Genomic DNA, 69835 nt, shown 5'->3' on the forward strand with positions numbered 1-69835 from the left:
TGACTTGGCACAGAAGAGGGTCATGCATCCCCCTCTCCCCATTGATAACTGTGGTACGTGAGTGAACCTGGCTAATCCACAAATGATGGTTGTGCACAACAAGACAGCCTAGAACTTAAGGCAGTACTGCCCATCCATTGTGATCTGCATGTCTCTGGTTTCCTGTAGTGTGTAAAAAAAGTTGCATAGCACTGCTGTAATCACAGCCATGCACAACTTCCAGAGGCGGACAGTTCCCCAGGCTATAGATTACAGTGGTACCTCGGGTTAAGTACTTAATTCGTTCCGGAGGTCCGTTCTTAACCTGAAACTGTTCTTAACCTGAAGCACCACTTTAGCTAATGGAGCTTTCCACTGCCGCCGCACAATTTCTGGTCTTATCCTGAAGCAAAGTTCTTAACCTGAAGCACTGTTTCTGGGTTAGTGGAGTCTGTAACCTGAAGCATATGTAACCTGAAGCATATGTAACCCGAGGTACCACTGTAATCAACTTCAGGACTCCATGATACCTTCTTTCCTCAGCAACTGTAAACTGTTGTTCCTGACTAGAATCTAAAGAGGCAGAAAGAAAACCACTTCTCTCCCAGACTGGGAGCAGCTTGTTCCTTAGCCTTGGATTTGGAAAACATGACTAAAGGGAGTTTCTTGAACCCTGAACACCAGTGGGGTGTCTCTTCATTTCAAGCCTCTCTCCATTGGGAGCTCAGTCCAACAACCTCCCAGTGCATTGCTTCCTCCTGCAGGAGCAAGAGACAGGCAAGGAACAATGGGTGGAGAGCAGGAAATGGTGCATGGGAAACAGGATTTCATGTCATTGCTGTGCTGTCTGTGAGGGCCTCTAAGCATCCCTCCCCCAACAGACTCCATTCCTGCTCTGGCTGAATCCCAGCCAAGAAAGCTCTTCCCACTGACTCGCAGCTCTTGTGCCCAATCTATTCTCACTCTTAATCAGTTCCTGAACTGCCCAGAGGTTGCTTGTGCGTGTGTGTTTATGCACCCCAGGCTGAAGCACCCCAGGAAGGCTCTACAAGCAAGCATGGAAGAAACAGGCAGGTCATAATCTCTTCTGCAGCAACACGTGGCAGGGAACAAAGCACTGGAATGGGTGGAAGGGCCTTGGAGGGGACAATCTGAACTCCCAAGCAGGTGGACCGAAACTCAGCCAGAGTTTCTTTTCCTGAGGCTCGTAACACACACTTCAGAAAGCAGGAGCGGGATTTTCTAAACCAGAGAACCAGAATCTGTCTTCCTCATGGGGTGTGTGTGAACTTCCTTCGAGCTACTCTGATCCATTCAAAGCAATGGAAGACACAGGAGCATCAGGCATAGAGGACGCACTCTGCAAATGAAAAACAACGCAAATGCCCCCATCATCTTTTCCTTTTCTGGATCCGTGATGTCTGAGCTCTCCTGACACTGTGTATACTCAGGAAAATGAGACTGGGCAGGCTTTGTGTTTTAACTCTCTTCTTGCATCTGGCAGGTAAAGTCCTTTTTCCCCCTTAACAGGTTGGTGGGAGGTGGGTTGCTATTGGTTTTGGTGGCAGAAAGAATGGAACTTGGAGAAGGTTGCAGAGCTAGTGGTTACAGCTCTGTGCCAAGGTAGAACTTACTACTATTGGAGTCCAACAGACCGGGACATAGTGTCTGTAGAATGGTGCCACATAATACTTGTTCTGCATTTGTAAGAAATCAGTCTTTTAGTGTGGCAGCACCCAATCTTTGGAACTCCCCACCTAGTGATATCAGGCATGCACCTTCACTGTACTCTTTTTTTGGTTAAATACGTTGTTTAGACAAGTCTTTCCAGACAGGTAGAAGGTTGATGTATTTTAATCTGCTTTTAGGGCATCATTGGTTTTAATTACTTTTTAAATGTTTTATTATCTTTAAAAAAAATTTTTTACTGATAGTTTTCTTGTTTTATTCTTTTTGTAAACCACTTCAAGGTTTTTTTGTTTTCGTTTTCATAAATATTATGAAATTAAATAAATAAATAAAAAGGGGTGGCCATCCCCTTTTCTGGACAGGAAGCCACAAGCTACTCCTATCTAGAATTATACTGGTATTCATTACCGTATATCCAATTAAGGGTAGGTAGTCTGATGCGTCAGCCTGTTGTCTATTCAGCAAATTGGGGAACCACTATGAAAATACCCAACAATTACAGGCGGTGCTGGGAGAATCCTTGAATGGCATACGAAGGGGGAAATCTTGTTCTGAGCTCTCTGAACACCCACCTTTGTTGTGCTGCATTCCTTCATGTGTAGATGCTGCATTAGCTACCAACAGGTCCAGTATTTTAATCAGGTTGACCACCCTCAGCAGTAGTCAGCCCCGTTTAATTGGGCTCTGGGTGAGGAACCCCTGGTGCCACCAGAATGGTGGGTCTGGGATTTAAACGTTTTCAGAGATGCTGTTATGTGCAGCCCCATGTGCTGTTTCTGCAACATCCTCTTTCTCTCTCCCAGCTAAGAGTGGAAAATCTTAGCCATATGGTGAGTGATGGACAAATCATTCAATTTCTGATCTGTGTCATTTTTTTGCATGAGTTCACTCGTGTCCTTTCTATCCCATTTTCACATTAATCTCTCGTATATGTATGTGGTGTTGTTGTTTTAGTTTTAAAAAACTACATGGAGTTCCACATCTAGATACATATTTGAGGGCTCCTCCTATGCTAGTGTTCCATCGTGAGTGTATTCTGCAACATGTTCTGGACACAAAAATAGTGTGTCGGTAGTGGATTTATTTTTTTTTCTATTTCCTATTTTGTTCTTTGTGATGCTTCCCCAGTGCTACCACATTATTGTTGTTCGGGAAAGTTATAGTAGGCAGTGGCAGTGGCAGGATATGCACTGATTGGAAATTAAGCTGGGTGACCACCCCAAAACTTCTGCAGGCCAAAACAGTATTGAAAGCAGGATTATGTGTGACAGCCCCAACGGCATCATGATCACCAATAATCATGAATATGAAATAAAAAGGACATCTGCAGGCATCCTTAGACATATTTTCTTTTAAAATTCGCACCTTTAAACATACTTTAATGCTGTTGCTGAGCTGTGATGGAGCATTTGGGGAACGTGAAGAGCTGATGGGTAACTAAGTTCTGATCTGCAGATTGGTCTGGAAGGTGTAGATCAGGTTAGTCTGTATTCTCAAAGACTGAATTCCATGGCCATCTCCAACCTTTTCCATCCAGGCATGGAACACAGTGAATAGAGAATGGAAGAAAAGCAGTTTTGGTAATGCCCGTCAGTGGTATTCCATGGGCGATGGGTGTTTTGAGATCATTCTGACCGCCATTTGTGCTACAAACACATGCTTGGGTGATAGAAAGAACCACCATATGGCTGAACACAGTTGTTACGGGAAAATTGGGTGATACAGACACTGTTGGCTTGGGTTTACATGTACATTTCTTTTGTCTCTGTTCAGATAAATCTTGCAGAGTTTTGAACCACTGCAATGCCCCATGAATCCCTTTTCCTCATAAGAGAGATTGCAGTGAGTGGACACATCATGTCTGTCTCATACTATCATAGCCTGGAAAAAGCTATTGTGTGTATCCCAAATAGTCCCAAATGGATTATTTAAAGCCCTGCTCTCTAGCTAAGTTTGTGCATTGAAGCTATACTCAAGCCTGTGTGCTCACATGTTTCTTACTAACACAGGAAATAGCTTCTGAGGTGGGTAGGGTGGATTTTTCATTGGGAAAATAGCACAGGTAAAAGGGTTAACCCATACTGTGAAATGAAACGAAATGAAACAGCAGAAGGGCAACGTCTTCTGTGTTTCATCAGAATATAATTAGCTGTTTTCTGAAAAATGACATCAGAACATCATATCTAAAAAAGGTTAATAAGAGTTGCAAGCCTTCAGGGTCACACAAGCATAATGAGAGAGACAATCTGATCAATTCAAATGTAAGGGTGGCATTCCAGAATATATAATGTGTAATAGAAGTATTCTGGTAATAGCATCATTGTTATTCCTGAAAAGATTTCTAGATTTCTATGCTGGAAATAATGTGTGACAAACACATTGATTGTCACATGGTGTGTTTACATTTGTGTATTGTGATGTATGTACATGTAGACAGAAGAAGGCATGCTTAACATGTAGGGATTTTGTCATAATTGACAAAACAATAGCCCAAAGGCTATTAATGTGCTATCTCATCATACAAGCAATCTCTATGTTCCTTTCCAAATTCAAACCAATACACGGATAAATATTTTAAGTGGTGGTATAATGATTTGTTTTCAAACCTGTACTGTATGTGTCCCGAGACGGAATAATAATATTGTTTTTAACATATTAGATAAGAGCTTCCTGCTGTGTTGTTGAAATGGCAACAGAGGTTGAGCACCATCCACTGTACCTTTGTATTAAAAGAATTTTGTGTGTGTGTGTGTGTATGCGCGCGCGTGCACACACACACACACACACACAGAAAAAAAAACAGTCCTACGCACAGTATCTGTTATTAGATGTAATCAATTAGGTATACGTATACATATTCAACTTATCAACAAAGTTTCTACGTTCAGTGGCTCTTCCCAGAGGGATGGGATTTACTAGGGATTTACTAGAGACAATGTCCCTGTTAAACAGGAACAACTGGAGTTTATATCAGTTGAAAGAAAGCACATAGCTTCAGATGTTACTTTCATGAAGAGGAAACACAAGTATGTCACAGGTAAGCAGTCCTTGGCTACTTTCACCTGAGTGAAGCTGGCCCTCACAGTGGGAGAGTTCCCTGCTCTTGGCTTCGATTGTGTGAATTATGCTGAGATCGTTTGCTCTCCCTATCCTAAAATAACACCTTCTCTTGTCCTGATGCAGGAGCAGTTATGGATATCACCCTGATGGCCAACGTTTTGAGTCCCTCACACACCAACTTCTACCTCTCGTGTGTGACTGGTGAGCGAAATGCCAGCCTCCAGATTGACAGAGACAATAAAATTGTCATGACCCACCCCAGGTCCAGATTCCAGATGTACAAGAACAGCAGCCATGCAGTGCAAATGAGCGGCTTCTCCCGGGCAGACCTGGTGGGCATCACATACTGCTTGGGGCAGACTGAGTCAGAACAAACCAGGGTGGTTTATGTGCACAACAATGTGGATGGTAAGCTTGAGAGAGATTCAACATGACACTGGAAAAGATAATATGCAGATATGTGGTTTCTAAAGGCTGAAAGTCTGCACTTTCTGAGAACTGGGAATGATACGTACTTTGAAGTTATTCTTTCTCAATGTTAGGTCCTTACATCATTGTGATAAGACCAAGGCTAAGGTAATGGAGTCTTCTCTCTATACCCTCCTCAGACCCAGACCCTGGGGTCATTCTTGCAATATGTTTATTTACCAGGACAAGGAAAAAGCAAAAATGAGTATTAATCAATCTAGGGAATTCATTTCGTTTTAGGCCCAGCCAGATAAATGTGTGTTAGCGTGTGTGTGTGAAATTGATTGCAGCAGCAGTGCAATGTATTTTACTTTACTTTACTTTATTCATACCCTGCCCCTCTGGCTGGGTTTCTGGCTGGGTTTTAAATAGAGGAGTGGATGAAAGAAGCTAGAGAAAAAACAGCACAGTGAGTGGAAATAGATATCTGTAGGCCAGTCTACCCATAGATGAAAAGGAGGTCCACAGCAAAGAGGAAGACCTGGAAATTTCTCTGAAGACAGGTCTACCTAGGTCTTGTCACCACTCAGTCACCAGCACAGGCAGACCCACAGCAATAGCCTCATGGAAAGGGCATCATTGCCACTTACTGGGAGTGGGAAGATTGCTGTGAAGGCATGGCTGCACAGGAATGACTTCACTGGTGATATCACTGCCAAGAGGCTATTGTTGTAGCTCCACCCCAATGGGTGAGCCACTCCTAGTCACTGGACTTACCAGAAATGGCAGACCTGTTCTCTAATTCTAGGTTTGTTTGTTTCTTTGTTTGTTTGTTTGTTTGTTTGTTTGTAGTATTTACTTTGCCCCCTTGCTGGAAAAAAAAAATCCTGCTGACATCTGTGGAAGGGATTCTGGCATATTTTATTGATTTATATACAGTGGTACCTTGGTTCTCAAACTTAATCCGTTCCGGAAGTCCATTCCAAAACCAAAGCGTTCCAAAACCAAGGCACGCTTTCCCATAGAAAGTAATTCAAAATGGATTAATCTGTTCCAGACTTTTAAAAACAACCCCTAAAACAGCAATTTAGCATGAATTTTACTATCTAACAAGACCATTGATCCATAAAAGCAATAAACAATGTACTGCAGTCACACAATAAATCATTCATTAGCTGAACTGGTTTCCACACAGTCACAAAAACAAAACAAAAAAGAGCCGCAAAAACAGACCTCAGTGTAACACTCAAAATGGAAGTGTGGCACTCAAAAGGGAACACATTTGGCTTCTGAAAAAGTTCGCAAACTGGAACACTTATTTCTGGGTTTGCAGTGTTTGGGTTCCAAGTTTGAGTACCAAGGCATTTGAGAACCAAGGTACCACTGTATATGATTTTCATAACTGTTGCTACTAGTACTCATAGAATGGCATACACAGATCTAACCATGCAGTAAATAGGGTATCTGTCTTGGATGCTTTAGTTGAGATTCCTACATTTCTATAATTCTATGAACTTAAGGGCACACATTTCCCCTGGCATCCTACTACAAAAGTATTTCTGGATGCTATGGTGCTAGTCAGTCATTAGTCATTTGAGTGATTCTTATTGCCAGGAAAAGAGACATCAGTCAGATAATTTAAACAAAGAACCCAGGAAGAATATCTGAAAATTGACTAGATTTTCTTATCTTAGAAGGCCTTTGAAGTATGATAAACATTGATTTGGGTGAGGCGGAACAAACACACCACTGGAAATCCAGGCTTTGTTAAAGATACAATTAAAAGCATGACTTTGGGAGATATGCTCATAAGGGAGGGTTTGGAAAGAAGAATAACGTTAACAATAAGATGTAGAACAATCCTAACCCTAACATTACCTAAAATGGGCACATCAACTTTCACCTCACTTGTTGTATTTTAATATTTTGTTGGAAGCTGTCCAGAATGGCTGGGGAAACCCAGCCAGATGGGCGGGGTATAAACAATATTATTATTATTATTATTATTATTATTATTATTATTATTATTACTATTATTATATTGTTCCGAACACTGTGAGTTAGTACCTCCACTAAGCCTACATGCTCACCTTTCCCCTTGCAATATGTGTAGAAAATGCCACACACAGTTTGTTCCACCCTTGTAAGGATTTCATCTTTTAGCCTGGTGGCCTTTGCACTCTGAACTCCCTGCCCATTGACATTAGGCAGGCATCTTAGCTGTGTTGTTTTCTGTAGCCATTAAAAACTTTTTTGTTTAGACAAGCCTACCCAGATTAGTGAAACTGACATGTATTTTATATATGATATAATATTTTAACTTTATTTTATAATGTGTAGTTTTAACTGCTCCTTTATTATTATTTTTAAGGTTAAATTGGCTTCAAATCTGACTTCTATCAATAACTTTAATGTATTTTTTATTTTAAGTAAAACGTTTGGAGTCCCCCCCCCCCAATTAAGTGGTATACAGATTCCATTAAATAAATAGAGTAAAATAGGCAAATATACATGTTGAGCAGGATGAAGTGTTTAGGTAAGTTCTGGAAATCCCAGACAAAGATGGAATCAGGAATCCCAGACAAAGATGATGATCAGGGAAGAGAAAATATTGCAGGTCCTGCTTCCTAACCCACTCTCTGTTTCTGTCTGACCCTGCAGCCAACCTCGTCCCAGAGAAAGTGACACAGACATTCAGCCTCTCCCAGCCAGCTGTACTTGTTGCCAAGATAAAGCATGGGAAGAATGCAGACATTTTGTGGAAAAGGAATGGCAAGTGACCCCTCTCTCCCAGCTGCACGGCTTTGGGGAGATCTGCCCCTGCTCCAATGCTTCCCCACCCCACCCCATTCCTGGAACAAGGCCCGCCCTCAGTCATCCTTGTCAATTGAAGCTGGCAGTCTAGGCCCAGACCTGCCAGTGGGCTTGCAGCTGGATGCCTTTGTGCTTCCTCAGTTCTTCTCCTACCCAAACTGCTCTGTCAGTGATGTCCTTAGAGGTTGCAGGAGCCTCTAAGCCCTATCCAGGCCAGTCACAGGCTGGAGTGGATTAAGCCTTAGTAGGGCTTATTCAGAGTTCAGTTGTCACCTCTCATGCTTTTCTTCGTCCCTGCCACTTTCATTTGCAGGGACCTACTATGACACCAAGGACCAGGGGGAGGTGAAGGAGAGCCAGTCCACTCTGACCCTGTCGCCTGTCAGCGTGAGTGATGGTGGGATTTACAGCGCTACATTCATTGGGGACAGTCCTTTGTCAAGTGCCTTCTTCCGGCTGATTGTGCGAGGTAAGATAGTGCAGAACTGAAGAGATGCAGGTCAATGGGAGCCACGGACGTCCCCACTAACGTCTGTTTACATCCTTTGTTATGGGGTGGGTGTGATTCAGTGTCTCATCATTTAAAGACTCCCAGCTGAACATGTACAGCTTCTATTAAAAACCATTGTTTGAGATCATAAGAAGGCTTTCTCTGTGGTGCATCTTTACCCATATGTGAGTTGTCACTTTAAGTTGCTGCCAGACGGTAATGAACACATAGTTGTGAACTTACCCTGAGCAGAGTGGCTGTTGGAGACTGTTAGTGACTGCACTGTGGTTAATGCTGCCTTCTGCTGTCCAGAGATCAGGCTTCCTTCCACATCTTCTTTAAATCTTATTTAATTATTTTATGTTTCTATCCTGCCTTTCTTCCGTCATGGTACTCAAGGCAGTGACCAGAACCAGACCTGCCTAGTTTCATCAAAGCAGTGGCCTCCTGTGCATTCAGGCAATAATCTGTCTGTCTCTTCCCAACCTCCCAGGATGTGCAGCCAAGAAATGGGGCTCTTCTTGTGACAAGGACTGTCCCGACTGCCTGAATGGAGGCATCTGCCACCATATTGAGGGAGAATGCATCTGTCCACCAGGCTTCATGGGCACCCGCTGTGAAAAAGGTTAGAAGCAATGTGTACATGGTCTTGGTAGGAAGAGATGTCTCTGCTCCATGAACTGCACTTGTAAATCTTCACAAAGAGTATAGATGGTTGCCATTTGAAACCTAGTTGGATGTTGGACCCTGTATCTCCATATGTACCATATGAGGGCCACATCACCCCTTGGTAGTGCACTGCCTGTATTTCTGACTGATGTGCCCCTGCATAGAGTCAGCCCTTTGTGTGGAAAGCACACAAGAGTACCTGGGAAGAGCTCATGACTAAAGCATGTAAATTTTCCTCTGCTTTGAAACTGGGAATCCAGCTGCAGGAGCTGCATGGCCAATGATGTTACCTGGCTGAACCCCTTTTGTTGTATGGTCTGCCCAGGAAGAAGAGGCAAGTTGGGTATAAGCACTACTCCAGCCATGCAGTGCAGTATCCAGAAGTGTATCAGATGAAATTCCTAACCCTTCCAAAACCTTCCTTTGAATGTGTCTTTAGGTGTGGGAGAAGCATTAGTTTTCAGTCTCCTAAACCTTGGTGTGCAGAGGTTGCAAGTGTATTCTTCCTTTTGAAAGTTTCCTGGTTGGGGTCAGGACTAATCATAATTGATGGGGAAAGCTCACATTTCCTTCTTGACTAGGGTGGAAAGACATGCTCTGTTGAATCCCCAAGAAGAGCTCCTCAGACTTAGGCATGACTCCTTAGGCCAGTGGTTTTCAACCAATGTGCCTTGGCACCCTAGGGTGCCTTGAATGACAGTCAGGGGTGCCTCTGTCCCTCTTTTCTTCCCTCCCTCCTCTGATGCCGTCTTACATCTCTGCCTCTCAAAGGCTCGCACAGCTGTTTGTTGCAGCAGCCCTGGCTACAAGCTCTGCAAGCAAATGCTGCCTCTGGGGCTGGTCAGGGGACAAGGAGTAAGCAAGCAAGCAGGTGAGGGAGCCCAGACAGCCAGTCCACTAGCCCCTGCTGTTGGGAATGGACAGACAAGTCCCAGGCCGCTGTGGGGCAGTGAGGAGGCACCTCTCTTTGGGGCTGGGGGGGGGCTCAGAGACCAGGGGCAGCAGCAGTGGCTGCCCAGGGGACTCCCAAGGAGAGGGGAGAGGAGGCTGAGGGAACACTCCACAAGGGAGGGTGTTCAAGAAAGGGGGAGAGACTGCCAGCTCTACAGGCACATGGTGACATAACTGGGCTCCTGAGCCCCACAGGGGTGCTACAGAAAGAATGTAGTTGGTCAAGGGAGCCGTGGACTTAAAAAGTTTGAAAGCCTCTGCCTTAGGCAATGAAGCGTGGGTAGAAGGCCATGGAGTCCCAAATAGCCTTCACATCTCGAGTCCCAAGTCCCTTATCTCTGCAGAGGGATCAACTGGTGTTGTGTGAGAAAAGGTACATGGGTTTGAGACTGAACCCAGAGATTGCAGTGGAGAAACTTGGCATCACAATAAAGAGGAATTATGGATTCATTGTAGGATTTGTTCTGATTGTGTGCAATCAGAACAGGAAGGAACAATGCACTGGCAAATGTAGTGCAGGGTTGGTGAACATGTGCGGCTTTGTCAGTACAGTGGCAGTAAATCCCTGACAAGAATCTTCTTGCCTTGCAGCTTGTAAGGAAGGCATGTTTGGGCGAAACTGCCAGGAGAAATGTCATAACAAGCAAGGCTGCAAGGGGCTGGCTTTCTGTCTGCCTGATCCTTATGGCTGTTCCTGTGCTACTGGATGGAGTGGTCTTCAGTGCGGCTCAGGTATGTCCCCCACAGTTTCTTTCTCCCAACTCTATGACACTTTTGGACACCAGGGTGATAAATGAGATGGGGAGGTGGGGGAAGCTGACCTACTTAGAAAGGCACAAGATGCAAGTGTATGGCGTTTGTTCCACAGAACCAAAGAAACTCTGTGCTGCCTTTCCCTTTGCTTTCCATGTTACATTTGGCAGCATAAAAACAAACCTCATGTAATGCTTAGGGTGCAAACTTGTAGGCCACCCTTCATTAGGGCAGTTTCCAGCAATACATAAAAACACACCGAGGAAAGAAAATCAAATGTTAAAATAATTCAATTAATAAAACAGTAACAGAGCAACCAAATGAGGCAAACTGGTGGCTGCTAGTTAACATAAAAAACCAGGAGAGTAAAATTGTTTTTACCCATCAGCAGAAGCCAAATTTAGGGCACTCCAAGATTGTCACTATTTTCGGGTGGGATTCAGTTCCATACCAGCAAATTCAGGTTGCCGGAAATTATAAAAGGTAAAGATAAAGGTACCCCTGCCCATACGGGCCAGTCTTGACAGACTCTGGGGTTGTGCGCCCATCTCACTCAAGAGGCCAGGGGCCAGCGCTGTCCGGAGACACTTCCGGGTCACGTGGCCAGCGTGACATCGCTGCTCTGGCCAGAGCCAGAGCCAGAGCCGCACACGGAAACGCCGTTTACCTTCCCGCTGGTAAGCGGTCCCTATTTATCTACTTGCACCCGGAGGTGCTTTCGAACTGCTAGGTTGGCAGGCGCTGGGACCGAGCAGCGGGAACGCACCCCGCCGCAGGGATTCGAACCGCCGACCTTTCGATCGGCAAGCCCTAGGCGCTGAGGCTTTAACCCACAGCGCCACCTGCATCCCCTGCCGGAAATTATAGTTTATAGCAAATTATAGCAAATTATAGTTTACTGGAAGGCCTCACCGTATTAGACTTTTTGCATTAAGGAAAGTGATGGAGAATGCACTGGGATTGCTTGATTAAAAGTTGTATAACCTCCCTGCAAACAAATCAGAACAAACGCTCAATAAATATTGGGCGTCACCTAATCTCCCCACAAACTTTGTGCAAATAAATCAGGATGAATGCTCAACAAACAGGTTGTCTGAAAGCAACCAGAGTCTCTGCCGCCTGGACTTCCAGGGAAAACAAACTCCAGAGTTGGGGAGGAAACGATAAAGACTCTGTCATGCACCACCATCAAATTTTCATGTAGTATTTTTAAATAGTAAAAAATGACTTAACTTTGGTCCATTAATTACAATAGGTCTATTCGGAGTAAAACATAGCTGAATAACACCCATGTCTTTCTTTAGAAGGGTGTGGTAGATCCCCACCCACATGGCCATCATGTGATTGATTTCTTGCTAAACTGAAGCTTCTGACTTCTTGTATGTGTTCAGAGCAGCAATAGGGATACATATACCGTATTTTTCGCCCTATAGGACGCACTTTTTCCCCTCCAAAAATGAAGGGGAAATCTCTGTGCGTCCTATGGGGCGAATACAGGCTTTCGCTGAAGCTTGGATAGCAGCCTGCCGCCCGGTGCGCACGGCGCCCTGAAGCAGAGCGTCCCACGCGCCGGGCAGACATCTGCAGCCTGGGGATAGCAGCCTGCTGCACGGAGCGTGGGGCGCGCTGAAGCAGAGCGCCCTGCGCTTCGGGCAGACATCGGCCAGCCCCACAAGCTCGGGGGACAGCGGGAAGGCGCAGCGCCGCCATACCGCTGTTCCCCAACCTGGTTTGGTTTCCCTGACCTGGTTTTGGGGGCAAAAAACCTAGGTGCGTCCTATGGGACGGAGCGTCCTATGGGACGAAAAATACGGTTTATTAATGTAATGTGACATCAGATCTGATTAACATGTTACTTTTGGATAGGGTAATGTTACCATGAGGTGGTGTTTTTACCCTTGTATGTTTCACATCGCAAAGATTTCTTGTGAAAAGGCATTACCTTGAGAAAACTAATGTTTACTAAGTCTCATTCAAATGCTAGAATTTTTCTTGATACAATAAGTGCCAGTTCTCAGCACCCAAGGGAGGGTTCAGGGTGGGGGTGGGGAAACAGTCCTTATGTGAAATCAACACTGAAATCATTGTGAAAAAGGTAATACTGTATGAGCATTGGGGTCATGTGATCTCTCAGAAAGTGAGACATAATGAAGCCATGGGAAAGAAGAGCTCCTACAGGTGTGGCTAGGAGGAACCATGGATATTGGAACAGTACCGAGGAAGGCAAATTTCATTAAATCGCATAACCAGACCGCAAACTTGTGGTTTCATTGTTGTTACTACCAACAAACAGCATAGTCACATTGTTTCCTGAACATCTTCACATGGAAAAGATGTTCAAGAACCCTCCCTTCATCTCAGACTCACAGTATTCCTTAGTATTTTTATTCAGTTTTGGCTACTTTCTCTGCTGGGACTCTGTTTGGCTCGTATCCAGGAGAGAGCCGCTTCCTCCCTTTGTTTCTTTAGAATCATTTCCCTCCTGCTTGGCTCCAACAAACCAAAAGAAAAAGGGGGTCCTCGTGAGCAGGAAGTTCCATAGCAAAGAGAAAAGGCTCCTCCAGACTGAGCTGTTCGTTTAGCATTCTTCCTGGTTTGCTTCCACAAAGTACAATAAAGAACGGGCATCATATAACCAGTGCAAAGTTCATATGATGCCTACCCATTATTGAGCATTCATTCTGACATGTTTGTGGGGAGAATATATGACAGTGGGAATTTATCCTGATTTGTTTGTGTGAAGGTTAGATGTCTTCCCATCCATCTATTGTTATGCACATTTTTCAGTGCATTCCGCTCCCCCCTCCCCGCCCCTGTCATTTTCCAAATCGCAAAAAGTCTCCTTTCTTGTTATTTGTAAAAGTGGGTTTGTTGCAACAGAGCACTTTAATCTTCATTTCTGCAAACCTACATTTCTGGCATGCAGTTGAATCTCCCCAGTAAAATTAAGAACATTCTGGAGGTGACCAATCCATTTTTTAAAAAGGAAGCCAACACATTTAAAACTGCTTTTCGGTCTTATGTACCTGCAAACTTACAATGAGAGACGGGTTAAAAGCAGCATACATGAAATCTGCCAGACATCCTTGACCCAGGCACACACACTATGCCTTTAAAGGCCATTCAAAGCCTGTCCCTCCCCAAAGAATCTTAGGAATTAAAGTTTGCCCTTAACAGAGTTACTATTCCCAGCACCCTTATTCAACTATAATTCTGAGTGTGTGTTTTGACTGTGCCTTAAACGCATTGCTTGTATGCAGCCCCAGTCTCTGGGAAATGGTCAGAGGAGATTGACCCGCGATCCCTGTGCTCTTTCCCCAGCTTGCTCCTCTGGGAGGTACGGCGCTGACTGTGCCCTGGAGTGTCATTGCCAGAATGGAGGCACCTGTAACCGTTTCAGTGGCTGCATTTGCCCATCTGGTTGGCATGGACAGCACTGTGAAAAGTCAGGTAAAAGCACTCTGGAATGTGTATCATGGGAATGGCAGGAACTAGGCCCAGTGCCAGAGAACTGCCAAACGAGTACATGAATGGGAGAGGGTGCTGCATAGTGGTTAGCCGTTGTCTGCCACCTAGAGATAAAAGGAGGCAGGGAATAAATATCATATTGCCCTTTTAAAAAATGCTATTTTATTATGATTGTAATGATGTTTTATCCTTATTCTGGTGTTCTGTGCTAAGATCGGATCCCCCAGATCAAGAACTTGGTCTCTCACTTGGAGTTTAACTTAGGCTCCCAGCCTGTAATTACCTGCATGGCAACAGGCAATCCAATCCCTGTGCGTGAAAACATTGAACTGCGCAAGGCTGATGGAACAGTGATCATGGTAAGCTACCATCATGTCCTGGATCAGGCCCTGTACCATCCCAGAGACCTGGGCTTGCTCTTCCCTCTGCTTCTCTAGCCCCAACTTGCTCTCACCCTACTCATACCCTTCTGTCTTTTTATCTCTGTAATCTCCCTTTCACCCAGATTAATCTATGAGCACAGGGTGTTAAATTGGGTTTCACCCAGATATAGATAAGCACACGGTGTTAAATTGGATTTCTTTGTGTGGGTTTGCAACCCTACCTCTGTTCACACGCGAGGAGGATAAATCAGGATCAAACTAGAGGTTATGTTAATTATGTAAGTATTTGGGTGCTTAAGCACGAGTGCTTTAGCATAGCAGTCCAGTTGTCCTGACACCACTTTTCCTTCTGTTTATATAACTGCATGTGATCTATTCCCTTCCGTGTTGGTACTAGTAAGGATGGGGCTAGGTCAGTTGTCAACCCTACCTGCATCCCATGGGACTGTGGTTCCCCACAAATACTCAGAAACAGAAGACTTGAGACAGGATATGACTCTACTCTTCTCACCTCTCCAGTCTCTGAAAGCCATCATGGAAAAAGACTTGACAACCTGTGAATTTCAAGTGCCACCGCTGGTCCTTTCTGACACTAGCCTCTGGGAATGCCGTGTCTCCACTACGGGTGGGCAGGACAGTGGCAAGTTCAAGGTCACTGTGAAAGGTGAGCAGGACAGTACAGGTGGTGAGATTTCAGGGTTAGAGATATTCATGCTCAGCTTCTGAGAATTACAAAATCATCACAGGAAGCATCTTTGGTTGTACAGAACTCGGTTACTGAAATGTTGCCACACAGTTTTTATTTTAGTACCCTTCCTAAGATATTCTGCAGTTCTTGTCCAGGCAAAATAAGGGTCTGATGTCTCTTTAAAGGTGGTGTCTCTTTAAATGTGGTGCTAGTTTTCAAGCAAAGAAACCTAGAAGGAGAGCATTAATCAGAGACAGAGACTAGGATTGTGCCAGGTACCAATCAGGAAAATATCGCATGAGAAACATCTGGTGCAAATCTGTCCTAATAGTTGCAGTCATCTTTCTCTCAAGGGCAGAGGTAAAATGTGCAATCCCTTTGTCTACTTTCATGTTTGCCTGGCTTGTGATTGATGCTGTTCCCTTCCTTAGTGCCTCCCATGCCACTAAGCCCTCCCAGGCTTCTGGCCAAGCAGAGTCGGCAGCTTGTGATATCGCCTGTGGGGCGCGTCTCAGGTGATGGACCCATCATCTCCATCAAGGTTCTGTACAAGCCCCAAACTGGCACTTCTCAGTGGTCATCCATTGTAGGTAAGGGATTTGCTGTAATCCAGATGGAGTCATCGCTCTAATTTGTGTGCTCTCTTAAATCTGCAGGGCTCTCTCAAACCTGTGCCTGTCTGGCTTCAGTTCTTTTCAACTATACAGAAAGCGATCCAGACAGGAGTGTTGTGAGCAGGTGATCTAGGTGGCTGAGCTCTGGGTCTTTTGTGCTGGACCCCAGATCTCCTGCCCTTCCCCCTTCATTTCCTTTTTATAAAAAGTTTTATATTTATAGAACAGCTGGGCACACCATGAAGTGCAGTGCCCATGAGAACCCATTGCCCTAGCCATCTAACATCTTAGTTCAGCTAGGGACATGGTGCATTTATGCACATTTGAGTCATTTAAGTAACCAGCAATGCTTCTTGGCCCAGGGGATTCTGCTCAACAGGGAAGCAAAATATTTTCAGTTCAGCCAATCATGAAGAAACAAGGATTCTCTCAGGCATATGCTACAACAGGAACAGGAGATCAGGCTCCAAAGTTAGGCACAACTCTTGATCCTGGGAATTGCAAACCACCACCACCCCAGCTACAATTCTCATCTGCCTTAATAAACTGCAGTTTCCAGGATTCTTTGGGGGAATTTTAATTAATTAATTGTACCCCACACATCTAACTGGGTTGTCCCAGTCATTCTAAGTGGCATACAGCAGAATATAACAAAACACAACAATGTACCAGACATTAAAAACTTCCCAATATAGGGCTGCCTTCAGACGTCTACGGAAAGTTGTATAGTTGTTTGTCTCTTTGACATCTAATGGGAGGGCATTCCACAGGGCAGGTTCCACCACCGAGAAGGTCATGTTTTCTGAATGTGCTTTAAATGTATTCTGTGGATATGAGGCAGTCCCTGTTCAGCAGATAATAGAAAATGGAGGGGACATAAGTCTGAAAGGAAAGGTCACAGAGCTGCAGATCCCAGTCAAAAGGCCCTGCGCAGTGGGCTCTCTGCAGTAAACAAAATATGGAGCATAACCTTCAGCATGAGACTCTACAGTAACAGACCCACATTTGATCAACAGTTGACCATGCTCAGAACATCACCCTAATGAACCTGCGACCTGTCACGGCCTACCTTGTTAAGGTTCAGCTAACACGCCCTGGAGATGGAGGGGAAGGTGACCCAGGCCCTCACGCTGTCATGGTAACAGAGTGCCAAGGTGAGTATCTGAAGTTCAGTGAGCCAAATCTGGGAAGTGGGGAGATGAAGAATGCCCAAATCAAAAGAAGTAGATTCTGTAGTAGGCGTATGAGTAGTGCTAAGGATGACTACAGTTTCTAATATCCTGGTTCCCGTATGGGTCTTCTTCAGCCATCCTTCCAGTCAGTAGAGATTAACCAGTAGAGATTGTGCAAATACCTACTCTGGTATTCTACAGAGACCAGCTAAGTGCCCTGTTTCTGCCACTACCTCCTCTGGTTGGAGAACAAAATTCCAGTGCCCTATAGATGAGTAGCCCAACCTCTTCCCACCTCAGGGATCCAACTGCCTTCTGTCACAGTATATGACTGTATAAAGTTTACTTTGAGGTGGGTGAGTGTGTGTTAAGACCCTTAACATGTGAATAAACCAGGTTAACAACTTAACTTCAGTGCTGTTGGCAAGAGAATCAGGCTGATGGCTTCTTGTTTCTCTATTCCACACAGAGCCAACAGCCAAGCCTGTGATTGAACGCTCATTTGTTGAAGGGAGCAACACATTGCATGTAAACTGGAACCTGCCCGGTGGTGACACTGTGGGCTCTGGGTTCCTCGTCCAGCTCTATGATGCAGCCAAGGAGCTCGTCCATCAGGAAAACATCACTTCCATGATTGTGCAGTCTGCCTACATTCCAAACCTTAAATTCAACAAGGAGTACAGTCTGGTGGTGCTGGTCTATCACTGCACCAGCCTCGGACCTCCATCTGACCTCTACAAGGTCAAGATTGACAGCAAAGGTGGGCAACGGGATGTACCATCTGGGAGAAATCTGCCACTCTCAGAAGGGAGCAGGGCTGGGGATCAATGACTCTGGGGTGGGTGGCCTCTGCAAGGTTTTACTCCCGGGTGATCCCTTACAGAACAAGTACTATGTCAGAGATGTCCCGACCGGCTTGATACCCTTGCCTTCTTGGTAGACAGGTCTAAAATCTAATTAACTTGCCTTGGCATGGTGTTATGTGTTGCGGGCTCTAAGGTGCTTCCTATTTTGCAGGGATTTCTATTTTCTTCCAAGAGGCTTTGAACCTCTGTAAACTCCTCAGGAAGCATTAGCACATGTGTTGCCCTGGAAAACTGAGGGGTGCCTCAGGGACAAACCTACGCCTTGCTCATTGTTTCTTGGCATCGTAGTAGCTCTGCTGACCAATGTCCTCTCATGCCTATGCCTAATAGGTCCACAACTGCACTGTCCGCCAAGCCACAGATTGCATTCCTAGCAGTTGTGGAACAGGTCACAATTGCAGAGCCAACAGCTGTACCACTTGCCTCCCAGGTCCCTCATCCCCACGGTCTCTCTCAGCGGAGCCCCTTGTTGACAGCACTGTCAAGCTCTCCTGGCTGCCCCCTGAGTACCCCAATGGTGGCATCAACAAGTACATTGTGGAGGTGCAACAGCTGGGGGGTACCAGTGAGCCACAGTGGATGGACACGGACAACGGCTGGGATACCACAAAGATCATTGCAGGGCTGAACACCAGCGTGCTCTACCAGTTCCGGGTGCGAGCCAGCTCTTTTGTACCAGGCGAGTGGAGCAAGCCTGTGAGAGTTGAGATCGTGGGTGATGGTGAGTGGACCAGGGGCAAGTTTGGTTGGCTGTCCCAGGGGGTGGGGTCTGAGTGGGACAGGAGGCAAGTAATGTGCGTGAAGATGCCTCTGTGATTCCTACAGTCAAAATGCAGGCCAGCCAGGATGCAGGTGCAACTGGCTCCTGGCAAACCACACCAGCAGCAGCCACCTTGGCCTGGAGCACTGATCTTCCCTGGGAGGCAGAACAGTCATAGAGTCCACTCATGGCAGTGGTTCTTCATCTCTATCATGTCATGCAGTTGCCTTCTCCTCCTTCACTGCAGAGCCAGGCACTGTTACAAAACGCACTGCTTCCCTCTTTCCCGCAGGAGCCCTGAGCCAAGTGCCCACCTTGGGGAGCCAGAACTTGCCTCCATCCAACCTGGACCAGCAGTTGCTGTTGGCCATTGTGGGCTCTGTCTCCGTTACTTGTGTGACCATACTCTTTGCCCTGCTGGCCCTTTTCCTCATCAAGAAGAACTTCTTTCACCGGCGCCGTACATTCACCTACCAGTCAGGCTCTGTGAGTGATATTGCCCTGCCCCACCTGCCTCTTCCCACTGATCTTGGCTCCCCACCCTCATAATTCTTATGCTCCACCATGCTTGTGACAGCAGATTGTTGACCCACTTGGTTTGCAGTGCTGCTGCCAACCTCCCCACTTAACTCATCCTCTCACAGGGGGAAGAGACCATTTTGCAGTTCAACTCAGGCACGCTGACCCTGACTCGCCGGCCCAAACCCCAGCCTGAGCCCCTCAGCTACCCTATCCTGGAGTGGGAAGACATCAAGTTTGAGGACATGATAGGGGAAGGGAACTTTGGGCAAGTCATCCGGGCCATGATCAAGAAAGATGGCCTGAGAATGAATGCAGCCATCAAGATGCTGAAAGGTGAAGACCATTACCTCTCCCTCGCTAGCCCTGCTTAGGGTGTAAATGATTGATGTTTGGCAGACCTGTTCTGATACTTGCCTCCTTCTTGGTGGTGGGGTGCATTGACCATCAGACACATATGCATCTACTTTTTTTTGGTGCTCAAGCACCAAAGTATTCAGAGAATGAAGACAGCAGCCACTCCTCGCATATCCCTGTTCAGAAGGCAAGACAATGGGCCTCCTCATGGCACACAATCATAGAGAATATCTCCACCACATACTTAAAATGGTTTCATAGCAATTCCCAATCTCAGGTAGCTAGCACCATAGTGTGCAGGGAAACAGAGATACTTAGCAATTTTCAGCTCTAAAACTACAATTCACAGGATTCCAGGCCACAAGCTATAGCCAAGGCCTGCCCTGTGGTTTGGAGCTTGTGATTTGCCTGGGGCAGCTAAACTACAAGCCCAGATCCAGATAACATGCTAAGCCAAACCACAGTGTCACACAACACATCAGTAACATGCTAAGCCAAACCACAGTGTCACACAACACATCAGTAGAATGGCCAAGCAGGAACAAAGTGTCCATTATCTCCTCTCTGGGAGCCTGCACAGTATTTGTTTGTTCACACTGACTGATAGTTTTGCTTAGCATTACATGTGAACAAGGGTGTTATGTATGCTTGTAAAACGGTGGCATGTTCATGCAGGAATGTTCATTTCCAATCACATTCAGGATACAGATATATTTGTAACGTGCATATAGCACACCAAAAAGCTGGGCTTGGCCACATGTACAACAAATGTTCTTGCCACCACAGAATTTGCCTCTGAGAATGACCACCGGGACTTTGCTGGAGAGCTGGAAGTTCTTTGCAAGCTGGGCCACCATCCCAATATCATCAACTTGCTGGGAGCCTGCGAGAACAAGGGTGAGACACCTTGCCAGTAGGGCACCCTCCAGTGCTAACTACTACTTCCCCTGCTCCTCCATCTTTGGGCTCATCTGCACCACCTTTTCCTTTATTCACTGAGGAGGGCCCCGCCCTGCTTCCAAACAACACACACTCCAGCACGCAAAGCCCAAAAGCCCCATCCTCTCTTCCCACTCCTTCACCTTGCAAAATATTTCCTTATTTCATTTCCCCTTAATCTCTCCCTGTGGTTAGTATGGGGCAGCGACTGGAATCAGAGCCAACACTTGAGCTGCTTATTCTAGGGTGCCAAGTTTAGTGTTTGCTTGCTGTTGTGAGGGAGGGACAGACAGATACATACCCTTAAAACATATTGCGCCATCTGTGAGCAGGTGTCACAATCTGGCAAAAGTTTTACCACCAGAAAGCAAAGAATGGTAGATCCGCTGATGCCTGCTTCTGTAACTGCAAAGCAAAATAAACACCAAACCCAGAAGTGTTGTTATCTTCCTCCTCCTTTAGAGGAGGAAATTATGCAGTCGAGTTTCTCACATTTGGGGAAATCACAGGGGTCAACACACCCAGAATGCCAGGTATTAACCTCACCCTGGGAAAATCACCTTCAAGATCACGATATCTTCCCTACCAGGAGCTTCTGCCTTCTTTACAGCAGCAATGTACTAAGAGCAAACAACTTGCATGACTGATAGAGCTGATAGCAGGGTGAGATAATGATGGTGATCACTGAAACACATTGTTAACCAGTCTTGGAAAATAAGTTTAGTTAGATCATACTAGCAATCTAACAATACCCTTTAAGCGCAAGGAGGTGAGGGGAAGGAAGCAGAGCACATGGGTTTTCCTTATTTCTGCTGGAAATAGTGATAGAAGGGAGTGTCAGAGGGTTTTATGGGCTGCTTTTGAAGGGTCCATGGGCAGGGTTTTAAAATGAGCAAGAAGACTTCAGATCTGAAATACAAATAGGCAGAGCATGTGGCCCTGGTACAATAGAATGTGAGAGCAGCAAACAACCCACGTAGGTACAGAACCACCAGAGGGCCACAGTGCACAAAACAGATTTGGAAAGGGGGTTTTCAGGAGCAGTGTGGATGAACCCTGTCAAAGCACTGGCACCACCTAGTGGTTGCAGTGACGCTATCTGGTCTACTATCTTTCATGACCATGCATATTTCTACATACACTGTCCATATTACTTCATACAGAGGAGGATCTTGTGCCTTATCGCAGGTTCATCTCTGATAATTTTTATGGTCTTTTCTTTCTCAACCCTGCTGCTTCTAACGGAGCAAGTTTCCTGACATGTTTGTCTGGGCATGACTTGACAGTCTCTTCCCTAATTTTCCAGGTTACTTGTACATCGCCATTGAATATGCACCCTACGGAAACTTGCTAGATTTTCTGCGCAAGAGCCGAGTCCTGGAGACAGATCCTGCCTTTGCCAGGGAGCATGGGACAGCCTCGACCCTCACATCCCAACAGCTCTTACAGTTTGCATCTGATGTGGCCAAAGGCATGCAGTATTTGAGTGAAAAACAGGTCTGTGTGTCCTCACCACCTAGCCATCTTTTCCCACTAGTTGGGCTCATGTTGGTCGATGGAACCACTGGGCTGAGCTGGCTCCACTAGTTGGGCTCATGAACCAGTTCTCTTTTTGGGGGGTGGGGGGAATTAGCAAGCAAAGTCAAGGAGGGGAAAGACAGAGCAGGCCTGTGTTAGTGCTTTCCATTTGTAATGTGTTTCACATACACAGAATGGCAGGTCCATCATCTGAGTGTCTGACTTCAAGCTTGCAATAGTAGACGTGTATTGGAATCATATGCCAATTATATCCTGTATTGCTTCAGCATTCTCTGGTCCTAACTAAGAGCTGTACTGACATGGATAGAACTGGGATAACTTCATGTCAGTACAGCTCTGAGTTAGGACCAGAGAATGCTGAAGCAATACAGGAGGTGAAATGTAAGGCAAGATTTTGAGATGCCTACGGCTTTGGTTTCACAAGATAGCTCATGAGATGCTGTTGTGTGCAGCTGTGGACTAGGATGAATGCCTGAATTCTCTACCACTACCTATGTCACTCACTGCTGTCTCCTGCCCTCCCCTAGTTCATCCACAGAGACCTGGCTGCCAGGAACATCCTGGTAGGGGAAAACCTGACTTCCAAGATTGCCGACTTTGGTTTGTCCCGGGGGGAGGAAGTCTATGTAAAGAAGACTATGGTAAGTCTGGATAGAGACGATCATGTGGACCCCTTCCTCATTCCTCAGGCTTCTCTCCTGCTCTGAGTGGAGCCCAGCTCCATCTCTTCTCTTTGTTCGCCGGTCTACTCAAAGTGGGCTTCTGTAACCCCAGTGATGCTTGTTTTCACAGGGCCGTTTGCCAGTTCGCTGGATGGCTATTGAGTCCCTGAATTACAGTGTGTACACAACCAAGAGTGATGTGTGAGTGATTTATGGGTGGGTGGGCAGGGTGGCAGGGTCAGCCGCAGATTGGACGACAGTGATCAGGTGGCAGGTGGTACTTTCTTCAGTTCTTCTCACCAAAGTAGTAATGGCCGCCAACCTGGAAGGCTTTAAGAGAGGATTAGACAAATCTATGGAGGATAAATATTATGTTGTGCTCTGGTTCCGCCTGTGGTCTTCCCATGGGCATTTGATCAGCCATTGTGAGAACAGAGTGCTGGGCTAGATGGGCCTTCACTTGGCCCCTTTGTTCCAAGTAGAAGTGGAAAATGCAATGAAGAGGAATGTCATGAGGAGGAGAATGTATGAATGATCCTCTGTCTTTTACTTCTTTAATCAATCCATTAAGTTGCAATACATTTGAATGCTATACTACAAAAAAAGCCTATTGGTGTTTTTTGAGATATTGAAGGAAATGTACAATAACTTACAATTAACAAAGGGAAACTACTGGCTTCAGTATTTTCTTTTTTCTCTCTGTATTAGTAGCAGGCCAGAACAAAAATGATCTTAGAAAAGCAGCAAGTTTGCTACAGTAGAGTGGAAAACCTGGACGACCTCAGCCTACATCCTAACTTGTCTTTCTCTTGCAGGTGGTCGTTTGGAGTTCTCTTATGGGAAATAGTTAGCCTGGGTAAGTTTCTGTCTCTGTTGCCCTCACTGTCCTTTATTCTATGCATCCCATTTTGGCCCCACACTCTTCAGTACAACTTCTTCATTTCATTTCTCCAACCTCCTCTCTGTGAGTGACATCAGAGTGCCTTACCCTTACTTTGGTTGAGGAACATGGAAACAACCTTGAACCAATCTTCCTAACAGGACAGCCAGGATAAAAACCTTCACTTTGGGGAGAAACACAAAATGCGAGCATGCCTAGTCTTAGCAGATCTTTCCCCAAATGGGCTGGCTAACTATAACAACATCATGGGAGAAAAACTCTTACCAACCTACATAATCTATTCACCTCACCATATAGTTGCTACTGTACATCTTCCAGTCTAGCTGCACTTTGCATTATGTATGGGTGAGGAAAGAACATACAGAGATGGGTGGTTTAGGACTTTGTCCCAGTAGCACCCAGAAGGCTGTGTTAAGTGTGCATTGCACCAAGCATGGGTGGCTAGTGATGTTGCACAGGTGGAGCTACATTGCTTGTCTGGTTTTGCAACACTGTGTGTCGCTGGCAGTTACCAAGTGGAGCAGGGGAGGGGCAAGGCAGTGGGATGCTCAGCACAGCAGCCAAGCTAATTCAGCACTCCCAGCACCGCACCCCTCCCACCCCTCATCAATGGGAGCAGCAACGTGCAGTGTTAGGAAGCTAGGAGAGCAAATTAGCCCCACCCATAGAGCCCCACCGGCCACTAGTGGCCCCAAGATGCTGGTGAATATGGTGCCTCGTCTGATTTCCTAGGAGGGACGCCATACTGTGGCATGACATGTGCTGAACTCTATGAAAAGCTGCCCCAAGGGTACCGCATGGAGAAGCCTCTCAACTGTGATGATGAAGTGTAAGTGGAAACCCTTCCCCCTGCCCAACACACACATCCTATTTACTCAGTTATCTCCTGCCAGTGGTCACTGGCATGCTAGGCCTCAGTATCTACATCTCCTCACTGTCGCATGCTGATGGAGGAGCTGGAGATAGAGATGCCCAGTAGACCAAGCGTCCAGTGAACTTGGCAGTTCCCCTTCCCTTGTGTATTTAGGTTCATTCTGATTCTTCACCTTCTCCTGCAGCTATGAGCTAATGCGGCAGTGCTGGCGGGACCGGCCATATGAACGTCCACCCTTTGCTCAGATATCGGTGCAGCTCATCCGCATGCTGGAAGCTCGGAAGGTACCACTATCTAGGGATATTCTTGCTGTGCTCTGAATAAAAACCTCCTGAGCTTTCAGCCTGTGTGCTGTAAAGATGTGGGTGAGCAGAGTTTACAGTCAGATGACAGAACCCAGTGTCACCATTGGGGGGCCCAGCACCCTTACCATACCCTTCAACTAAGAATATCCTGTTGTTGTAGGGTCTCAGCTTCTTTCATCAAGGCAGGATGCAGGTGGTCCTTAGAACTGGGCCCTATATCAGGCAATTGTCCCAAGATGTTGGGCTGGGGCTTGCTCTGAGCATGATTGCAGTGTAAGGTTAAAAAATGAGTTATTGTATTGTCTTTTTTAGTCAGAACCTGGAGGAAAATGTACTCACAAAAGAAGGGGTAAAAGGGAGTAGCCCCCCAACTTGACTCTGTTTCTCCTTTGACAGGCCTACGTGAACATGGCTTTGTTTGAGAATTTTACTTATGCAGGGATCGATGTGACGGCTGAGGAAGCATGAGAGACTTGAGCACTGACCCCACCAACCTGTGGACCCAAACAGGGCAATAGAAGCCTCCTGTACATATGTCTCATGGTCATGCCACCATCTTTTTACATAGAGCACAGAACATAGCTGAACTTGGCTGGTCCAGAGGATCCTTCATGAACCCATCCCTCATGCCAACTTCTTCCCTGACCAGAAGGGCATGGACAGCACACATCACAATCCAAGACTCTGCCAAACTTAAAGGAAATATATGGAGTTCAGAGAAGTGACACACAGCTATAAATTGTGCTGGGGGAGCATCTATGCTCAGTAGCCCTATATATCACAAACGCCATGTGCCGATTCCAGCCTGCCTCCAAGATGGACAGTATGGGACCCATGCATGAATGGAGGACATGGTTTGCATGTGGAGCAGCCTTCGACTTGAAACAGAGTGCCTCTTGGTCTTGGAATTTGGCATGAGGAGGAGAGGAGAGGAGAAAAAGGCAAAGCATTACGAAAGCAAGAGAATCTGCATCATCTATATTCATGCATACATACACCACAACCATTATCTCATGCCACGCAGGAAGGCGGAGGGCAGATCCTAGCCAAAGATTACCTGCTACCTGCTTGGAAACACACTTCTTTACACTCCCTCCTCCAGGCTTCATTTCTGCAGAACAAGGCAGGAATGTGGAGATAAGTAGCAATTTTCAAAGCCAGCCACTAGGAAGGAGTTTAAATGCTTTCACATTGACCCTTTTCATGTCATTTGCTGCTGCTGCTAAAAGCATTGGCCTGTGCCGTTTGCAGTTCATCTCATATCCTTTCCAAAATAGTCCACTTTTCCCGGGTTCTTTATCACAGCCTGCTGCTTTTCTTTGAACAGGTGCAAGCACTGCACAAACTTGTTAAGCAAGTCCTCCATAATGTTCTGAATTGTAACACCTTTGAACACCTGTCCCAGGAGCGAGTCCTCCTCCACTTCCCCTCTTTTTTTCCCGTTTTGGCAACTTCCTCCTCCTCCTTGTCTAGCAGGCCCGTGCATGTGCTGATTCCAATTAAGCCTGCTTCTAAAACTAAGAGAATGTGTTCATGCAAAAGAAGTATTGCACAGGACTGGATATATCCTTGGTTTAATCTACCAAGGCCCTCCTTGTGTAGAAGCATTCAAGTGACACGTTATACGACAGGAGGGACCAAAGCTCAGAGCAGTCACATGCATGCTAGAAAGTTCTAGGTTCAGTCCCTAGGCATTTCAGTTAGAAGGATCAGATAGCAGGCAATGGGAAATACATCTTCCTAAGACCCCGGGGAGCTGCTGTAATTTGAAAGAGAAAATACTGATCTAGATGAACAAATAGTCAAATCTGGGTTGTGTGCACATTATTGGCTTAAACACAGCTAGGTGGTTCTGTTTCTCAATTCAGATCAAAGCTGGTTTGGGGGGGGAAACACAGTATTCTATTAAAAAACAACAACAGGATAGATCTGGATTGTGGCTAATGTGTGTACACCACTTCCCAAATAAGCAGTGGGAGCTCATTGGATGCAGAGTGAATGGGAGTGTGTACACAGCCTTAGTATAAGGCAGCTTCCTATGCATATAATGTCACCTGGATGCTTCTCCAAACATTTGCTTTTCAACAAATACTATGAGGAGTTTTTTTCACCGGGCAGAACATTGTGGACAGGGATTGTTCATGGAAGCAGACACAACTGTCCCCTCAATGATCTGGCACAGTCCACATGTTGTGAGATCAGTTGCTGGCTGAGAACTGCAAGTCTCTTGTCATTATAGGATGCCACAGAATAAGGTTTCCAAATCTTTTTATTGAGCCTTCATCCTGATTTGTTTACACAAAGTTTTCAGGGAGGTTTTATGATGTTGGCTGTTTATAGAGCATTCATTCTGATTTGTTTGCAGGGAGATTATATGATATTAGGTCAAGCAATTGTTGTTACACATTTTCTAGTGCATTTTCATGCCACTTTCCTTACTGAAAAAAGCGAATGTGTTTTTGTGCAGGGGTATGTGGTTTTGTCGTTTTTTTTCTTGTGCAAGAGTGACGAATCCACTTTAATTCTTAAATCTTAACTTTGCCGATACGCAGTTAACTCTCACTCACAAAATAGTGATAGTCTGGAAATTCCCATGTATGAATGGCTTATGAAACAAAGGAAATTGGTAGGGGAATAGGAGCTGAACTTCAAGGAGTTGCTTTGGAACTCTCCTAGAATCCCATGGAAGCAATTCTAGCATTGCATGGAAATGGGAATGTCAACGAGGAGAGCTATCAGTTTTGCTGTGTGGTGGATCTAACCCATGGAACATATGCTTTCAGACAGGTGCAAAATTAGCAGTACATGACTGTATAGGCCTCTAGCGGTTCTATGCTGCCTCTGCGTTAGATTTGTACATAATAAAGGATGCATAAAAAGGATGAAGTTGTGAAATGGGGTATGACAACCTTCCTTGTGTTTTAACAGAAATCAAGAGGTACTCTCTAGCCTCCATCCTCTTACAAATGAATATAAACTGTTTATTTTTGTATATGCCTCTCAGTAACTTTGGCAGCCATTTTAACAGCCATAAAGGGCTACTTCTCCCACTCTGCTGTAGGAGGCAGTCCCCCCCCCTTCAAATACTAGCGGTCAGTACTGTTTGCATATTCTTTACCAGAGAATTCAGTGTAGGCCTTTGCCCTGCAGGGAATGCTGGCTCCACTCCAGACATTGCTGACAAACTGTTTTGGTAAGAACAGGGAAGGGAGTGAAAAAACGAGGCCCAACTGAATCAAGAAATAACTCATTGGCAAAGTAATCAAATACCACTATAACTATTCTTAACTTGGATTTAACCCAGTTTGCCAGGGCGGTACAAGTTCACAGAAATATGCCCAAAGGGTTCTGCATCTGTAAGTGTTGCCAAGGCAACAAGCGAGTTATGGATCCCGGATCCCTTCTCCTTCAGGAAAAAATGTCACCATTCCAGGTGGTGTGTTTCCATTACCTGAGAGTAAACCATGAGAGCCCTTGTGAGGTCATGCCACCATGTCATTCAAAACTTTTTATATTTCTTTATGAGACATCTTAGTTTAGCTACCATGTGTGTGACAAATATTTCCACTTACAAATAAATAAGATGGTGATTTTCTGAGTAGGCCATCTTCAGACTGTCAAATCCACAGCCATATTTGGCACATTCAGTTCCATGGGATTAGCATTTGGTATACTGGTGCTATCTACAAAATAGTGCTTTCTGCTCATGGGCAACCAGTTATAGGATATGGAAGGGAATGTGCAGAATTTATGAGAATTGAAACTTGAAACAGCAGATCCGCTATTCCACGCACATGAAGCGACCAAAAATCATGCAGAATGTTGCAGGGAAGGAAGATTCTCTTAAGCAATAAATTCATTTTTCTGTAGTTAAAAACTGTTATGGAGCACTAAATAAATAGTGTTCCAACCAGGTTTTGGTACAAACTGCATCAGCATTTCCCAGCAGTATCAAGAGTGAGGCACTGCTACAAACATTTGCTTGATTGCTTGAGGGCACAGTTTTGTGTTTATCCATGTTTTGAACTCTGTGCAGAGAAAAGCCACAGGGAGGGAAGTTGAAGTAGAGAAATGGTCGCTGAGGGAAGGGTTGGGGCATCTTCCTCATTCTCTATTAAAAAATTTCCCAAAGTTAGTTTTATGTTCTAAAAAAAAAGATATTAGGGTTTCATAACATGTGTTTGCACTAAGGATGGCTGTGTTTTGGTTTGCATAGGTAAGCTCTCCTTTAGATGTGAACTAAATCAAATTCCCTGCTATTCCTAGTTTGCATATAACAAATAATAATAATATAGTTAAGACCTTCATGGTATCGTTTTAAGAATCACTTTTAAATTGTGGAGTGTTTTTCTCTTGCATACATGTGCAGATTTTGAATGTTGTTGTTATTTCATTTATGAATGTTCCAAAGTGATTACAATACAATAAAAACATGCACAGAACAGCTGCATATATAAAAACAGCTGACATCTGCATACATAAAAATTATATATGCACACACTAATAATAATAAATCCTCTTACCCATCAGGCTGGGTTGCCCCAACCACTCTTAAAACAAGAAGGCATATATAAAATCAATTCAATTCTGATACTGATACTAAATGACACCAAAGATTTACACTTGGAAGGCTTGTTATAAAAGAGAAGCCTCCTTGACAGGCACTAAGAGGGCAATGCAAAAGGTGCCTGCTTGTCAGTTTCTCCTTGGGTGCTCAGTAATGTATGATTATTTTAGCCTTTACAGTTTCTTCACTGCTTGAATTGTTATCTGTTGCACACTTCCTCATGTCTGAGAAATAAAATGAAAAGCACCTCTCTCTCACCCTCTCCACCACATTTGCACTCTCCCACATTTGACCTCTAGTTTGTTATCTTCGAGCCTTTGGTTAGCTGTAATCAACAATCTCTTCTGTGGTGTCCACTTTAGCGATGGTTGTCCCAGCAGCCATATCTATGGTAACAGGTGGACTTTACTCAGATCAAATGCATTGAGACATGAGTGTATTCTGCTACTCATTTAGCCAGGAAGAGCAAACACTGTCTTTAACTTGGTACTTTGCCAAAGGAGTATCTTAAGTAGCTTTTATGGGTTGCTCCAAACCACCTGTTTATTCAGCATTCATCCTGATTAGCGTGCAAAAGCTTATGTGGTGGTTAGGCCACACTATGCGTTTATAGCACATGGCTTCTCCACAAAGAATCCTGGAAACTAGTTTGTTAAGCGTGCTGGGATTTGTAGCTCTGTGAGGACTAAACTACCAAATGCTGGCTTTATAAAGGATTAATTCTTATTTGTTTATTAGGCAGTTATATTATAATGAGCAGACATCCAGCAAGCATGCTGATTTGCTTGCGGGGTGTTTAGTCATCTTCCTGACTATTGTTTGTTCATCCCATACATTTCAATATCCTGTCATCCTATCACTTTCCTAAATCCAAAGAGTCCTTTGTTTTTTTACGGCAACAGTTTTTAAATGCACTTTAATTGCACAAACCTTTTGTTCCGGTGTGTGCTTGAATCCGTCCCACAAAATAGTGACAGCCTGGAGGCACTTTTAGTGATCTGGTCCTTGAGTTACATGTTGTGGTGGAGCAAATGAGGGGTGGTCCCAGTACCCATCCGCTGCTTGAAGATTTGCTTGGGGCCTCATTCCCGGATGCTCCTCACAACTTGTGGATGTGAGTGCCTGTTGACTGTTTTCTCCCACTGGTTCCAACAAGAGTTGTTTTCTTAATGTTAACTGTCACACATGGAAGAGGAATATCACAGGCAGGAATTGTGGCTGGAAGGGCCACAGTTGATAACAGTTGCCACCCACCTCTCTCTGCACCTAGTGGTGTGTGTGTGTGTATCTGTCACAGAAACTTGCTAATCACATTGGCATCCCCTTGCTGGGTCTGAGAAAAAAAGGCGCATCAAGTGTAGCATTCTGCTCCCAGTGTCCAACAGAATGTCTATGGGAAGCCTGCAAAGGACCCCTGGACGGTTAAGTCCAGACAAAGGTGACTTTATGGTTATGGCACTTATCTCGCTTTCAGGCTGAGGGAGCCAGCATTTGTTCACAGACAGCTTTCCGGCTCATGTGGCCAGCATGGCTAAACCGCTTGTGGCACAACAGGACACCATGATGGAAACCAGAGTGCAAGGAAACGCCTTTTACCTTCCCGCCACAGTGGTACCGATTTATCTACTTGCACTGGTATGCTTTTGAACTGCTAGGACAGAGGAACAGGAGCTCACCCCATCATGTGGATTCAAACCGCTGACCTTCCAATCAGCAAGCCCAAGAGACTTTGTGGTTTAGACCACAGCGTTACCCACTCCCTTGGGAAGCCCACAAGCACCATGAGGGTGCAATACCACTCTCCCATTTAGCAAGTGCAACCACAGAGCAATTTCTCCCTTAACCCACACTCGAATTCCCAGACCAGAGCCACTCTCATTTGCCTGGAGCACCCACCCCACAACATTCACAGACTATTCTTCTGAGAGCATTGCCAGCTCCTGCCAGTCCGCTACGACATCCAGTGCTTCCTGCCCAAGCGCCCCGTCCTTAAGAACCACCACCACAAGGGCAAGACATACTGCCTATCTGATCATAGCAGCCTCCAGCCAATGCTGCCACTCTTGAAGGCCATGGTGCAGTGGTTTCAGGCTGGGGAAGTGGTGGGGCCCAGGACTGGAGGAGGCCTTTACCCAGGCTTCCTGAGCAGCTGGCCTGGCACTTCCCAGATAAGCTTCCCTTGCACAGGTCCAGCAACAAAGGTTCAGAGCTTACGTTCACTGGAACAAAAAGCCAAGCAGTCCCTGTCTGCTACCTCAGCAGGAGTGCAGGCCACTGATGTATCCATGTGTCCAATGTTCTGCCAGAGCATATACTGTCGACACCAGCAGTGCGGAGGGACAAGATTTTGACTTGGGTCTGATCCTGGATGTAACTTCTAGTAGGATGGCAGTTCCTCTGTGCTTGGTGAGGCCACTGCTTGCCATACTCCTGCTCATCTCTTTGCCTGTGCTGAACTGTGTCTACATCACAGATGAAGGTAAGATTACAAACTGCTACTACTGTCCATGGTTTAGGGCAGAGCTTTCCAAACTTTTCATATTGGTAACATACTTTTTAAACATTCGTCATTTCACAACACAGTCATTCAGTTTTACTAGCAAACCGGAGATTAAACTAGCCCCTTTCCTGCCCTGGGAGGAGCTTGGGGTACATTAGCAGAACACACCTACACGCTACAGCCGACACACTAATGTGTCACGACACAATTTGGAAAGCTCTGGTTTAGGGGAAAAGGTGAGGATGAAGCATGGCTTTTGTTACTTTTTTTGTGGCCCTAGAAACCTCATTAGGAAAGCCAGGCAGGTGAACATTCTTGTGGACGAAGGGCATCTGGGCAGAGGGGGTGGGATGGGGCTTTCTGGGAGCCCCACAACAACCAGCTTTCCTGGATTAGGGTTTCCAATTTCTGATTAAAAATGCCCTCTAGGCTTTTGATCACTGTGGCATGCAGATGTCATCAGGCAAGGCTTCTCACAATGCAGTGATGAAAGAAGACACTCTTTTCAAACTATTCTCTACCATGCCCTTATTAAAACATAACTCTGGACTGTACCATGTGGGATCAGGAAACTTTGGAATAAATGAAGCTCTTCCATACTCGTAGATCAAGCTCCACCTTGGCTGCTGCAGAAGGAGGGTTAGGAGAAAACCCTTTCATGTCCTATGCCAGGATGAGGCCCAGCACAGAGAACTATAGATCCCAGAACTATAAGTGCTGGAAATTGTAGCTCTGTTGAGATAAACTACAGTTCCCGGGATTCTTTGGGGAAAGTCCTGTGCTTAACATGTATGGTATATTCATAGCCTCAGAGATGTACCTGCACACCTCCACCAAAGTGTTTCCTCTGTACGTTATTCAGGGCCACCAGTCAACAGAAGAGCAAGGAACATTGGTATGTGGAAAGATGGAACAGGTTACAAAGGCTCAAAGTGAATGTGGGTACCGAAAGCGCCAAATTGTTTCCTGTCCAGATCAATGCAGTTCTTTACTAGGATCAGCTATTAAGTGCAGTCTTTCCAGATGATGAGAATTTTCCTCACCACAACTCTCAATTAGGGAGAAACAAGATCTAACTAGAATTCAGGTTTGTTTTTCCAGCGCCATTTATTCTTCACTGTCCTTTGTATAGAGTGGTTGTGTTTCTTCCCTTCTTCTGTGGGGGCACAAGGGTGGGGTGACAGGAACATAAAAAAGACACTGACCAAGAGTTCTGTCTATGTTCAAAACTTGAATAGCTCATAAGATCTTTTCAGCTTTTGCTGATGGATATGATACTGTTAGAAATGCTACAAGGACAGAAACAAAAATCTAAAAAAATTCTTCTTTGACTTAGCGTGAATGATAAACCTTAAATTGTTTAAGGGTAAGATGTGAAATTATTGACTAAATATATATAGAACAGTGGTACCTCAGGTTACATACACTTCAGGTTACATATGCTTCAGGTTACATACGCTTCAGGTTACAGACTCTGCTAACCCAGAAATAGTGCTTCAGGTTAAGAACTTTGCTTCAGGATGAGAACAGAAATCGTGCTCCGGCGGCGCAGCGGCAGCAGGAGGCCCCATTAGCTAAAGTGGTGCTTCAGGTTAAGAACAGTTTCAGGTTAAGTACGGACCTCCGGAACGAATTAAGTACTTAACCTGAGGTACCACTGTATTCAGATTTCACAGATATCCTATGTTCTGCAGTGTTACTTCTCGAACCCTTAATTCTGATGGTATAATTCATTTTACCTTCTTGCATTGTTTGTTCCTACAGAATTATTGATCCCCTTGATTTCTTTGTTTCCCTCTCAAATCTTTTAAAATTAGGGCTCCCTCCAGATGTCCTTTTTATTGTGTATTTGTCATTACTCATGATTCTGCCTGCAAAAGTGTCACGGTGAACCTATACTGCTTTGTTTCCAGTCAATGCATGTCCCATAGTCTCCTGCTTTCCTTTCTCACTGGGATTCTAGATACAATATTTACCCTTATAAGACACTCCTGAAACACTGTGGGAGGGGAAAGCAGCTAGTGAATTATTTTCGTGGGGATGGGTTAATGAACCCTGTTACTTCTCCACTCAAAATCTTAGCGTCTTGAGACTACTTTTTTTAAAGTCATTGTTTTCATTGCATTTGCGTATAATGTGTAGTTTGTTCCCTTATCTTGCTTCCTCCCACTCTCACTGGGAGTTCTATCTCCCTGGGACAGGAAGCTGCTCCCCCCACCCCAAGTTTGCCACAAAACCACATGGCTATTTTGGGATGTTTGTGAACACTTCCTGGCAGCAAATACTTTGGGGTGGTGGTAATCATGAGCTCCCCCTTTCCCTAAACCTCTCCCAACCCACTCAAACAACTGTGTTGCCAATATGGATGTTCACATAAAAAAACAGAAACAGAATGACAACATTTAGGGTCAGTACCGTTTGCATTTGTGGGTTATGAAAATCAGTACTGTTAGATGGATGTGTGGTGTACAAAAATGAAAATACATTATAGAAGGGATGAGGAACCTATGGCCCTCCAGAGGTTGCTGGACTACAACTCCCATCAGCCCTAAACATTGGCCATGCTGGCTGAACTAATGGGAGGTGGAGTACAACAGGTCCTCATTCTTGCATTATAGAGAAAATTAATACTGTTGGGGGGAGCATTTTAATGAGCCACTAAGCTTTATGGCAGAAGGGGGTCATAACAGGGCCAGTGACTGCAGGCTGCACCACCCACCCACCCCAAGATGCAGGGCGGGGTCTTTGCATGTTACCTGGTATGTACTTATTCAGAGAACTGCACCCAAACATTCAGGTTGGTGCCAAAGAATGAGAGCGTGGAGGTGCACTTTGAATAACCACAGCCAGCCCCCCACCTTTATTGAGCAACTTCTTGCACCTCACCCCACACCCACTTAATTCAAAATTAACCAACATTATTTGATCCCTTCATGTGGCTAACTTTTATCTAGATCATCAGCCGTTCTCCTCAGCAGAAACTAGTTTGTCAGCTTCTAAGACTGTATGAACCCCCCACCCCTCACCCCATTTGCTCTGCAGTCATCATTATACTCCCACTGCTTGTTTGGGAAGTGGCAAAGCCCACATTATCCACAATCTGTATCTCTCTTGTGGTTTGTTATGAAATAAATACTGTGTTTTGGTGCATTTTCTCACACACCTGCTTTGAACCAAATTGAGAAAAAGAACCACCTAGTTGCATTTCAAGCCAGTGATGTGTACACAGCCTAACACACATTTCTCTCCACTGCAGTGTGTCTTCTGGAAATTCTATCATGCATTTGATAAGGATATTTCATTTTATATCCCTTCCCTCCCCATTATCATAGCTACCTCACCCCTGTGTTGGCAAACAGGATCTCTGCCCCGCCCCCCTCCCAAGGCTAACTTTAGCATGGAGTGGGGGAAATTTTGTTGTAATCACTAAGGGGAGAAGGGTTAAATTTCACCACCACCACCCCAGCATGCTGTGTTCCCAATGACATTGCTGCTTGGCACTTGCAATTTTTTTTAAAAAAACAATGTTAGAGAAACCATTAGCATCATGTGTAATTACAGGTAGGTAGTTGTGTTGGTCTGCCGTAGTCAAAACAATTTTTTCAAAAAAAATTCTTTCCAGTAGCACCTTAGAGACCAACTAAGTGTATCTGAAGAAGTGTGCATGCACACGAAAGCTCATACCAATAACAAACTTAGTTGGTCTCTAAGGTGCTACTGGAAAGGGGGGGAAATTATTTTGTTTCATCGTGTGTAGTTAGGCTCCTAGAAACATAAGAAGTTTCATTAGAGTAGGCCAAACTATTGGTCTATCTGGCCTGGAACTGTCCAAAAGTGAAGAAGCATTTCACATCATGCACTACCTGATTTTCTTAGCACACTGAAGAAAGACCCTACAGGAGTGGTCCCTTCTCCCCTTCTGAAACTTCCCCACCCCCAAAGACTTGAGCATGGCTATAAAACTCTTATTCCAAGCTGACTGGAGCCCTGGAGAGAAGCACAACCCGTGACAGGCTGTGGTGACTTACTGGCCATTTCTTACAGCTTGTGCTTGTACAAACACATGTATTAATCTCTATGACCACAGTTCTATTTGCCATGCACTTGCTTCCTCTCATCTCACAGTCCAGATGACTTTGGGTATTTGTGGTTACAATTGTCGCCCTATTCAGCTTGAAGACTTATGCAAGCTTCTCTTTCTTTCTTTCTTTCTTTCTTTCTTTCTTTCTTTCTTTTTCTCTCCCCACAGAGGCTGATCTATTGGCTGAAACAGCTCAGGACATCTTCTGCTTTTCTCGCACCTTTGAGGATCTCACTTGCTTTTGGGATGAACCAGCACACGTGGATGGGGCATATCAGCGCTTCTTCTATACATACAAAGGGTGAGAGGTTTTTATACATGGCTATGATCCATAGTCCAGGCTGCCTGGAAGGTTTCCAGTAGAAGAATACTGCAGCTCCTTGAGGTTTCCCACTGCCCACTCTCTTCATCTCCACAGAGACAGAAGCCGAGAATGCACTCTGCGGTCAGCAAAGCAGAGTGATGGAGGCTGGCGCCATGTCTGCATCTTCCCCAGGAACCATCAGGATATTCTGCTCTTTGCAGAACTCCACGTCGAGGTGTTAGACACCATTAGTAATCACACCACTCGCTCTCAGGATCTCTCAGTGGCGTCTGTTGGTAAGCCTTCCTTTGGATTTGAGAAACAAGGAAATGTGGCGTGACATTAAAAACAATTTTTAAACACTTAACAATCACAAAACATGTGATGGCTCCTGAAAATATGTATCTCAGGTGTCATCCTTAGGACATGGTCCTAAATCCCACCCACCACTGGCAGGGCTTGTTGAGTGGTACAGCCATCACTGCATCAGGATTCCACCACTCACAGATATACCATTAGCAAGCTTCCTGTCTGCACACACATTTGGAGGGCAAAAAGGGGACAGCCGAGTGAATCCAGCCTAATCCAGCCCCCAGCCTAATCCAGCCCCCAGCCTGGCAAACAACAACAACAACCAACAGTACTGAGGATGAGGCCATATGTATCTCCCTGGGAAGGAAGTTCAAAGGGGTGGGGCACTGGCACCTGCCAGCCAAACAACTCTTGCTGGTGGATCAGGGAGCAGAGCCTGCCCTAAGGATCTCACAGTAAAATCTGAGCATGAGGAGGAAAGCCAGAGGCAAAGGGAAGGATGGACAAAGTGGAGGTCACATAAATAAGAAATGAAGTTACACCTACTTAAGCTTCACACTTGAGGATGTGACACCATCAAATTCTTGCAAACTTTCATTTCTACATTTGGCTCTGTCCATATGGCTGCCCTTTTCCTAGAGGCTAAGAAGTAGTGCATCCGGCCAGAATGCGGATGCCTAGATTGACATACCTGTCCCATACCACCAGAGCTTGCCAATGCTAGCTGGAGAACTGCAGCCCACCTTTCTGCTGCTTTGTTGTTGCGTGCTGCAGTCCCAAGAAAGCAACCTTGCAGCAGACGCAGCCAAGTCCCCAGCATTCTTGCTTGCCTCTGCAGATTCCTGCACTCCCAGTTGTGACTACCACACAGAGAAGCATTCCACTGTAAATATACTGCATATACAGGAGAAATGTAACAAATCCACATATTATGTATTTATTAGAACACTACTTGGGGATTTACTGTTGCTTCAGAGATTGAAACAATGGTAATATTTACTGCGCCACTTAAGTGTTGAAATTATATCTTCATCTGTCTTTGTTTGTAAATCCCATAGTTTTCTATCTACGTTTGTAAATCCCACAATTGTCTATCTATGCTTAGGTCTGATTGCTCCACCAATGAATGTAACAGTGGTGTGGCCTGGAGTGGCACGACAGTTGCACGTAGCCTGGACCCCCCCACCTTTCCACTATGCAGACTTCTTGGCCTATGAGGTTCTTTACAGTGCTGAAGGCTCCACAGAGCCACCATCCAGGGTATGGCTTATATGGGGCAGGGGAGGTTGTGGTGTATGACACCTGCAGGGCAGATGGCTGTGTCTAAAACTCTAAGCAGGACACCAAGCTCTGTGGCTATCAAGTAGGGGTGAAGGAGCAGTTCAATGCGGTTTGCATTTACAGGTGAGCCTACTTATTTTGCACATTCTGCAACACTACACAAACCTCTGAACTCTACAATTCTATGATCCTATGAAAACACAGACATCCTTCCAAATTCAGAATTCTCTGAATTTTGCAGTGCAGTTCTCCAGCCAAATAGTGTGTACAAAAACACAAATGCTAGGATAAAATGTGCCTACAAATGCACATATTACTGAAAATAGCATACAAAAGTGCATTAGATAAGGGAAAACACCTTTGCCAAAATGTGTCTATTATGCAAATGAAGCAGCGTAAAAGGGGAGAAATTTGCAGTAAAATGTTGCTAAATTTTCATGAGCACTTATTGTTAAACAATTTGCAAACAGATGAGCTATCGGGGGAAACTACTTCCACTAATCCTTACATGTGCCTGATTCCATCCCTCATAGATGGAAGTGAAGAACAGCCATACATGCCGCCTCAGAGACCTGCTCCCTGGGCACTGCTACCACATCCAAGTGCGCACCAAGCCTGATGGCCTCTCTCTTGATGGGCTCTGGGGACCATGGTCTCCAGTAGTATTAGCAGAGACACCCCATCTCCCTGGTAAGGGTCCTGTTGTTTGGTAAACAGTTGTCATGGGGATCTTAGTTGCATTACTTTCTAACAATGCACTATGACTGCATACATATTGTTACATGCCACCCCAATCTCCAAGCAGTGTGAGTTTCAAGTTGTTTCAGGTGCTTACCCAGGGTTTGGTTTCCTCAGAATGAGGGACATTGGAGACTGTAGTGTCTTTAGGATACATGGTTTAGTTATTCTTTCTATATAGCTCTGTTTCTCCATAATAACTTATTTGGACTAGTGCCTAGATGTAGAGGTGAAACGGATACAGGGCAAGTGGGAGGTGAGGTTGAATCCTGGCAAGATGAAAGCACTGTGGGTGAGTGGTTCTCATGTTAATTGCCTACCCTGGATGGGGTTGCATTCCCCCTGGAGGAGCAAGTTCACAGTCTGTGGGTTCTTCTCAATCTAGCTTTGTCACTGGGAGTCCAGGTAGCCCCAATGGCTAGAAGTGCCTTTTATCAGCTGCAATTGGAATGGCAGGTGTGACCATTCCTTGACTGGGAAAGCTTGGTCACAGTAGTTAATGTACTGGTTACTTCAAGACTGGAATTCCATATTACACTCTATGTGGGGCCTCCCTTGTGCTTAATTCAGAAGCTACAGTTAGTACAGAGTGCTGTGGTACAATTGCTGGCAGGAAACTCTCCTCAGAGAGATCTGCACTGGTAGCTAATTTGCTGCCAGGCCAAGTCCAAAGCGTTACTGTTAGTCTATAAAGCCCTTAGCAGCTTGGGATCAGTTTACTTGCAAGATTGCCATACCCCATACATGCCCACTCAACCACTTCGAGCTGCGGAAATGGCATTCTTACAGGAGTTACATACCATATTTTTCCATGTATAACACGCCCCCATGTATAAGACGCCCCCTATTTTGAGGGACTCCAAATTAAGAAAATGGGGGAAGGTGGCACAGAGTCATTTAAAGCAAACACCCAATTGCCACGCAAAAGACAATCCAAAGCAACCTTTGCTGCAGCAACCAATCACATGCCCAATTGCCACAATGGCAGCCAACCCAAAGAATTAAACTCACTTCCACAGGATGCAAGGGTGGTTTTAAAAGAGGATTAGGCAAATTAATGGCGGGTAAGGCTGTCAGTGATGGCTATGCTCTGCCTCCACAGTTGGAGGCAACAATGCTTCTGAATAGCAGTGGCTGGAAACCACAGGAGGGGAGAGGCCTCTTTGGCCCAGGTCCTGCTTGTGGGTACCCCACAGGCATCTGGTTGGCCACTATGGGAACAGGTTGCTGTGTTAGATGGACTACTGGGCTGATCCTGCAGACACTACCAGTTTTTATGTGGTAACACTAGGTAATATGAAATGCTTCCAAGAAGCACTTGTTAAATCTTCAAAGCTCTATTGCTTTACAATAAAGAGCAAACACCTGAATATGCCAATCGCAAAAAAGAAATGCTTATTAAACTATGAAAGGTAATATATGAAATGCTTCCAGGAGATGCTTGTTGAATTATGAACGGTAATAAGCACCTGGACTAATTTAAACAGCATACATCTCCCTTGCAAAATAAGAGATGAAGAGCAATAGGAGTATCTAATTGAATCTTCACTGACTTCCTCAGAGGAAGGTAAATCTCACTGCTGTTGTAATCTGTATTTTGACCCAATAAAGTTTTTCATTAGATTTCTATCCCACTCTTCCTCCCCAAGGAGATCTGGGCAGCTCCTTTTAAGAAATAGAACCCCATAAAAAGAAGTGTCCAGGCACCAGAATTCCTAGAGGCATATATCTGAGCACCTGTTGCCATCAGGGTGGAACCTATGCCTTCCCCACCGTATTTTTACCATCTCTTTGTATTGTAAATAGTTGTTTCACCAATGCTGACATAAATTGATATGTGCGAAAAGCAACAACCATTTATTTCCGTCAGGGAGGTGGTAGTGGCAGTAGTAGCTGATCTCTAGTAAGGCAAGGGGAGCTGAGGTGGCCTTGGTAGGAACAGGGGCCTGAGGAAAGAGGAGCAGACTGAGAGGGATGAAAAGGCCATCCATCTTGGGTGTGCCACAGTGGCCAGGTGAAGGCCAGGATCTGTCTTTAATGTGAGGGTGCAGAGGATGTCCATGTGTTGTCTATGAAGGCAGGGTGGTGTGGAGGCAGAGGACTGGTTTGGGAAGAAATGGGTAGAGGCAGGAACCAGTAGCAAGCAAGCAAGATCTTCACTGTTGCAACAGAGTCCCTAACCCCTGTCCCACTGCAGGAAGGTAAGGGCCTAGAACAAAAGTGTATAACAGCTTTTTAAGGCTTTAGAAATTGCACAACCCCTTAGCCAAAGACCATCCAAAAGCATCATACAACCGTCACAGAAACAGGCGGTCTACAACATAAATTTGAGAGTTTGGCTTGTCTCCTGTTTCTCAAGATACCTGATAATGCTTGCTGACTTGCATTATCTTTGCCAGTTGCGGCCATCTTGTGAAATAGTATGTACCCTAGTTTCTGAAACCATTGTCACAGACCTCTCCCCTATTCATAAACAAAGTGTGCTCTTTAGAGTGAATTTGAAGGATTTGTTAGTGAAAAGAACCATTGGGGAAGGTTTTTTTCCACGGTATTTCCTTCTGCAGAGAAATATTTGGGGTCTGAAATATCTCAGGCATGTGGTTTATGTACTTAAGTTTTATTTATGACACCTTAGAATTCTTATGACAATTCCACATTGTATTTAAAAGATGCTGTCTTACTCCTGATTCCTCTCACTCTCTGTTCTGCCAAGAGGAAATTGGCCTGCAGTGCTTCACTCCTGACCTACGCCAATTGCGCTGCTGGTGGAAGTGGGAGACCACAGAACCTGGCCCCTCTCAAAGCATATTGTACTGGGCAGAAGAGAACAGCAGAAATTCAAGGTGACACAACAACACCCCGCCCCCAAATCCTGGGCTGTCCTGCTGCCGTAGTTATGATTGCTGGTGTCCACCGTTCATCCTCCAAAACACCCCTGCCTCCCCCTCAACTCTCACATGTCAACAATAGGCAAAGCTCTGAATCAGCATTGTCTCTGAAGTCACCCAAGGCTGCCCCCAAATATTCATATAATCTAGTCCAACCCCATACCAAGCAGGGAAATGAGGTGGGTCACTTTTGCCTATGTGGTCTTGCACACGTCCAGGGACTTTCTTTTTTAAAGATGTGTACGCAAGTACCTGTGTAAGAAGTAAAAAGGTAGTGGAGGCAGAGGAGGAAGAATGATTGAGAGGAGAGACAAAAAAGAAATCCTGGGTATTTTTCATCAGGCTCTGCCCATTAATGCATACGGCAAGCACCAAAATAGCAATGAATCTATTGACTGGGAGGAAACTGGAGTGTGCGGGCATTTGTGAGCCAACCATACATGCAAAAAGAAAAAATGAGCTTCAAATGACCTGTTTGCAAGATAATGCCTCTGTGTGGACATAGCTTCTGTTGATATAGCTGACTCCATCCTCACTCTTGGTTTCCAGAATGCAAACCTGGCAGAAGTGTGAGGGGAAAGAAGAGGAGATTAAGCCCCACTATGACCGCCATAACCAGACATGCACCTTCCAGCCTAGCAACACAAGTTATATCTCTGTCCTGGTGATTCTCAGCCAGGGACAGCAAGAAGTCAACTACTTGAAAGAGCCATTCCAACTGTACCATGTTGGTAAGAATCTCCAACATGTCTGGGCCACGGCACCATGGCTGCTGTCAGTCTGCATTTTGGGGGTAGCAAACTGTCCTGAAGAGCAGGAGCATCAGGCGGTGTATAGTGCTGTTTGCACTGCATTGGGCCTCTGCCGCTTCTGCAAACTGAGCTGACTTGACCAGCCATCTCTCTCCCTCTGATTATAGTGCTCACTGCTCCACCAAGCATCCTGCAAGTCACTGTAGACAGAGGTGTGCTAAAGCTGGAGTGGGCACCACCACTGGAAGAATTAGCTGAACATATGGTGTATCAGATACAGTATGCAGAACAAGACATCTCAAAATGGAAGGTAATATAAAAATGTATGAGGAATGCATGAGAGAGTATTAGGACCACACATCTGTTGCATTAGATACCCTTTTCCCCCCTTTCAGTACTAGAGCACAACTGGAAACATAAGGGAAGTGCCTTTGATAAAAACACATAGCTTTCCCCAGGAAAAACTCCCTGGCAACAGCTGAAAAAAGGAAAGGAAAGAAAGGCTAATCCAGTTGCAGGCTGCATTAATAGAGCCATAGTTTCCAAAATGAGAAGCAATAGCTCCACTTTATTTTGCACCAGGACTTCATCTGGATTACTGTGTGCAGTGCTGGGCTCCTCACTTTTAAGCTATAGACAAAATGTAATGAGTTCAGTGGAAGGCACTGAATCAGTGTCAATAGCATGAATTGTGCTCCACCCCCAGCCATCACCATTGGTCTAGGAGACAAGCACAAGCTGAAGGGATGTGTGTCATTGTTGGAATGTTCAGTCACCAAACTGATCTCTGTTTATACATGTCCTGAGACATGTGAGACCACAGAAAAGAGCTTAAGGCTATAAAACAGCCTTTATAGAACATGTTATTTTTGCAGCTCAGATAGAGTGGCTATGGGGTTCTGACCCAGTTCTTCTGAAGTAGTCAATTATATATCAAGGAGCTCACCTGATCCTGCCTCACCCAACAGGGCCCAAACTTCCATCTTCCAGTCTATGGTGCCCCTGGTCTTTCACTCAGTTCCTCCAGACTGTTCAGTGTTTTGGGGTGAGATGCAATCACATACTGGCAAAATCAAGTTGCACAGTTCAAGTGAATTTGGTGTACTGGAAAGGGTGGGCTAACAGTTGTTTGATACAGTGTCATCTGACCTCTCTGCAAACAAATTAGGATGAATATTCAATAAATAGCTAATATCATCTAACCTCCATGTAAATCACTGATCTTCAACTGGTAGGTCAGGACCCTGCGGTTCAGCCTTTCTCAATGTTCTCAAAGATGTTGAACTACAATTCCTATGATTCCTAGCCAGTGTGGCCAATGGTCAGGGATGAGGGGAGTTGTAGTTCAAGAACATCTGAGGACTCAAGGTTGAGAAAGGCTGCTTTAGTTGACAATGGACTGATCTAAGGTGGGTCACAACAAGAGCACTCCCACCATGCAAATATATGGCAAAAGATTAAGAAATGGGTTCTTAAAAGTGTTCTTTTTGGGGTTAAAAGTGGATCCTGAGTCTGATAAGGTTGAAGATACTTGCTGTAAACAATTCAGAGAGAATGCTAAATAAACAGGTTGTCTGGAAGCAACCCAGGTCAATTATCTTTTATAATTCACTGCTCCATTTTGTCATTAAAAAGCCTTTGATCAACATGCCAGGCTTTTCCAAAGAGGTTTGTGAACTTTCTGATGCAATTGCCCTCAACCCTTGTAGAGCTGTCTTCTGGCAGCAGGATTTCTGGCAAGTTCATGATAAAACCAAGCAGTGCTGCTTTTTTTTTTTTTTTTTTTTGCACTAGTTGCAATTTGTGGACCTTCTTCAAGGGCAGTGTCACATGCCATACTGCCATATCTGGCTTATGAATTCAAGGCAATCAGCCAGATGGGAAAAGTTTAAACAAAAGGACTTAAAGATGCTACATCCTCCAGTTTTTCAACACAAACAAAGTCTTTCACAAAGTGGGGGAGTGAGTGTGAGAAAGAGACCCATGTTAGAAGTTTGTACTGGGATCAGATGAGTGATGCTTGAGGACCAGCAAATACAGAGCAAAAACAGTCTCACAGCTCTGACCCAGATAGCACAACTGCTCTAGGTTCTGGATGTGAATCTAACCAGCTAAGCACACCTAATGGGGCTATTCTCTGGGCAGACTTTGCAGGTGCAGTACTCAAACAGCAGTGAAATTCATCTGGCAGCCGGGGGCCACTGCTGCCTTCAGCTTCGTGCTCAGCCAGATGGACAGAAGTTCCAAGGGAACTGGAGTGTGTGGTCAGAACATGTGTGCACTGATGTCCCACCTGATTCAGGTAAGAGACCACAAATAGAAATGTAGGGTTGGATACAGGCAGTGTTTTTTTCTAAAAAGAAATGTTTAGGGGTACTCTCATTTTCCTACTCATATTGAAATACTGCCCCTCAAAGAGGCCAAACTTAAATTCACAAAACGTTTAGGGTTATGCGTACCTCTGCATCCCCTGAGGCCCAAATGGGCATTTAGAAAAGAGCTGACATAGTTTGGTAACACAGCTTCACCCTTTGTATCTTCCCTAGGTTCAACCATCTTAAATGTGACACCTGCTCTGTTGCTCTGTGCAGGGCTTGTATTGGGGCTGGGCTGCATCTTCCTGTCCATTCACAGGTAAATTTACATCATCTAGCATTCACCTTCAATACTTAGTTTTATTTTGGGAGCTAGTTGCAAATTGGAGAAACTGTTATGGACTCCATGCACAGACAATAATCACAACCATGCACATGAATGTATAGTAAACACACACACTCCCACCTTCACCAGCAATTAGGCTTGGAAAAAACCATTTTTGCTCCCCTACCTCCCACATCAGAGATATCTTCCTAGAGTGCAGCTGGAAGGGAAGTTTGTACACATGCATCCAGGAAGTTCACTCACATACACATATCCTGCAACAATTAGGTTTGAGCAAAGTCTCCTGTTGGAGCCAAGAGAGGACTTTTTCCATTCCTATTTGCAAAATGTCCCTCCCCTGATGCAATTAGGCATGAAAAAAGCCCTCTATTAGCTCTAGTCTAGTAGTAGACTTTGTTCAAACCTAATTGCAGAGGAGGTTCTACTGGGGGAGGAGGTTTAAAGCTGGGGAGAATTAACTCCCCTCCCCAGCTATCACCCTCAACATTGAAAGCTCACCTCACCCCACCGGTGGTGCCATAATTAGGCTACTATTAGCTACAATAGTAGGGTTCTTTCAAATTGCTCAGGGTTGGGGTGGGGTTGATGTAAGACCAGGGGTAGGAAACCTAAGGCCTGGGGGCCGGATGTGGCCCAATCACCTTCTCAATCCTGCCCACGGATGGTCTGGGAATCAACGTGCTTTTATGAGTAGAATGTGTGCTTTTATTTAAAATGCATCTCTGGGTTATTTGTGGGGCATAGGAATTCGTTCATTACCCCCCCGCCAATATAATCCAGCCCACCACATGGTCTGAGGGACAGTGGACCAGCCCACGGCTGAAAAAGGTTGCTGACCCCTGTGTAAGACCAAAACAAAAAACCACATTTTGGGATGGGGCTGTGATAGAGGCAGATTTGCTTCTATTGAGATCAGCTGGGTTCCCTGAATTTCACATGCTCATTGTTCCTTGTTAAGCAGTCTGAAACAAAAGCTCTGGCCGCCCATCCCAGACCCTCACCACGTCCTGGATGGATTCCTTGAGGACAATGGAAAGCACCAGGTGAGGCCTTCCTCTTCCATACAGGCACCAACACCAATGTTGTTGGTGGATAGGACAGGAGACCAGAGTAATCATTTTTAAAGGTGGTGAACAGTATGGCTGCCTTACTGTCTTCCAGTTCTGTTTTGATGGGAGCCTGCTTCAAGTTTGCAAGGCTTCATGACTGACATGAAAACATCAGGCATAAGTTTCATAACTCTAATTAGTCTTTTCCTTGATGCAGATTTATAAATCCTGAATTGTGATTTGTAAATGTTGTCATAGTGGAAGTTAAAGAGACAGCATACTTTGTCTGAAGCAGCATTAAGAGTCATTTTAACGTGGCGAGTCAGAATACACCAAAATAGGGTATCTAACAGTGACAAAGAGGGCTATAAATACAGAACCATGAAACTGACATTTCTCTCTGCCTTATTTCTTATAGTTTCCAGCAGAATTGCATTACCGGTAATTCCCATAACAAAATCTCAAGCTGATGTTGCTTCTGTCAGCTATCCTCTCCCCAGGGAGATTTTCTGTCTGAAGTTGGGATGGCAAATATGTGCCCCCCAGGTATTTTGTAATAGGAGTGTTAACATGTACACAGAGATAAGTATGCATGTACACATTTACCTCCACACTGTAGATTGGAGAGGGTGAAGCCCAGGGACATTTTTGTGTTTCTGATGCTGCTTCCTTCCCATCTTCCAGGTGAATGCTTTCTTCTGCAACAAAACTTTAGAGAACACACCTTTGACTTGCTTGCTGGAAGTCCTGTCTGAGATACCCCTGGAAACACGTAGCAGTAGCCCTCTCCTAGATAGTACTCAGCTGCACCAGACAGAAAGGGACACCCAGGCTTCTTCACACTTGTACTACATGGTGCCAAGTCCTAGCAATCCCCAAGGGAATAATAATGAAAATGAGTATTTTGGTGCCACTGATGATGGACATGACACGCTCTCACTGCCCTTGGAACATGATCTACACATAACTTCGGAACTGAAGGTCCAGCTAAGTATCTTCACCTTGTTCAGTACACCACTTTTGGCTCCTGACACAAAAGAGGAAAGAAGATGGGAAACTTCTGGGGACGAGTCTGTGTCTGCCACACACATATCAAACCAGTCTTACCGGCTCGTGGGCTGACTGTACATGCTCATTAGAGGGTGGCAACAAGAAATGATGTGGTTCTGTAGATTTTTGCAGAAGATATTCTCAGCTGCTGCAGGGAAGGCATTTTGCCAATTCCTGCACATTGAATCTGTTTCCTGTCCTTAGCAGCTGATTGCATTAGGCTGAGGGATAAGAGTAAAACCTGATTGGGAGATATACCCACATGGTAACTGGTACTCAAGGCCCATCATATATATTTCCAAATGCAGTGCAATTCCTAAGAAACTACACCCTACTGATTTACCCATTTGATTTTTATAGCACGAGAGCCAGAGATAGCTGCAAAAAGCCATTTAGGACTTTCCACAACATGGAGAAGTAAACTGGCCGTTGCACGGGATGTTATGCCGATTATGAGAGCCAATCACAGCAATACGTGGTGAGCATAGAAATGCATATAATCTGTGGCTACTTAGTCTTAATGTGGTAACTCACATCATGTTGATAGGCCACACTGTAAAAATCAAGTTAATCTATTCTGCCTTTGACTTCATTTTACATCACGAGCCACAACTCTCCTACAGCAGGGGAGTCACTATAATTACTGGCATTTGCATTGTGACCAGGTATTAGTGCATAGAATAATGTTTAGTAGTGCAACTTTTCTAAAAGCACACTCACTGTGGTCCCCTCAGTGCAAAGCCACGGAAATATGTAGGAGGTGGAGTTTTTGCAAGAGTATTCAGGGTGGGATGGTTTTGAAACATAACACACAGGGCTTTCCAAAGGGACTCATTGCTCAAACGCCTCTTAAAATGTAAGGGTGTGGCTGCGCTTAGCATTTCGCCTTCAGACACATGTATATACTACCTTGTTCTTCCCTGTATATTGCTTTGTACAGTCTGTGTTGGTGATTATAGTATAAAGAATAAAATCCCATTGGCTCTGAAGAGGTTTTACTTCATGAGATTACAAATTGCTTACACTGAAAATAACCAGTCTTGCACCGCACAACACCTTAAAAAGCATTGGTCTGTTTGTGTCAAGCCTAACATTCTGGGAGCAATCTATCCTGGCCAATATTATCCCACTTCCAACCGTAGAGGCTAATTTAGTGCAAAGCAGAAGAGCTTACATTTATTCCCAGCAATTAACCATATCACTAATGCTCAAACTGACTTTCTTGCACTTCAGGTCTGTCTACTGTTAAAATCAAAAGGCCTGTTAGTTTAAATGCAAACAGCTGGATTTAAGCAATTTGTGGATCACAGCATGCATTGCACAACTGGTTATTCAGATCTTCCTCAACAAGGCAGCCTGCAATCTTCCCCAGTCTACTCAAGGTTGGGGACAAGACTCTGGTTTTTTTGAGGTGTGATGCCAGAGTTGGGTTCCCAGGCCAGAGTTGAAAGTGCAGCAGTCTTTGTTGTTTTTATTCCACAGGCATGGAACCCTCTAGTTACTAGTCTAGTAGTTACTTGATGGCATTTGAAGGTCAGAAGTCAAGCACATCTTGTACTAGAGATCAAATGCAGCATTTAACCCTCACTGCTACAGGGGCGGTAAGGGGCAGACAGATTTATAAGTGCCAGGGCTTGACAATCTTGGCTAAGCTCTGCTACTATCCTTGCAGCTTTGTCTTAATAGGTGGTGCAACTCAGAACTTTGAGGGGTGGCATTCCCTGTTGAAAAGTCGGAGTCTGTCCTGAGGATCACTTTAGTGAGCTCTCAGCACAGGAACCAACTCCTAGCCGCTGAGGTCCCTTTGCACTCCTCCCAAGTTGATGGGCAATGCCATTCAAATGGTGGGCGTGTGCTGCATCATGTGATTGATTAGGTGGGGCGGGGCTTACCTAAGCCCCCCACAATATTTTAGTCAAGTTGCAACCCCTGGCTCTCAGGAAGCGTTCCTGTGGTAGAGCACATGCGATGCATGCAAGAGGTCCCTGGTTCAATTGTTGCGAATTCACGTTGGGCTGGGAAAACACTCTGAGGAGCCGCTGCCAGTAGTGTAGACCAGTACAGTGGTACCTCGGGTTACATACACTTCAGGTTACAGACTCCGCTAACCCAGAAATATTACCTCGGGTTAAGAACTTTACTTCAGGATGAGAACAGAAATTGTGCAGCAGCGGCAGCAGGAGGCCCCATTAACCAAACTGGTGCTTCAGGTTAAGAATGGACCTCCAGAACGAATTAAGTTCTTAACCCGAGGTACCACTGTACTGCGCAAGGTGGCCCAACGGCCTGAGTCAATACAAGGCAGCTTTCTCCTGTTGCATTTTTCCCCCGGGGGGTGGAGGAAAGAAGAGACGACCAAAGGCAATCACTTTCCCGAATGGCCCTGTATAAATTGGAGAGTTGGGCAGGATCCGCCCTACGAATTCCACCACGTGGCTCAGAGTCCTCAGCCGCAGACGCAGGCGGCTCGTTAGGGAAGCAGCGACTTCGGAGAGCTCTGACCGCACCACGCGCACCCGCCCGGGATGCCTCGGCGGGCGATGCGCACACGCGAAACATTCCGCGGCCCTCTCGCGACTGAGCCGTAGCGGACGTGCGCTTCCAAGCCTCGGTTGGAATTCTGGAACGTTATTGCGGCGTCCGGCACCATGGCAACCCCGCTGCCCTCTTCTCTCCCTCCTCCCCACTCCGCCACCGCCGCTAGGCATCATGGGAAGCGCCCGCACTCAGGAAAACGCCCCTGCTTTATCCATGGAGCCGCACGACTCCCTCCCAGAGACTTGCCCTAGCAGAGCCCCGCCTCCTCGCCGTCGGAGAGCCAATGAGAGAGACGAAGACTGCCCGTTGGCCTCGGCTTCCCGGCAGCCGGCGCGTTCGAAACGGCCAATCGCTGCTCGGAGAGGCGAATTTAAATCGTGAATGGCGGAAGGGCTCGGCAGAGTTTCCTCCAGATCGAGAAAAAAGGTGAGTCCGGTTTGTTTGCCTCCAGGCGGCCCGCTGCGTCGCTGCTGTGGCTCTTGGAGCCTCTCCGCACCCGCCTGGCTTCCCTCGATCTCCTCGCCGCCTGTAGCGCTTTTTCCTGCCCCCCATCTCCGCCGCGTGGCCCGGGGTGGGGCTGCCCACCCTGCGCGGGGAGCTTCCCGGGGCTGGGGCTGGGTGGATGGGTGGTGCAGTAGACCACGCCGAGATAGAAAGAAGGTACCCCTGCCACTCTTTTTAGTGCCGCTGCTGAAAACGGCTGGGGTCGCAAGGCATCTTATAAAAGCAGTGCACCCTTTCAGGAAACCTCCGGGGGTCGTAAAGTACGAAGAGACATTCCACTTAGATGCAGAACCTGTGTCTTCAGGTGGAGGCTCCCATGGGTCGATGCTGTTGCATGGGGCGCAGAGTCGGGGAGTTCCTTTGCATTTAGAAAAGTAAATTTTGATGGGAAGGGGGTGCAATATGGCCTTTCTTGAAAAACGCAGCTTTCTATATAGAGGAGCATTCAAATGTGTGTGCCTCCATCTGATCCGAATTTAGACTTGCTAGCTTAGGGCTAGGCCAAACTGACTGGGAATGGGGAATAACACGCGTGCTCACCCAACCCTACTGCAGATGTGTATTGCATGGTCTCTGTTGGCCTTTTGTTTGCAGCTGCTATTTATTTTATCTGGCTTTATCCTCTCAGCGCCCTATTCACATGGCACAGTTCCTGTTTGAGAGTGACTTGCATGGGCTGTTGAAGCTAGATGCCCCTATTCCCAATGTCCCTCCTGCCCGATGGCAGCGCAAAGCCAAGGAGGCTGCTGCCGCCAGCTCTGGACATACCCCAGATGCTACAGCTCCTTCACCCATGAAGCCAGCTAACAGACCTCACAGCACAAGCAAGACCCCCTCCAAGACACCAGGTAAGACTCCTGTTGTATCTTATGAGGGTGAGGACACATCTTAATGTTTGAGGCTATGGGTTGACCTAGCATATGTCATTAGCTTGTCTTGTGGTTTTCCCCCAACTAGATGTTGGGAGTGGCCTATCCACTACATCCCTTGATGACACTGTGGAATAGTCACAGAAGTACTCCTTTCTATGAATCAAAACTTATCTATCAATAGATGCAATAGATTTTTTGCTGTTTCTCCATCTTGTAGGCAAGTCTGGTTCTAAAGCACAAAACACTCCAAACAAAACTGGAGGGGACAGATACATTCCTAATCGCAGCGCTATGCAAATGGATGTGGCCAGCTTCCTCTTGACAAAAGAGGAGTCCTCTGATGATACTCCCACCAAGAAGGTGAGTTTGTGATATTAAAGAACTGTTCCTCGTGCAAGCCATATAGAAATGGTGCAGGGAGATATTGACACCCAATAATTGGCAAAGCAGGCTTCCTGACAGTAGGTTAGCAGCTGTAAAGAGACAGGTGATAATACATGCTAGATTTCTGAAACCCAGCTATTATACAGGCCATTTTGCTCATATTAGCTACAAAATCAAGAATGACCAGTACACAATCCTAGGCTGTGATTTATGGGTAGCTAAGTAAATAACTCAAGCTATGTGATACAGGGCAGGAGAGCCTATTTCAACCCAAAGATTGGATTTGAACTTGTCCACATTTCCAGGGGTTGCTTTCTAGCAGTAGGAAGGGCAAACCAAACAAATTCCACAAGAGAGAAAATGCATGTGCCTCTTCTTTCCCTTGTCACAAGCAGGTAGCACACATGTATGCTTGCACCTCTGCTAGCTCTTTAGAGAGGATCTCTTAAGTTCATGCAGAGAGATTGTATATCCAATCTTAGTGTTAAGCATCACATCCAAGATCAGAGTTTTTAGGTAAAAGGTAGCATTTCTCCTCATCATCCCCCCTCCAGTGCCAGTGAGGGTGGATGGAAATGCTGCCCTTTACTCTTATCTCCAATCTTAGGATGGTGGTGTTTAGCGGATAAAATTACAGAAGATTGACCAATCTTCACCTGCTTCCTGCTTTACAGTATATTGGCTTGTGTGGGTGACGATGAGGTAAGATGTTATGCCATACAAACCTTCCAGCTCTGATTTGGCTCTTGTTGCTCATGTCAGCCTGCAGGCATATAATTGCTTAGCTGTCTATACTGTAAGAGCAAGGGAGCTGGGAACCTTTGGCCTTCCAGATGTTATGGGACTCAAAACTCCCATAAGTCCCTGCCAGCATGGCATGTGGCTACGACTGATGGGAATTTGAGGTCAGCAACATCTGGAGGGATAATAGGTTTTCCATTCCTGTTGTATGACAAACTACTAATTATTTTTTTTAATGGGACTGCTTTTCCAACCCAAGGAGCATCAGAAGGCCTGGGCAATGAACCTGAATGGCTTTGATGTAGAAGAGGCAAAAATCCTGCGACTGAGTGGAAAGCCTCAGAATGCCCCTGAAGGTAGGACCAGATGCTTTCCTTGTGGGTGAAAGACACTGAAGGTGTCTTCATGACCCCATGAACCAGAGCACAAGAGGCACTCCTGTCTTCCACTGCCTCCTGCAGTTTGGTCAGACTCATTTTAGTAGCTTCGAGAACACTGTCCAACCATCTTGTCCTCTGTCGTCCCCTTCTCCTTGTGCCCTCCATCTTTCCCAACATCAGGGTCTTTTTAGATGGTAGAAATAGCAAGGATTCTAAAGGGATGCCCTAAATGGCTTTGGCCCAGCATACCTAAAGGAGCGTCTCCACTGCCATCGTTTTACCCGGACACTGAGGTCCAGCTCCCAGGGCCTTTTGGCAATTCCCTCCATGCAAGAAGTGAGGTTACAGGGAACCAGGCAGAGGGCCTTCTTGGTGGTGGCGCCCATCCTGTGGAAAGCCCTCCCACCAGATGTCAAGGAAATAAACAACCATCTGACTTTTAGAAGACATCTGAAGGCAACCCTGTTTAGGGAAGTTTTTAATGTTTGATGTTTTATTGTGTTTTTAATGTTCTGTTGGGAGCCGCCCAGAATAGCTGAGGAAACCCAGCCAGATGGGTGGGATATAAATAAAAAATTATTATTATTATGATGATGATGATGATGATGATGATGCTATGGTGGTGCTTCCTGATAATCTAGTTCATGCGGATGGCACCCTCGCCCTGCTATGCTGTGACTTCAGAGTGAGAATTGTTCAAGGCAATTATGCCTTCCTGAGTGGTAGGAAAGTAGTACTGCCAGTCTGCAGCCTAGCAGTGACTCCGGTTTATAGGCTACCGCTTGTGTAATTCTGTATTATGCTAGTAAAACAAGGTGGTTTGCTTGCATTTTGTTCAAGCTATTAGGATTGTGCTGGTTCGGGTCACCAACCAGAACCCATAGTCTTTCACATGAAACAACAGCAGGGAAGTCCTTTCTTGAATTAGGGTTCTCCTTTTTTTTAAAAAAAATAGAATTAACCTCCTTGATGCAGTGCGCTCTTGTACATGTTTATTTGGAGGTTCCATTTTCCTCAGTGGAGCTCTCTCCTACATATGTATGCAAAGGGTTGCACCCTTAGCTTGAAAGAGCAGCATACCTCAAGTGCAGTGCCTGTGAGGAGGAAGCTTCTCTTGCAGATGGTTTGATCTGTTCATGGTGTGGTGGTGGCCTACCGCAGTTGCTTTGCATTTTGACAGAATTAGCTGAAAACCCAGATGTGTTAGAAGACTTATTAGGCCTTTCAGCAGCTGGGGTAAATGAGTTGAAACTAGATCTATGTCAACTACAGTGGAAGCAAATACATGGTTGACTTTGGTTTGGGCTGCGTAATCATGGTCACTCTTCCCCACCCCAGGATACCAGAACAATCTCAAAGTGCTCTACAGCCAGAAGAACACACCAGGCTCCTCTCGGAAGAATGGTAGATACATAGCCTCCATGTCAGACCGTATTCTGGATGCCCCAGACATCCGCAACGACTACTGTAAGTAGCTACAGTGCTTGTATTTTATAGGATCCCTGTCAGTTCTGCGATGATGTAACGTGTTACAGAAGACTTATGCCTCCATGTGGTATTTGCCTTGGCTACTGTGGGTGGAGAGGGAGGGGTTGTTAGAGGAATCGGAGCCATGTCAGGCCTTACAATGGGGGATGGGGAGGTGTGCAGAGGAGGAAGGGGCTAGTGGCGATTCATCTATTGTTTTAGATCTGAACCTCATCGACTGGAGCGCCCTCAACTTCCTGGCTGTGGCTCTGGATAAAACAGTGTATCTGTGGAACTACGAGTCCCGAGAAATAATCCAGCTCATGCAGATGGAACACCCAGATGACTACATCTCTTCTGTGTCTTGGATCAAAGAGGGAAACTACCTTGCAATTGGCACAAGTAACGCAGAGGTTCAGGTAGGGGTTATGCCTCTTTAATGACTTGATTAAGCATTGTTGACTTGACTACTTGCCAAGCAGCATGGTTTACAGAGATACTCATGACCTCTACCAGAAGTTCATAGAATCTTAAGAGTTGGGAGGGACCCAAGGGTCATCTAGTCCAACTCCCTGCAATGCAGAAATCTGTGTTATGTGGTTACTCTTTGGGGCCACGAGCTACCAGCAGGTACCTGGCAGGTTGTGGGAACTACTGAAGTGTGGGTATGTTTGTGGTTGAGGCATGACTGAGCCTCCTTGAGGCATGACTTTGAAGGCCATGGCTTGGTTGCATTTCTCCAATTGATTTTAAATGGTTTTGGCAAAGTGGGCTTGTCTTGGTATATACTCTTCTCCATTTCCAACCCCCCCCCCCGGCAATATTCGAGTTTAGCCAGATGGTTGTACTAATTATTGTCTGTGGTGATTCTAGTTATGGGACATCCAGCAGAAGAAGCGTCTACGAAACATGGTCAGTCACTCATCCCGTGTGAGCTCCTTGAGCTGGAACAGCCACATTCTATCCAGGTATGGCCCAAATCCCAGACAAAGGGATTCATGAGAGCATTACTTGCTTAGGCTCAGCCTATCTGCAGGACTGTATTCTTCTATACAAACCTGGCTATGCTCTGAGATCTTTGAGGGAGGCCCTTCTGTCACGCCACCCTCACAAGCATGTTTGGTGGTGATGCGGGTGGGGCTTCTTGATGGCTGCTTGCAGACTTTGGAGCCCCCTTCCTAGAGAGGCCAGACCTGGCTCCCTCCTTGTCCTCCTGCTGGCAGGTGAAGACTTTTACTCCAGTAGGCTTCTGAGAACTGACTGTTTTTTAGGAAAGGGCTTTTAATAGTATTGTTGTTTCAACTAGTTTTTTAAAAATATTTTTATGTAGTTTAATATTATTGTTTAATTTCCATTTATTATCTTTTATGTGTGTATCACTTTATTGTCTTTATTCATGCTTGAGGCCTGGTTCTGGGGGGAAAGGCAGGATATAAATATAACAGCAGGAGTACAGCAAAACTGCCTTCTCTGGAACTTTTTTTTTTCTTTCCTAAGTGAAGAGGTGATATTGGTTGTCCTTAGCACTTGAGTTTGGGTTTATATACTAAATCTTATGCCTCTCTTAACAGTGGGTCACGGACCGGTCACATTCATCATCATGATGTTCGTGTGGCAGAGCACCATGTGGCAACACTTGCTGGCCATACGCAAGAGGTGTGTGGGCTCAAGTGGTCACCTGATGGTCGCTATCTGGCCAGTGGAGGAAATGATAACCTGGTAAATGTCTGGCCAAGCATCCAAGGGGATAGTGGATCATTTCAGCCTGTGCAGACTTTCACGCAGCATCAAGGAGCTGTTAAGGTAAGTAGTTCTTTATCTAGGAGGCACTTGACATGTTGCTGGCAATAGGGAAGATTAACCTAAGACACCTTTCTTCTAGGCTGTAGCTTGGAGTCCATGGCAGTCCAATGTGCTGGCAACAGGAGGTGGAACAAGTGACCGCCATATAAGGATCTGGAGTGTGTGCTCGGGTACCTGCCTCAATACAGTGGATGCACAGTCTCAGGTAGGTTCACCTAGTATTCTCAATGGAAAATAAAGAGCAATTCAGCATTGGATACTAAGCTGATGCTGAGTCTCTTCAATTTATACATGAGCATGTATTTCGGCTCTTGGTACTCACTGTTTTATGTCTGACATGACAGGTGTGTGCAGTACTTTGGTCTACAAACTACAAAGAACTTGTGTCTGGTCATGGCTTTGCCCAGAACCAGCTCGTGGTATGGAAATACCCATCCATGTCCAAGGTCACAGAGTTAAAAGGTGAGTTCAGATAGATGGTATGGAAATGGCTGAAGTACCAGATTTAGCCAACTTCTAATTTGTGGGTATTGCTGCCTTCATATAATGGAAACAGCCACACATGCATCGTTCCTTCCACTTGTCTGCTGGAAATGGCACACCTTTGTTTTTAATATTCCCCAGGTCACACAGCTAGAGTGCTAAGCTTGACTATGAGTCCAGATGGGTCCACAGTGGCATCAGCAGCAGCAGATGAAACACTGAGGCTCTGGCGGTGTTTCGAGCTGGACCCAGCCCGTAAGAAGGAGAAAGACAGCAGCACCAAGAGTAGCATTATCCATCAAGGCATCCGCTGAGCCCACTCTAACCTATTGCTTTGTGTACAGAATTTTAAACAATTTAATAAATATTTCACTCTCACTTAAGAAAGGGGGTTGGTGCATGGGGTTGATATCTAGGATAGGATAAAAGCAACAGACTGATATATCAAAGTGGATTTAATTGTTGCTGGCTATCTGGCCTGTATCATTTGTAATAAACCAAATAAACTACTGATGGAAGACCAGAGTGCTTATCTTAAATCTAGTGTTTCTGATGTTTCCCAAGAGAATATGCAGCCCTAGCCTATACAGACAACAGATACACAAAGTATGAGGTGTGTTGAAAATGAGGCTTTTAATGTTTTGAAGTAAACAAATGATAAGGTATCTAGTACTGTGCATCAAGGTGTATGGAAATAGTCATGAGCAATTATCTTGGGTGTAGCTAAGGTGCCCATCAGTAGCTGGGCTACTGACAGTGATACAACATGCACTTTCTACCAAGGGCTGTTTAATTCCTTATAGGGCTAAGAAGTGGCTACAAAGGCACTTATGGGGGCTGTAAGACCTTATTGTGGCAGAATAGTTGGATCAAGCTACTCTGATAATATGGTTTCTAGATTGTATTCTTGTTCAAATGCTTGCAGTATATATTCTTCCATACAGGTACTGTTCTTATCAATTAAAAAATGATCCTTGCTGCTGTGTACTAAAACTTTGTAAGATTTGAGGATAAACAGTGTATGGTGAAACGTATACATAGCGCTATATAATTGGTGATTGAATCCTATTTGATTCAATCACCATCTCTTTAGATTCCCCAGCCACACCCAAAAGCTTAAAACTATTTAATAGAGTAGCAGGAAGTAGAAACTGTTTGATATGTGCACATAGCTGAAGATAGGAAACATGGGCCACTTAGCTAGAATCGATATCAGAAAGTAGGGAGGGCAACGGGCTACCTTTGTTGTGCACTTTATAGGATTGGATATTGGAAGGAGGTTGTGCTTCTAGGCCTGGGATGATAGTAACTAAGAATGCCTGTATTTTACTGCAAAAAAGCTGGAGCTGAATTAGTGGAAGGCAGTTTACTACCAGGAACTGAGCTGTGCAGGCAGGCCCTGACAGTGAGGAATGTTTCTGTCTGCCTCATTCCCTTTACAATTTTCCCCCATCCCCAACTATAGACCAAGGAAGTAGATGCATCCATGAAGTTTTAAAGTCCTTGTGCATCTCTCTTTACAGCATATTTTAATACATGTAATCTGTCACTTCCAGCATATAAACAGATGAGATAATGATTAAATCCAGAGGATGGGTTGCAGCTCCATGGTAGAGAATCTGTTTTGCATGCATTGGTGCTGGGTTCAACTGCTGCCATCTCTAGCTAGGGCCTGTCTGAAACCACAGAGAGCCACTGCTGGTCAGTGTATATCAGTGGTTCACAATTGGTGGCATGTGGATGATAAAGGGTCCGCAGCTCCATTCGCATAACAAAAACTACCAGAGATATCAAAATTTTCAATGGTAGGGGGTCCATGACTTGGCTTTTGAAAAACAAGGGATCTGCAGTACTTGGCTAATTGGATATCACTGGTGTAGATAATGGTTTGATTAAAATTGTCACAACTGGGTAGCTTCTTATACTTTAAAAGCTAATTCAGGTGCCCCCTCACAGTGTGATCCTATACACATCAGCTACACACAGCTCTTTTTAAATGGGACTTGCTGCCATAGCCTACCTACAAGCAGGAACACTTGCAGGATATCTGCAACTAAACTTCCTGTTGTATTTTAGGAGGTATATAGTATTTGAAATCTGTAGATTATCTCAAAAGGTTCCTTCTGCCAATGATTCCATGAAATACAGAATGGCTCTCTGTCACAACTTCAGATGGTAAGAGAAGCTAACATCAGTAACGGGAATTTGCTTCTGCGGCCTTATCTAAATTGGGATGGACAGCAGTCTCTTGGTCTGTGTCTGAGATATGAAAACTAGGGCTTGTGTATATTATTGACTAATTAAAATAGGTAACCACATTGACCCCTACAGATGCTCTTTGTCATGGAGAACTCGTTACCTGTAATGAAGGAATAGTACAGGAGTAGTGACTGTTGCTGTTATGACCTGGAATGGGCAGACTTAAGTCAGAACTTGTGTTCCAAATTCTGGCTTGGTAGAAAGTCTGAGCCACACAGGCTGCTGTGGTTAGTAGAACTTAAATGTTCTAGATAAAAGGCAACATCAAATAATTGTTGGTTCAGCTGTACTGCTGCCTTCCAGTTAAACTCATCTGGCCAAATTGGGACTGCAGTTAAAACTGAGGATGTTTTATTAAACTTCACTAAGAGGAAGACTTTTTGCAAACGAAACAGTTGTTATAATATATAAATATATAATATATAAAACTAGTGCTTTGTTCCTAAACAAAGTGCCTGATCCTAAACAAGACTTGAAGCAACTACTCAAGTTTGGAGTGGCTGTTCTAAAACAACTAGAGAAGCATGGCGCTTCCATAAGGACTATTAACAAGAAGACATACTATCCAAAATGTTTACACTTGTCAAATTTGAATAAGCTGCTGTGAGCACTTGTGTCAAGATAGGATACATATGTTGAGCAGTAAATGCTGTTGCCTGTTCAGTAGGGAGCACATGAGAACAGCCTATTGTTTTTAATCATAAGACCACGGAGCTCATTTTCCCATATTTGCGAATAGACTGGGCAAGGCCAAACAGTTCCAATAGAAAGCCATACAGGTAAAGTCTCATTTGGAATACACTGTCCCATCTTCATTTCATTAAAGTAAAGGGAACCCTGACCGTTAGGTGTAGTCGTGGACGACTCTGGGGTTGCGGCGCTCATCTCGCTTTACTGGCCAAGGGAGCCGGCGTACAGCTTCCAGGTCATGTGGTCAGCATGACTAAGCCGCTTCTGGCGAACCAGAGCAGCGCACAGAAACGGTGTTTACCTTCCTGCTGGAGCGGTACCTATTTATCTACTTGCACTGCATGCTTTCGAACTGCTAGGCTGGCAGGAGCAGGGACCAAGCAACGGGAGCTCACCCCATCGCGGGGATTCGAACCGCCGACCTTCTGCTCAGCAAGCCGTAGGCTCTGTGGTTTAACCCACAGCGCCACCCATGTCCCTCCTTCATTTCATTACTCCTGCATCATTAGTAACCAGGTGTTAAACCATAGCAAAAGAATAGCAAGAACAGGCATGCATAGTAGAATAAGCATCTTTTACTATTGCTGAGTAGTATATCCCTAAATTCCCTTGCATCATAATAAAATACTAATTCAGAACAGTGGTGTAAATGTAGAATGCTGTCATAAGCATTAGTTGAAAGTTTCTCACACATGCACTGAAGGAAGGAGGCAGGACACAGCAAGGGATCAGCAGTGGAGAGATTTAAGTGTTACAAAACCTTGTAATTCAATCTAACAATAAACTTTGCTTAAAAGTTTTTAAAACAGGACCATCCTATCTGAAAACTGGCTAAAATAGCTGGTGGTAAAAGCTGTAGTAGTACATCTAGCATTGCTTATGGCACATAATCCAGGTTATGTATTAGTCTAGCCCTAGCACTGAGGTAGAGAGAGACACTTACGTAACCAAGTCACTCTAACAAGATTTATTCCAACAAAATATGCATTCTGTCATGCCTTGGATTATTCTATCCAGCAACACTTGTAGCCACATTTAGCACTATCTATAGGATACTGCACAGATCAAAGATCTGCCATTGTTGGCCAATTCTAACACAGGCCTATTTTGGGTGTGACACACAGTAGCAACAGCAGTGCCACTTTTCAGACTACAGACAAATAGCACCGAGGAATAGGGCTTCTTCAGGCACAGGATATTTCACAGCAGCTGGAGCTTGGGCAAGAACATAAATCAGTAAAAAACAGAAAGGCAGCTGGCCTAAAACTTTCCATGTAAGGAAAGGAGAATATGCATTCAGCATGGCAGGGAGAAAAGAAAGGAGCCTAGGAAACAAATGCACAAAACCTTTGAGCAAAGTTAGCTTTGCTCAAGTCGTGGTCCTCTAGCAGAAGTCACCTGAGGCATGACACTACACTGGGCAAGCCAGAACGTGGCCACTACAATACTTCATAGGTTTTTGATCTGAATTTTTCAGTTATCCCCACTCCTTAAACTAACCCCAACTAAGGCACAAGGTGACTGAAGGGGAGCACCTTATTGGAACTGAATGTCAACATCTGTTTTATAGTCAATATGGCCCATGGAAATGTTTGTTCTTCTCACCCAAGCCTGACCAGTCATGGGTCCAAAGCCTTGAAATCAAGAACAAGAATCACTACTCTCTTTCTGTCCATTTATTTCTGTGAATACAAGGGAGAAACTCAGGTAGAAGGGAGGCACCTCTCCTGAGTCCTCCCCAAGGCTTAGAATACAGGGAGCGTCTGCTCCTTGGAGCAGATCCAGTAATAATAATAAAAAGGCACACAGAGCAACAGCATGCAAGCTGGAAAAAGGTCCTTCTCCCTGGGCTTCAGTGCAGCAAAAGTATCTGTGGTCATCAACCCATGGGGAGCAAGAGCCCAGAGTTATTGCTAAGGTTGTGGGATCAGAGCAACCAAAAACTGGGGAGTTATGTGGAGGGATGAACACTGAGGCCAGCCAAGGCAGCAAGAATGAAGCCCTTGGCCTATAGCACCCCACCTGCATACAGAGCAGGAATAGATCTCTCTGGGGGAGTCAGACCCACAGCAACAAGGGACCACTCACATTCAAGTATGAATGGCAGGGCTCCAATGGGGTAAAGAGAATGAACAGCGGGCAACACAAACTTAGGGAAAGCAGAGGAACAAAATTCCCACCTGGATCACATGGAGTACATAGAACTAAATGGAAAGGTGTGTCCCATCTGGCAGAGTTCTGCTTTGGTCCAGCTCTGGAGGGAGCCCAGCCCAGGGCAGACACAGGCACTTTGAAGACCTTAGGCTAAAACCAGCACCAACAGCCCAAGCAGCCTCTCTCCCCTGGGACAGCTGAAGGCCAGGTGTGAGGGATACAGAGCAGTTGGGAAGGTGGCTTGGAACTGCAAGACAACAGTCTTTAGGCACTTGGTCTTGCTAATGGGCCCAGACATGGGTTCGGTTGGTCCGAGACACCTTGATCCCACCCACCTCCTAGTTGGCTTTGGCTTTGCCGTTAGAAATGGCACCATTCTCATGAAAGCCATTCTGCTGAGGTTGTGTCAGGACCTTGGGCAGACGCTTGCCTCTGGTGTACGAATGGTACCAGAAGTTGGAGAAGAGGAGGAAGAAGATAACGCCGTAAATCCAGATGAGGTGGATGAAGATTGGGTACTGGTAGTCACAGCTGGGCATGAAGTAGTACTGGGAGACGTGGATGGAGACGAGCACAAACTGCAACTGTGAGTGGAGGCAAGAGAAAGTTATGGAGTAAAGAAGGCAGCTATATCCCGTTCCCCTACCCACAGGAGGAAATAGACAGCCCTAGGGACAGGTAGTTCAAGCTGGGAGAGGGAGAACACAGAAAGTCTAGCACAGGAAACAATTGCTAAATAAGTTCCTGTAGCTCTTGCCAAGAGAAAGGAAATAAGTCAGACCAATGTCCCAGGCTGGTTGTACCATCCAAAGTTGGGAGTTGTTGGCATGAGTGGCCTGGTCCTTTCCCTTTCCTACTCACCAGTTGAATGGCAGTGATGTGCTTCTTCCACCACAGGTACTTTTGATAGGCAGGCCCTGCAGCTGACAGCGCATAGTAAAAGTACATCACCACATGTACTATCGAGTTCACTAAAGCATGAAATGAGCCCATTCCTCCTGCAGGCCAACAAATAAGAGAAAGATTAAATTCAAATGGTAAAGGAAGAGCTGAGATATGACCAAGTCCTACATACATATAGCAAGACCAGAAAGGAATTATTCTGGAACATCAGGGACCACGAATATGGTGGTTATGGTGGTAATAGAGTAAAAGAAGTCAGAAATGTTTGTTATTGTTGTCTTTGTGGGGCTTTTTTTTTTGGGGGGGGGGGGTCCTAATCATCTCCAGTTAGTATTCTGTGAAATGCTATTTTGAAGTGCCCACGACAAATTTAGATTTCCAAATGAGCCCCCAGGCCCCAAAAAGTTGAGAACCTTTGATATAAAAATTATACAATATTAACTTTTACCATTCTAAAATCTCTGTACTTTATTCCAAAAGTTAAAAATTCATCACCATCATCTTTCACCATGCAGAGACTCAAGGTGGCTTACAGATAAAATAGAAACAGCTAAAAGCATAGATAGGCCCATTAAAAATCAATTAAATGTTAACAGAATTTACACACACACACACACACACACACACAGAGAGAGAGAGAGAGAGAGAGAGAGAGAGAGAGAGAGAGAATACATGCCTTCCCTAAATCTCACCTGGGCCAAATTTGGCACCCCACCACCAGCTCCAGGGAAGCACTGAATGGTGGAACACATGCAGGAAGGTCACCTGTTCATTCTTCTTTCTTAGGATGAAGATCACCTGGAAGCAAGAGATTAGAGTGAGATGGGCTTTTCATTTTGGCCAGTGGGCCATTACTCCAGAATGTATAAAAGAGAGGAAGCACCATTGCAGACTCCAAATAGTGACAATCCAATCATCTTCAGTGAGCTAATAAATATCAACTGTACATACTGTAAGAAAATGAACAAAAACCACCCTATCCCAATGAAATACCTACTAGTGTTAGTAGAATATAAACGTTAGTCACCATTAATTTGCACAAATGATCCATGTCAGAATAAGTAGGCCTGTCTGACCACATCTGGTAAGTGTTGTTAAGGCCAATACAAATGTGTAGCCATACCCATTTCTGCTCCAAACAAGATACTGTAGGCCTCAAAAAACAAGCACTTACTGTGTCAAGCAGTTCAATGTACTTGGAGATGATGAAGACCCAGGCTACATGGACCATCTACCAAGAAAGAGCAATGTCAGAAATCCTAGTCATCAAAACATAAAGCTCCACCCTACTTTTCTAGCCTCATTTTTTTCTTCCTTCTGAATCCCCATTTCTCCTCTTGAAGTAATCCCACCACAGAATTGCAACATTTGCCAAGCTTGTGCCTACATTAAAAAAGCAATAAGAACACTCTCACACATGGGGGGATGTGAGACAAGATATGGGGTTGAAAGAATGAAAGAACTTACCCGAAGGGCCATGGGATTCTGGGATTGGTCCACAGGGTCACACCTCCAAGTGTAACCAGTCAACCAGCCTGACATAAGGAACTGCAACAAGGAGCCACCATTCAGATACTTCTCAATGATACTACATTCACCAGCTCAGCTTTGTAAACATACCCACAAAAATTACAAGCCTAAAATTTTTGTTACTAGTTTTATAAGAGGCTAATCAGCTACGTTTCCATGCTCACTGAAGAGAAAGAGACGCTTCTTCTCTATGGTCAACATTAAAATGCAGGCAACTATCCTATTAGCAGGAAAATTAAAATAAAATAAATAAAAGTAGCTTGCTATCAAACAGGCTGGAGGAGGACAGACAAAGCTGAGGGACAAGCTTTCCTTCCTTAGCAGCCACCAGCAGTCCATTCATTCATCTGCATAGAACTCTTAGGTCACCAATGGCTACCAAGCTAGTGCCGAAATGGAAGGTTGTACAAGGAACATGTCATACAGCTTCTCTGCCATGCAAATCTCTCTTCTAGGCACTTCTATGAGCAACCATTGGAACAAAACCCTGTGGAATTTTCAGCTGTCACAGCAATCCAAATCCCTTTTGCGCTGTGTTGTGTGTGCGCATACTGGAGCGGTGTCCCTTCATCCAGGGCTGCCAGCCTCCATAAGCCACCACCTGCAGAGTAACACCAGTGTCACTGCTGGCATAGCGTTCCTCTTTCTGCCCATTGAATGGGCAGGCAGAAGGGCTGCTGGCAGCAGTCTACAGAAAGCCCCCAAACAAGGCTTTGCAGGGATGGTGCTGGGACAGCCCTGCCCCTATCATGTGCTAATAGCACTGGGCCCAATCCGGGTCTGATTGCTGCACCAGCTCCATGCTGCCACAATACCCCACCCCAACTTCTGTTGCAGCCACCATGCTCAACAATTAGGTGGATGGGGTGCTAGCTCTGCTTCTTCAATAATCCCCACCTGGTTAGGTGGTGTTGTAAATAACTAACTCTGATGTAATTCTGCATACTGACTTATATATACATACACTTTATCTCCCCATATTTATAGTTTTAAAAATCAGCTTATGTATGTAGTTTTGTCCAGCAATGCCCTTGTACATCCAGCTGCTACAATGCAAGTCCAATAGACTTAATTTGTAACTTAACACTTTTAAAGAAGAGGCACTTCTTAAGATAATTCTCCTGACTATTGACCTGAGCAGGTAATGCTACCCCTGCCAGCTTTAAGAAAATGGAATACCAGTAAGAATGATGCACTCCATCACATAAACACTGACAGAGAAAACATATTTACTGGGAAGGGGTTGTGCAATTCCCAAGTCACATGTATGTACCATTCTGTATAAAAGGCTACAATGGAGACACTAGACAACTGTTGCACGATTATGGCCAGCTGATATATTTAAGTAAATTACAGCTAGTAGAAACTTGTACATTGTCTGTTAAGCATAGCCTTGCTACACTTCTAGGTCATCATGTGAACAATTCCTGATAGGAAGAGTGAAAGAGTTTATTCATGGAAATTAGCATCCTCATAAAAAAACCACACCCTGCATGAACATTAACACCTTAATGTAACCAGACCAAAGGCCCATTGCACAAATGGTTTCCGTTATCAGGATCCATTAGGTGCATCCCACCCCAAAACCTCTTAACCCCATAAAGCTTTACATATGCCAGGGTAGGAAGGAGTTTGAAACAGACACTGGGGATGCACCACAAGCAGTAACGGCCACATCCCACCAATGGCTGCTAGAGCTAATCTATCTAGGAGATACTTACCTCATAGACTATGTAGAGCGACAGTGCTACCATGGAGGAGTTATAGACAATCATGAACTTCCTGAGGTTCAGAGGTTTCCGGTTGGCCATGATGCGTGGCCCCAATGACAGTACAAAGTAGATATAACCCAACAAGATGCCCGTCATAGGAAAAGGTGAGCCCATAAGTGGATACGAAGAAATCCGTGGGTCTGAAGGGAAAAGTGAACTGTTCAGAGGTATGCACTGTGCCCAACAACACTCCCTCTGTTATTTTATCAGCAGCCCTATGCATCTAGGGCAGGATAAGTTAAGTGTTTGAGTCACACCGGGACCCTCAAGCTTTTGTTTAACCTGGGGCAGGGGAGGTAGCATCTGTAAGGCAGCCAGAAAGTTGACTACTTCTCTTCTTGAGGCCCCAGTGGGTCACTTTGGCTGAGTAAGCCAAACTCACCTGCTTTCTTTATGAAGTCTTGATACATGTTCACCAGTGAGTCCATGGTAACAGTAGTTCAGCTGTTCTGCACAAGAAAGAAAGAGTGAGTCACACCAATAGTACTTGAATTATCTGCAGGTCCAGTCATGCAATGCTTCAATAGCACTGCTCCCCATCCTGCACAGAACTGTCAACTATTTTAATGAAGTAAGCAATCCAATCACTTCCTCTCAGAATCTTCCAACTGCCAACTTGGCCCTCCTCATATGACCAGCTACAGAGCTGAAAAATGAGAGATCACATGATCCTAAACACTTCTTGCTATTAGGCAGTATGATTTTGGGAATTCTGTGCCTCTTGAGCTCTGCACAAAAAGCATTTGCAGGAAAATGCATGCCTATACAGATATAGGAATAAACTGTTTAATCAGGCACAAGCATCTCTCTATAACAGCCACTCTTCCCCATCCTACAATTGTAGTTTAGAATCACTCCAAGCACATGCTGTACAAGTCACAAGCACATCCCCAATAATGCTCTGCATGAACTGCAGCACAATGCACCTCCCCCCACTCGGTGCAAAATGACAGGCAGCCCTGGATTACCCAAGAAAAAGGAAACGCCTTTTTCAAAATGTTCTTTCACCAGCAGGCACAGAACAAACTTCTCTGAAGTCGTAGATTAGGAAAGCAACACACATGCCAACTAGACTCAAATGGTGAAGGCCAGTTCTGTCATAGAAGCCCTACTTGCCCAGCTTTTAAAAGATTTTAAGGAATTGGCTTGTTGTGCCGATTCACAGAACATCCTCTTGCTTCTGGCCCCATGTAAAAGATGCTCGATTCCTGCACCCCAAGATGGCTACAGGATATTTGCATGGCCAACAGCGCAGCCTCAGCAAAACCCATGTATCAGGTTGCAGAAGATCACATCTGTTATTTCAATTCAGGTCCACTAACACATATGCACACACAAAGCTTGTTGCCCCTAAAGTCTGGAGTAGGTTTAAAGACAGCAAGGAAAGTTTAATGGTCTAACTACAGAAACTCTAAAAAGTTGAAAGTAGTACAACTGATTGTATGAAAAAAGGAAGGTGATTGCCAAGAACAACTGTCCATGCCTGCATCATACAAGGGACTGCAAATTGGAGAGTTCAAAGAACAATTTAAAATAAAAGTGAATAAAGAATAAAAGAAACAAATGTAGGATTATCAAACAGCAATAGCACCTAGAGATTTTTAAAGGTTTTCATTAGAACTTCAGGCTCACTCTTCGCTTTGATGTACCCCCACCAAAGAGGAAAAGAAAGGTTGAATGTTTGCCTCTTGAAATTCCATTAGACCCTCTGATCTGCTTATTAGACCCCTATAACCATACAAAATCCAGATTCTACATATGATAATCACTGCAGGATTATTGCTGTCAAAGCTTGGAAAAATACCCATAAACCAAGTGAACAATCTATTGTTAGAAAGATATATGAATAGTTAAAGACTGATTAAATTAACAATAATTGTAAAGACTTCCTTCTCTATTGCAAAGGAGGCCTGCAGACAGAGGGGGAGGCTCCTCACCAGTGTAGTGTGGCACAGCTCCACTACCATTCCAGCAGTAGGAAGGTCAGAAATTAGGGGGCGGGGGGGAGTTGGGGAGAGACTTCAGACACCGAATCCCAGGCCTTCTCATTTCCCTGATGTAAAGCCAGAGTTACCTCAGCTTCTCCCATTGAAGTCAATAGGGAGAGAAAAGAAATCAAGAGCTCCTCCCACCCCACTTTCCACAGTGTTCGTAGTAAGCTGTCAGGGAATTAAAGGCAATAGTTTTTCCACCATGGACTCCCCACCCTGCCTAACAGAATCAGTGTATGAAGAAGTCAAGCTTATAAGCAGAATAAATGGAAAAGTTAACCCAGGAAGGGCAGTAGCCAACCAGGAACACTCATGTTTACAAGGGGATCATAATAATTTATTTGTTTGTTTAGTCAAATATAAAATGATTGAATGATGCTAGATTTGATTAATCATCTCTAGCCATATTTTCCTATAGTTTCCAAGTTACACCCACAGATGTTCAAGCAGCTAGGGTTCGGTATCTTTTGCTTCTTCAATCCTATACAAATAGTCCAACCAAAGACTCAGGGGGCAAGAAGCAAGTGCTGCAGGAAGTCCAAAAGATACTGACAAGCCTCATAAGCGGGGTCAATAAATTAAGAAAAACTCTAATCAGGTCCTGAAAAATATGTCTCTCTCCCACTTTGCTAACTGACCCAAGTTTGAAAGGTGCTACGAAGGCCTAACACATGCCTGGTAAAAACCTAGCTAATCCCCATAATCTTACTAGGTTTACCAAGAGTAAGCCCCAGACACTGCTGCTAGTGCAGGAAGAGGGAAATAGTACTAAAGTGCACAAAAACCCATCATACAACAGGCATAGCAAGGGAATTAGGGATAACAACATTCTGAGGTAGCTGACCCATTGTTCCTTGCAGAAGCTGAGAGCTAGTGAGCAGGAAAAGCCCAGAGGTAAGAGAAACACATCCCAACAAGCCACAGATTCTACTCTTCACTCCCCTTAAATTGGGAAATCAACCAGGAAGATGAAAGAAAAGCCCTTAATTGCAGCACAGGTAGAATAATTGTGGTAAGCAAACCATGCCTGATATTGGTAGTTGTTCTTTCCAATCTCCAACATGATAGTTGATACTCTAATAGCTGGAAAATGTAGCCAGAGAGGATGGACAAGGAGTTGCAGAGGTGCCTAAGGGGCATTTCTGAATATATTACCCTTACACATCATCTACATGGTTACAATTCAGCACAACCACCTTTATGAGAACCAGGAAGTTCACAGAGCAAAAAGGTCCTGGCTATTGTAGAATATGACTCTTGCCTAGGCAATCTAAGTATTCCTCTGAGCACCTGAAGCACACCTCTCAGTACAGTGGTACCTCGGGTTAAGAACTTAATTCGTTCTGGAGGTCCGCTCTTAACCTGAAACTGTTCTTAACCTGAGGTACCACTTTAGCTAATGGGGCCTCCCGCTGCTGCTGCGCCACCCCTGCCCGATTTCTGTTCTCATCTTGAAGCAAAATTCTTAACCTGAGGTACTATTTCTGGGTTAGCGGAGTCTGTAACCTGAAGCGTCTGTAACTCAAGGTACCACTGTATTGTATTTCCCAGAGACAGGAGGTCACAACAACTACCCAGGCACAGTATATGGGCATTCCAAACTATAATCATTTAAAGCATTCCTCTCTCCACAGAGGCTTGCATATGACTGTGATAAGGCAGACTCTGCCCCCAGGCATACAATCCAAAAGAAGCTGTGACACTAAGCGCTCACCCAGGGCAGGATGATTTGAATATATTACGCCAATCCTGGCATGACTGCACAGGCTGCCAGTGAATTTCCAGGCCCAGTTTCCAGTGAGTTTGAAAGTGCTGGTTTTGACCTACAGTATAAAGTCTTAAACGGTTCAGGACATCAATGCCTCTACAACTGCCTCTCTCTATATGAACTCACCCAGACCCTGAGATCATAATTCAGGGCCCTTCTTTGTGTGCCTACTCCATGAGAGGTCTGGAGGGAGGCAACATAGACCTTTTCTGCAGTGACTCTCCCATCCATGGAATATTCTCCCAAGGGAAAGCATTCCTCTTCTCCCAGTTCTTTGACTAATTAAATTATACAGTCATACCTCAGGTTACAGACGCTTCAGGTTGCGCTTTTTCGGGTTACGGACCGCCGAAACCCAGAAGTACCGGAACGGGTTACTTCCAGGTTATGGCAGTCGCGCATGCGCAGAAGCGCTAAATTGTGTTTTGCACATGCGCAGAAGCACCAAATTGCAACCCGTGTGCATGCAGACGTACCACTGTGGGTTGTGGACGTGCATCCCGCACAGATCACTGTATAAGGCCTTTTAAACTATGGGGGCAGGGTTATTGTT

The 69835-nt window shown here is 45.1% G+C and overlaps 4 protein-coding genes and 1 long non-coding RNA gene across 13 annotated transcripts in view; 3 read left to right on the plus strand and 2 right to left on the minus strand.

Moving 5' to 3' along the window:
* The first annotated feature begins 861 nt into the window (after positions 1-861).
* Positions 862-27742, plus strand: TIE1 (tyrosine kinase with immunoglobulin like and EGF like domains 1). 2 transcript variants are annotated; one of them, XM_079980262.1, is made up of 23 exons: positions 862-1483; positions 4852-5136; positions 7798-7908; positions 8264-8419; positions 8934-9065; positions 10652-10792; positions 14135-14263; positions 14495-14640; positions 15184-15328; positions 15784-15942; positions 16983-17120; positions 17608-17898; positions 18435-18725; positions 19057-19250; positions 19409-19619; positions 20427-20537; positions 21886-22076; positions 22646-22759; positions 22911-22981; positions 23596-23636; positions 24414-24510; positions 24740-24839; positions 25257-27742. In XM_079980262.1, the coding sequence occupies exons 1-23, from the start codon at positions 1435-1437 to the stop codon at positions 25326-25328; spliced, it is 3375 nt and encodes a 1124-aa protein (XP_079836388.1). In that variant the 5' UTR covers positions 862-1434; the 3' UTR covers positions 25329-27742. The 2 variants fall into 2 exon arrangements, with proteins under 2 accessions (XP_079836388.1, XP_079836389.1); XM_079980263.1 differs by lacking the exon at positions 18435-18725.
* Positions 27743-31102: 3360 nt separating this feature from the next.
* Positions 31103-48032, plus strand: MPL (MPL proto-oncogene, thrombopoietin receptor). 2 transcript variants are annotated; one of them, XM_079980314.1, is made up of 12 exons: positions 31103-31906; positions 36177-36309; positions 36427-36608; positions 37730-37884; positions 38439-38595; positions 41357-41486; positions 42081-42262; positions 42451-42593; positions 44429-44585; positions 44830-44917; positions 45903-45987; positions 46678-48032. In XM_079980314.1, exons 1-12 carry the CDS (start codon positions 31705-31707, stop codon positions 47113-47115), a joined length of 2052 nt encoding a protein of 683 aa, XP_079836440.1. In that variant the 5' UTR covers positions 31103-31704; the 3' UTR covers positions 47116-48032. The 2 variants fall into 2 exon arrangements, with proteins under 2 accessions (XP_079836440.1, XP_079836441.1); XM_079980315.1 differs by having other exon boundaries at positions 31104-31906; positions 45906-45987.
* Positions 36500-47239, minus strand: LOC307218335. Of its 3 annotated transcripts, XR_013839914.1 has the most exons (6): positions 47101-47239; positions 43230-43436; positions 42003-42089; positions 38964-39081; positions 37316-37484; positions 36500-36618 (listed from the first exon to the last, which is right to left on the minus strand). It is a non-coding gene; the product is annotated as an uncharacterized lncRNA (long non-coding RNA). The 3 variants fall into 3 exon arrangements; XR_013839913.1 differs by lacking the exon at positions 38964-39081 and having other exon boundaries at positions 37316-37507; XR_013839915.1 differs by lacking the exons at positions 38964-39081; positions 47101-47239 and adding an exon at positions 46600-46710 and having other exon boundaries at positions 37316-37507.
* Positions 48033-49830: 1798 nt separating the features above from the next.
* CDC20 (cell division cycle 20) lies at positions 49831-56738 on the plus strand. 3 transcript variants are annotated; one of them, XM_079980386.1, is made up of 11 exons: positions 49831-50007; positions 50714-50933; positions 51175-51317; positions 52342-52438; positions 53801-53929; positions 54152-54348; positions 54803-54897; positions 55501-55732; positions 55812-55937; positions 56077-56194; positions 56357-56738. In XM_079980386.1, the coding sequence occupies exons 1-11, from the start codon at positions 49963-49965 to the stop codon at positions 56527-56529; spliced, it is 1575 nt and encodes a 524-aa protein (XP_079836512.1). In that variant the 5' UTR covers positions 49831-49962; the 3' UTR covers positions 56530-56738. The 3 variants fall into 3 exon arrangements, with proteins under 3 accessions (XP_079836512.1, XP_079836513.1, XP_079836514.1); XM_079980387.1 differs by lacking the exon at positions 49831-50007 and adding an exon at positions 50089-50109; XM_079980388.1 differs by lacking the exon at positions 49831-50007 and adding an exon at positions 50221-50241.
* Positions 56739-60825: 4087 nt separating this feature from the next.
* ELOVL1 (ELOVL fatty acid elongase 1) overlaps positions 60826-69835 on the minus strand; it is a 22188-nt gene continuing 13178 nt past the window's right edge. For 2 of the 3 annotated variants that reach the window (XM_079980526.1, XM_079980525.1), the window contains exons 2-8: positions 65906-65972; positions 65473-65663; positions 63689-63769; positions 63396-63452; positions 62914-63019; positions 62180-62316; positions 60826-61902 (exon numbers count right to left, since the gene is read on the minus strand). In XM_079980526.1, coding sequence (XP_079836652.1) covers positions 61657-61902; positions 62180-62316; positions 62914-63019; positions 63396-63452; positions 63689-63769; positions 65473-65663; positions 65906-65951 — 864 coding nt within the window. In that variant the 5' untranslated portion in view covers positions 65952-65972 and the 3' untranslated portion in view covers positions 60826-61656. The remainder of the gene's footprint in view (positions 61903-62179; positions 62317-62913; positions 63020-63395; positions 63453-63688; positions 63770-65472; positions 65664-65905; positions 65973-69835) is intronic. The other variant, XM_079980527.1, reaches the window with a different exon arrangement.

The sequence above is a fragment of the Podarcis cretensis genome, assembly GCF_951804945.1.
Source record: "Podarcis cretensis genome assembly, chromosome: 6".
Classification (NCBI taxonomy): domain Eukaryota; kingdom Metazoa; phylum Chordata; class Lepidosauria; order Squamata; family Lacertidae; genus Podarcis; species Podarcis cretensis.

What these genes read in the sequence shown, in the direction of transcription:
- TIE1 (XM_079980262.1), top strand. Translation starts at nt 1,435, where the DNA reads ATGAGACTGGGCAGGCTTTGTGTTTTAACTCTCTTCTTGCATCTGGCA. An exon ending in TGGTCTTCAGTGCGGCTCAG is followed by an intron (nt 10,793 to 14,134) that starts GTATGTCCCCCA and finishes CTCTTTCCCCAG; the next exon opens with CTTGCTCCTCTGGGAGGTAC. An exon ending in TCAGTGGTCATCCATTGTAG is followed by an intron (nt 15,943 to 16,982) that starts GTAAGGGATTTG and finishes TTTGATCAACAG; the next exon opens with TTGACCATGCTCAGAACATC.
- MPL (XM_079980314.1), top strand. Translation starts at nt 31,705, where the DNA reads ATGTATCCATGTGTCCAATGTTCTGCCAGAGCATATACTGTCGACACC. An exon ending in CCACAGAGCCACCATCCAGG is followed by an intron (nt 37,885 to 38,438) that starts GTATGGCTTATA and finishes CATCCCTCATAG; the next exon opens with ATGGAAGTGAAGAACAGCCA. An exon ending in GAGAACAGCAGAAATTCAAG is followed by an intron (nt 41,487 to 42,080) that starts GTGACACAACAA and finishes CTTGGTTTCCAG; the next exon opens with AATGCAAACCTGGCAGAAGT.
- CDC20 (XM_079980386.1), top strand. Translation starts at nt 49,963, where the DNA reads ATGGCGGAAGGGCTCGGCAGAGTTTCCTCCAGATCGAGAAAAAAG. An exon ending in CCTCCAGATCGAGAAAAAAG is followed by an intron (nt 50,008 to 50,713) that starts GTGAGTCCGGTT and finishes TTATCCTCTCAG; the next exon opens with CGCCCTATTCACATGGCACA. An exon ending in CAAGGTCACAGAGTTAAAAG is followed by an intron (nt 56,195 to 56,356) that starts GTGAGTTCAGAT and finishes AATATTCCCCAG; the next exon opens with GTCACACAGCTAGAGTGCTA.